The sequence below is a fragment of the Carassius carassius genome, chromosome 11 (genome assembly GCF_963082965.1).
Source record: "Carassius carassius chromosome 11, fCarCar2.1, whole genome shotgun sequence".
NCBI classification, from domain to species: Eukaryota; Metazoa; Chordata; class Actinopteri; order Cypriniformes; family Cyprinidae; genus Carassius; species Carassius carassius.
The window spans coordinates 15,581,312-15,652,915 of NC_081765.1; the positions used below are offsets into that span (position 1 = coordinate 15,581,312).

At 36.6% G+C, this 71,604-nt stretch overlaps 6 protein-coding genes and 1 long non-coding RNA gene across 8 annotated transcripts in view; 4 read left to right on the top strand and 3 right to left on the bottom strand.

The window, feature by feature from the left end:
- The first annotated feature begins 6,815 nt into the window (after nucleotides 1–6,815).
- Nucleotides 6,816–25,498, top strand: LOC132152848 (DNA repair protein REV1-like). The gene is made up of 22 exons (XM_059561777.1): nucleotides 6,816–7,415; nucleotides 9,623–9,689; nucleotides 10,842–10,974; nucleotides 11,385–11,553; nucleotides 11,643–11,915; nucleotides 12,582–13,294; nucleotides 13,413–13,517; nucleotides 13,626–13,742; nucleotides 13,867–13,993; nucleotides 14,098–14,226; nucleotides 14,323–14,477; nucleotides 14,926–15,045; nucleotides 15,621–15,841; nucleotides 15,943–16,115; nucleotides 16,711–16,952; nucleotides 17,199–17,392; nucleotides 19,354–19,587; nucleotides 22,676–22,787; nucleotides 23,342–23,535; nucleotides 23,645–23,795; nucleotides 23,866–23,968; nucleotides 24,893–25,498. The coding sequence occupies exons 2-22, from the start codon at nucleotides 9,633–9,635 to the stop codon at nucleotides 25,002–25,004; spliced, it is 3,834 nt and encodes a 1,277-aa protein (XP_059417760.1). The 5' UTR covers nucleotides 6,816–7,415; nucleotides 9,623–9,632; the 3' UTR covers nucleotides 25,005–25,498.
- Nucleotides 25,499–28,168: 2,670 nt separating this feature from the next.
- On the top strand, nucleotides 28,169–33,794 carry LOC132152849 (thioredoxin domain-containing protein 9-like). 2 transcript variants are annotated; one of them, XM_059561779.1, is made up of 5 exons: nucleotides 28,169–28,235; nucleotides 29,017–29,223; nucleotides 29,395–29,513; nucleotides 32,292–32,546; nucleotides 33,132–33,794. In XM_059561779.1, the coding sequence occupies exons 2-5, from the start codon at nucleotides 29,038–29,040 to the stop codon at nucleotides 33,250–33,252; spliced, it is 681 nt and encodes a 226-aa protein (XP_059417762.1). In that variant the 5' UTR covers nucleotides 28,169–28,235; nucleotides 29,017–29,037; the 3' UTR covers nucleotides 33,253–33,794. The 2 variants fall into 2 exon arrangements, with proteins under 2 accessions (XP_059417762.1, XP_059417761.1); XM_059561778.1 differs by lacking the exon at nucleotides 28,169–28,235 and adding an exon at nucleotides 28,252–28,388 and having other exon boundaries at nucleotides 29,015–29,223.
- LOC132152850 (uncharacterized) lies at nucleotides 33,323–34,193 on the bottom strand. Its single transcript, XR_009436591.1, has 2 exons — nucleotides 34,047–34,193; nucleotides 33,323–33,841 (listed from the first exon to the last, which is right to left on the bottom strand). It is a non-coding gene; the product is annotated as an uncharacterized LOC132152850 (long non-coding RNA).
- A 2,792-nt stretch (nucleotides 34,194–36,985) lies between these two features.
- Nucleotides 36,986–39,190, top strand: zgc:162944 (uncharacterized protein LOC569993 homolog). The gene is made up of 4 exons (XM_059561195.1): nucleotides 36,986–37,143; nucleotides 37,575–37,746; nucleotides 37,829–38,027; nucleotides 38,925–39,190. The coding sequence occupies exons 1-4, from the start codon at nucleotides 37,036–37,038 to the stop codon at nucleotides 39,118–39,120; spliced, it is 675 nt and encodes a 224-aa protein (XP_059417178.1). The 5' UTR covers nucleotides 36,986–37,035; the 3' UTR covers nucleotides 39,121–39,190.
- An 857-nt stretch (nucleotides 39,191–40,047) lies between these two features.
- Nucleotides 40,048–42,943, bottom strand: LOC132152429 (cis-aconitate decarboxylase-like). The gene is made up of 5 exons (XM_059561196.1): nucleotides 42,833–42,943; nucleotides 42,490–42,651; nucleotides 42,307–42,396; nucleotides 41,953–42,152; nucleotides 40,048–41,248 (listed from the first exon to the last, which is right to left on the bottom strand). Exons 1-5 carry the CDS (start codon nucleotides 42,842–42,844, stop codon nucleotides 40,279–40,281), a joined length of 1,434 nt encoding a protein of 477 aa, XP_059417179.1. The 5' UTR covers nucleotides 42,845–42,943; the 3' UTR covers nucleotides 40,048–40,278.
- A 3,075-nt stretch (nucleotides 42,944–46,018) lies between these two features.
- On the top strand, nucleotides 46,019–47,180 carry LOC132152430 (BTB/POZ domain-containing protein KCTD12-like). Its single transcript, XM_059561197.1, has one exon. The coding sequence runs from the start codon at nucleotides 46,064–46,066 to the stop codon at nucleotides 46,922–46,924; it is 861 nt and encodes a 286-aa protein (XP_059417180.1). The 5' UTR covers nucleotides 46,019–46,063; the 3' UTR covers nucleotides 46,925–47,180.
- A 24,384-nt stretch (nucleotides 47,181–71,564) lies between these two features.
- The window catches only part of LOC132152883 (LIM domain only protein 7-like), a 26,248-nt gene continuing 26,208 nt past the window's right edge, over nucleotides 71,565–71,604 (bottom strand). Inside the window, 1 exon segment of the mRNA XM_059561823.1 lies at nucleotides 71,565–71,604. This exon segment is cut by the window's right edge and continues 666 nt beyond it. The gene's annotated coding sequence lies outside the window, so the exon portion shown is untranslated.

The window sequence follows — 71,604 nt, forward strand, 5'->3', positions numbered from 1 at the left end:
GAGCTCAGCAGCTCAGCTCTTTGTTGTGCTTGTTCACATGCATTTCTCACATGATTCTGGTTTATGATTTTACAACTGTAAATATTAAAGTAATAATAAATAAAGACAAATTTAATAAATAATATAACTGCAACAAATAAAATTACAATACTAATAAATAATTATAAAATAACAATAATAATGTATACTTTAAATTGTACATGTGTTTTTTTCTTTTCAAGTGTCATTACATTTAACGATAAATCATGAAAAGAAGACAAATTTTCACCTGATGGAATTTCTGCACAATTTGCTCAATCAACACAAGGGTTAATAATGTTAAATTTCTCCATTCACCCAAAACGATCTGTGCCATAATGGGAACAATCAGCACCCAGAGCTGAAACTTTAGGGCAGTTGAACCGTCCACTGTCAGGGCACTTATCATTTCATTGTCGATAAAGACAGTTAGCAGGCAACAAAGACACCTGGATCCATGATGTAATCACGCTGCACCACATGCACTAATAAACCTTTGGATGTTTGTTCTTCAGAGTAGATGTTGATTGTCCAATAAACAAGATTTTGAATCATGAGGATACATTTAAAAAGCGTAAAACAATTGATTGCAAAATTCAAAGTTTTCTCAGCACACACGGTATGCAGCTTAAAGTGTAAAAGCTGAAAGTCTCTACAGAGGAAGTAATGACATTCTGAAGCCTGTAAGAAAATCGTCAACTGATCCGTAAAGACTTACCTGAAGTCAATAATGAGTGAGGGAAACAGGACAAAAGAATAAAAGAATGAAACTGTGATTCATCAAAATAACTTTAGCAAATAAATAACGGAGCAATCTTCGAGCTAATGGAGCCATTTCACAGACGAATAATTCAGCACACACACTCCATTAACTAAACTCAATACCAAGATCATTATTATCTGATAGTCAAGCCTTTCAGTCCACATGGCGATTAATTACTTTAATTCACACTAATGGTAAATAACAATATATGTGAGTATGTCCTGCAGAGCCAGACTCACAACAAAGCAGCATCTTTAAATTGTCTCTATGGTCATCTCAGCTCAGATTGATTATCTTATCTGTATTCACTTGCTTTACAAGTTCAGTTATTTTTCTATTAGTCCCAGTCTGCATTTAAATCTTATTCTCTATTAATGTAACCTTTCTCTTCTGAAAAAACAAAAGGCACAAAAGTGGGTCTGATTTGCTTGCAAGCCCCACTAAAGCATGTGTTTGTGCGTGTATGTGTGCATGAAGAGTGTGTGTGTGTGTGTGTGTGTTTGGGTCAGCATCACTTATGTTTCATCACTTTCAGCTTGGGGTAAATCCTGCTTAGCATTGTTAGTCAATCCTGCTCATAAAACCCATTTCTTGGCTCTCCCTTCTCTTAAGGGTGAATCTATTCTTACAAAAAAAGTGCTTAAGTATTGCTTTTCTCTCGTCTCATACATACCTGCCGTGAGTAAAACTACACCTTCAGTTTAGAGTTGTTGTTAGACTGATAAATATCAGGAAAATCTTGTCTGGAGATTGCGTATACCGAACTGAAAAATATTTTCCCTAATATTATTTCAGCAGTCATGCCATATGTTTTCTATCAGCTGTTTAGAATCACTCCTTTGATCTAATCTTTCAAAAAGGTTCACAGAAACTGAATCTGTTCTTGATTTAGGTTGGCTTATTCAATCAGTTCACTCATGCTCAGAGTGTTTGCAGAACTTGCAAATGTCTTTTATCATATGTAATGATAAAGCAGCTCTTTATTGTGCATGCAGGTTGTGAACAACTTTTTACTGTAGGTAAAGACAGTTTATATCCATCCTTGATTGTATGAATAAAGAGTATCAAATTACTTTTTAATGGGCGGCTTGTGCCCCAGTACTGATGAAAGTCTAGAAACACCCCTGCTTCTTTCTTATTGCTATGAATTTTTAATTAAAATCTATAAAACGCTTTGTTAAACACAAATGACAAATAGACCACAATTATATTGGGATTTGTATTTTTTTATGTATTATAAATTAATATATTCCGTTTATCAATTATGTATTTTTATTTGTTTGTATTTTGTGGCTTTCATGCATATACTGCATATATTTTGTTAAGTAAAAATATAAAAAGTGGAGGACCTCTGATCTGAATCACGTCACTCTATTGAGGACTGTACAGTATTGCCTGCATAAAACGTCAGATTTAGAACAATACTGCCCTCTTTTGGTAATCTGTCTGCATTACCTCTATTTTAATACAGTACTTTAGCTGATAACTGAAGCACCAGATTTAAGTATTGTTTCAGTTATGAGCTTTCTCGGTTTTCATTGGTAACTGCTGTCAAATATGACAAAAATATTTCAAAAGGTGACTTGTAAAGATAACCCAGAGAATGATAATGTTTGCTTTTTGTCATAATACAAACGAGACCAATACAGAACATAAAGCCTATATTCATTTAGGTGAGCTTAAATCATATACTTTGAAAATATAATCAAGTTAGAGTTTCTTCATTAAACAACATGAAATTGAACAAAATAACTGGGTGACAAAGTAATGGCATAAGGCTTTTGACACTACTCTTAATTCTGGTTTAACATCTTAAACCCTGGGTTGAAAAGACTTTTGGCCCTTGGCAAAGCAACTGTTAACTGGCAGCACCTTCAACCCTGGGTTATGAAAGATATGGTTCAGAACAGGGCTGGCATTGCTTTTAAAGGGTTAACTCTAAACTGAAGTAGCAAAGGAATGATGATGTTGTGCCAGAATGTCACAGATGTTAGCAACAGACAACCAATCAAACCGAGTACTTACCTCATTAAACATTCATTTGAGCTGTACAGTTCCAGAAACATTCACAATATCTCAATAGTTGTTTAGATTCAGCTTATAAGGGAAAAATGTGAAAAATGTACAATGACGACAACCTGTATTTAAAGAGACGATGAAGTGATGAGTCTACCAATTAAATACTATCCCATAGTATAGCACAGTGGGTCCCAATTCTGACTCTGGAGTACCTCAATGGGTAATTTCTTTTAATGTGACGTCAGGCTAATTTAAAGGCTGATTTAAATTATGTAGTCTCAGTCTATATTGCTTTGGAAAATATATTTATCTTAAAATCCTATACTGCCTATTCCTAGTGTGCATCCAATCAAAAGAGAACAACTCCCTGTCACAAATAGTGTAATCAAAAAGTAAAAAAATTATTATGTCAGAAATGCTTTTCTCCTGCAATATTTTTTTCTTATTTGGCAGACTCTTATGACCAACTTCCCAGTGGCAACGGAGTTGGACTTGAGGAATGCAATTGGGAAGCTTTTAAAACATGAAATAAAACCAACAATTAATTAACCAGCAAAATGGTTAACCTGTTTTATTTTACTTTGTCATTTATCCATAATGTTTTAATGTTAATGCTCTGGATTTGTATTAGATTTATTATTTTGAAATATCTTAAGCCATTTAAAAAATATATATTCTGTCACTTTATATTTTTATTATCTTATGTTGTTTTTATCATTTTGTATTATCTTATATTAAGTTGTCCAAGTTGTTACAAACATTTATTTTCATAATAAAATTATATATTTACTTTGTTAGGATGGAATGATGGCTAAAAGATTCTTATTACTCAAAAAGGTTCTAATGAATGGCAAATCATGAGAACCTGTTTGAGTAAAAAGAATCCTTAAGCCATTATTTTGTTGTCTATTAAGCTATCTCTTTGACTACTCTATTCTTGGGCTATAGTTAGGCGACTATTACATTTTCACTGACAGCCCAAATTCAGTCTTGTTTTAGCCAAGACATCAGGCCTGTTTTTGGACGGCTATTAAATGCCTTTTAGACTATAATAAAACTAGAGCTATAAAAAGACGTTTCATTAGGCTACCTCGGTGTCTGAGCTCCACAGGTTAAATGTTACCTGGGGACACCCATAGATATGTATATACACTCACTGGCCACTTTATTAGGTATTAGGTACACCTTGCTACTGGGGGGGTGGGCCCCCCCTTTTGCCTTCAGAACTGCCTTAATTCTTTGTGGCATAGATTCAAAAAGGTGTTGGAAACATTCCTCAGAGATTTTGTTCCATATTGACATGATTGCATCACACAGTTGCTGCAGATTTGTCAGCTGCACATTCATGATGTGAATCTCCCATTCCCCCACATCCCAAAGCTGCTCTGTTTGTTTGACTGTGGAGGCTGAGCAAAGTGAATTCATTGTCATGTTCAAGAAACCAGTCTGAGATGATTTGAGCTTTGTGACATGGTGCATTATCCTGCTGGAAGTAGCCATCAGAAGATGGGTACACTGTGGTCATAAAGGGATGGACATGGTCAGCAACAATACTCAGGTAGGCTGTGGCATTCAAACAATGCTCAGTTGGTACTAAGAGGCCCAAAGTGTGCCAAGAAAATATCCCCCACACCATTACACCACCAGCAGCCTGAACCGTTGAGACAAGGCAAGATGGATCCATGCTTTCATGTACTTTACGCCAAATTCTGACTCTACCATCTGAATGTCGCAGCAGAAATCGAGACTTATCAGACCAGGCAATGTTTTTCCAATCTTCTATTGTCAAATTTTGGTGAGCCTATGTGAATTGTAGCTTCGGTTTCCTGTTCTTAGCTGACAAGAGCGGCACCCGGTGTGGTCTTCTGCTGTTGTAGCTCATCTGCTTCAGGGTTCGATGTGTTGTGCATTCAGAGATAGTATTCTGCATACATCAGTGGTAACGAGTGATTATTTGAGTTACTGTTGCCTTTCTATCTTCTCTAACCAGTCTGCCCATTCTCCTCTGACCTCTGACATCACAAGACATTTTCGTCCACACAACTGCCGCTCCCTTGATATTTTCTCTTTTTCGGACCATTCTCTGTAAACCCTAGAGATGGTTGTGTGTGAAAACCCCAGTAGATCAGCTGTTTTTGAAATACAGTCGTGGCCAAAAGTTTTGAGAATTACATAAATATTAGTTTTCAAAAAGTTTGCTGCTAAACTGCTTTTAGATCTTTGTTTCAGTTGTTTCTGTGATGTACTGAAATATAATTACAAGCACTTCATACGTTTCAAAGGCTTTTATCGACAATTACATGACATTTATGCAAAGAGTCAGTATTTTCAGTGTTGGCCCTTCTTTTTCAGGACCTCTGCAATTCGACTGGTCATGCTCTAAATCAACTTCTGGGCCAAATCCTGACTGATAGCAACCCATTCTTTCATAATCACTTCTTGGAGTTTGCCAGAATTAGTGGGTTTTTGTTTGTCCAACCGCCTCTTGATGATTGACCACAAATTCTCAATGGGATTAAGATCTGGGGAGTTTCCAGGCCATGGACCCAAAATTTCAACATTCTGGTCCCTGAGCCACTTAGTTATCACTTTTGCCTTATGGCACGGTGCTCCATCGTGCTGGAAAATGCATTGTTCTTCACCAAACTGTTGTTGGATTGTTGGAAGAAGTTGCTGTTGGAGGGTGGTTTGGTACCATTCTTTATTCATGGCTGTGTTTTTGGGCAGAATTGTGAGTGAACCCACTCCCTTGGATGAGAAGCAACCCCACACATGAATGGTGTCAGGATGCTTTACTGTTGGCATGACACAGGACTGATGGTAGCGCTCACCTTTTCTACTCCGGACAAGCCTTTTTCCAGATGCCCCAAACAATCGGAAAGGGGCTTCATCGGAGAATATGACTTTGCCCCAGTCCTCAGCAGTCCATTCACTATACTTTCTGCAGAAGATCAATCTGTCCCTGATGTTTTTTTTGGAGAGAAGTGGCTTCTTTGCTGCCCTTCTTGACACCAGGCCATCTTCCAAAAGTCTTCGCCTCACTGTGCGTGCAGATGCGCTCACACCTGCCTGCTGCCATTCCTGAGCAAGCTCTGCACTGGTGGCACTCCGATCCCGCAGCTGAATCCTCTTTAGGAGACGATCCTGGCGTTTGCTGGACTTTCTTGGACGCCCTGAAGCCTTCTTTACAAGAATTGAACCTCTTTCCTTGAAGTTCTTGATGATCCTATAAATTGTTGATTTAGGTGCAATCTTAGTAGCCACAATATCCTTGCCTTTGAAGCCACTTTTATGCAACGCAATGATGGCTGCACGCGTTTCTTTGCAGGTCACCATGGTTAACAATGGAAGAACAACGGAAGAACAATGATTTCAAGGATCACCCTCCTTTTCAAGTCTGCCATTCTAACCCAATCAGCCTGACATAATGATCTCCAGCCTTGTGCTCGTCAACATTCTCACCTGAGTTAACAAGACGATTACTGAAATGATCTCAGCAGGTCCTTTAATGACAGCAATGAAATGGAGTTGAAAGGTTTTTTTGGGATTAAGTTCATTTTCATGGCAAAGAAGGACAATGCAATTCATCTGATCACTCTTCATAACATTCTGGAGTATATGCAAATTGCTATTATAAAAACTTAAGCAGCAACTTTTCCAATTTCCTATATTTATGTAATTCTCAAAACTTTTGGCCATGACTGTACTCAGACAAGGCCGTCTGGCACAAACAAAGCAATCGACGTTCAAAGTCACTTAAAACCCCTTTCTTCCCCATTCTGATGCTCGGTTTGAACTTCAGCAAGTGTCTTCACCACATCTATAGATGCAAAAAAAAATTTAGTTGCTGCCATGTGATAGGCTGATTAGTAATTTGTGTTACCAAGCAATTACGGTGAGTGTATATATGGGGACACAGAGCAGTGTTTGCCAGACTAGCGTCAACAAAAATGTTTTCTCAGTGCATTATAGTTGATCTTTGGGTATAAAAACGTCAACGTTCAACTCTATCTTAAGCGAATTAATGAATCCTGAATCCTCTTTTCTCCTATTAAAGACGAAGTAGGCTCGCTTATTAATATTCATAAGACAGTCCTCGCCATTGGAAGGTTACCAGGCGAAAACGTCACGACCTAATTCATATACACGAGCCAATTTGCCATTGGCACATTTCGGGGGGACGTCACACGACGTGATTAAAATTCAAAAGCTAAACTCAGCGCGTTGCGTCAAGTGTAGAGAGACTAACAGACCGCTTGAGGGTGCTGCGATACAGACAAGGGCTAGCGCTGTCACTGTGTGACCCCGGCCGAAAGGAGAAGGAGGAGGAAGAGGAGGAGAAGGAGGAGGGACTTACGCAGAAAACAAGCAGAAAATCTGGCAGAGGCGACAGTGAGCAAGCGGCTAGCAATAGAGAGATACGAGTGAATGGTAAAAGGGGTGAATCGTGCAGTCGCTGGAGCATGATCATATGGACAGAGCCCAGCATGCACCAAGTCTCTGTTAGTAATCTTTCAAATCTGACGCAAAAGGGGTGGACGAAACACAAGAGCGGAAACAAAGGCGCTTTGGTTTGAACAAAATACGTTACATCTGTAAAGAAGAGGGATAATTGGTGAGCAACAATTTTCAGTTTTAAAAAGAAACCGTGCATCACACGCAGAGTGACGCTACAGTTGTGGTGTTATGTATTGAACTAATCGATCTGATGTGTGCTGCTGTGTTGCACTTCTGCAACATTGTTCAAAAGGTTGATGGGTATCCAGATTATGAACGAAATATCACTTGCCTTTTTAGTCTCCTCTGATCACTCTCTCTGTCGACAACTGCCCCTTATCGTCTATATCGAGTTTCGTTTTCCCAATTTTGCAGCTTGGTGTTTTCTTCTAGCTGAGACAGTCCAGTGGTCATTCACATGGTCAGGCATGTCCCATGTGATGGACGATGTGTAAAACTAAAGAGAAGTAAACCCAATAAACCCAATAAGTATAATTCGTATTGTGAAGCTATCACGTATGGCTTGGTAACTGTCTTTTATTTTTTATTTCTGATATAAACAATATTGTTGCTTGTTGACAGTTCAGTAAACATGGATATTTCCATTTGCCAACTCTTTCAAAGCCGCCCTCAATCATCGCTGTTTAAAAACAAACACTTAAACCTGTTTGCCATTCTTGGTTACTGGTTTTAGAGTAGTTTTGGACGCTTCAGTTAGTCAAGCAGTGAGACCAGCTGGCTGACCAGCTTAACACAAGGTTGAACCAAGTGAGACCACGAAAAGGCAGCTTATTTTTTATTATTATTATTATAGCTATAAAAGGTTATTTTATTTATTTATTGTCATAAAGCAGTCAGCTGTCTTCTGCAAACGTGCATTGCATGGCCTAATGAAGTAGGTATCTGTTGCATATTTTTAGTGTAATATAGGGTAAAATAATCAGATGTTTTCTGATTCCCTGAGCTGCCATAGTTCAGTCCATTATACCTAATATCGGGTTAAAATGTATCATATATATCACAACATGACTATTAAACATGTAAAATAAAGAGATATAATCCAGCATGTGTCTATAAATAACACTGTATGTCACTCTTTTACTTTAGATTTCATCATTCATATTACTGAAAAATGTTGAATTCTCATCACTACCCTATTTAATGAAAAGATTTACTTTCTAACACTGAGACTGTGCTACTCCAGATACCTGAAGAATAAAGTCAGTCTAGCTGCTCATGTAGAGCCAGCCTACAGTTAAAAATCCTGCTGTAGCACTGTGTTTGTGTTAAATAAAGAAACTGAGCAAGAAAGACTGAGATGGAAACGTTGAGTGGAGAGGTGGTGTGTATTTAGACAAGGCTGATTAGAAGCGTTGTTTTTGCATGAAGGTGCGTTTAATACAGCTTCCTGTGGAGAATGAGATTGTGTATGTGATTTTGTATGAATAAGGGGGGAAGCAGGATTCTTTCCTAATAATGTTTGTTCTGCCTTGCTCTGCTCCTCACATGCTACAGAGATGAGAATGACTTTCCCTTTTACTTTTGGAGATGCATTGTTTGTGCTTAACTGTACCACAGAGGCAAACGTGGAGAGAGTGAGTTGAATTGAGTGGTGACCACTCAGTGGTCTCGTATTTATTTGTCAAGAATAAATGACCGAAACCGGTTGAACAGATGAGCTGTGCACTTATAAGGTCTGCAGTAAGAGAAGATGTTGGTCACATGCTTTACACTCACCTTTGACCCCTTTTTTCCCTAAAGTTGCAGTGCAAAGTCTTAAATGCAATGTAAGTCGATTTGGATGAGTCTCTGCCGAATGCGTACAGTTACTTTTAGTATGATGTTAGGTAATAAGAGGTGGAATTTAGAGGATTGTGCTTCACTCTGACTTCTCTTAGGCAAAACACTGCTGCTTGATTGTTTATATATCATTGAAAAATCTGAACTATATTATCACCTGGCTCTAATCTGCTGCTTGCAACTCTAAAGGCTGAAGATATTACGATATTATAGACATTTAACATCATGATTTTTTGTAAGGCTGCTTTGAAATAATGTGTTTTGTGAAAAGCATTATACAAATAAAGTTGATTAGACTTATTCTACAGATTCAGCATTTCAGATGCATTTCGTTTTCTTTATGTCTGCCTGCTAATTAAAAGAGTAGTACTTGTATGTACAGTAGCTCTCTCCCTTTCCTTGAGTCTGTAAATGCATCTAAGTGAGGCAGAGAACAGAGGTGCATATTTTGTTCTCATTTTTGTTCATTTTCTTTCACTCACCCTTTTAGTTTTTGACTTATTCCATTCAATTGTTGTCTTTCAGGTCCCTCAGTATGAGTCGAGATGGATGGAGAAAGAAAGCCAGTGAAGATGATGGGTGGGGAGGACGGGTAAGAGTCTTTTGTTCTTTATTATGAAATGTGTTTATTATTGAAAACAGGAAGGCTCAGCAGCTGTTTTTTTCACAGTTGAGTCGTCCTCTGACATGCTGTGTTATTTTTCCAGGCTGCTGCTGTAAACACTGTAAATTATTATTTTTACTTGTCCTTAAATTCCCTCATAACTGTTGACTGCCTCTCTACCAGTCAAACATTCCCCTTCATGTGAGAGCTGGTGTGTGTGTGTGTGTGTGTGTGTGTGTGTGTGTTACTGCTGAAATCTAGACAGGTTCCATTTGTATAACACCAGTGAGTAATCTCAATTTTCCTCACTAGTGACCAGCACCTCTACTCTGCCACCACAGAGGCGAGAGATTTGATAGGCTTCAATGTCCTTGTGTTTCTCAGGCATTAGCAGAACCACACTAGTATAAACCACTCCAAGAGCAAGTCTTCACTGATAACATTTCTCAATATTTGCCTATAACATGACAATCATAATGTGTTGCCACCAAATTTGAGAACCTGAAGGGTGGAGGTTGTATAATTAGTTGATTTTCAGTTAATAATGCAGTGATTTGCAGGCGTATTAATAGCAGACCCTGGATCTCATGTGAAAGGGAGTCTTGCCAGTGCATGTACAGTATGACAATTGTTTTGTGCAGAATTTTTTAGTTTAATTAAATACAGCACAGTCGTTGCCTTCAGACCTTGTGTGTTTTTATATCTCAAGTTATATTAATTAGGTTCATGGGAATTTCCTGTCAGTACAGGTGGAGCGAGTGAGTATTGTGGAGTATTTGTGTGTGTGTGTGTTTATTGGTTCAGTCTCAACTCCTGAATCCCAGCGTTCCATCCGTTGCCATGGAGACAGAGAGTCGCCGTGCCAGCAGGGCAGACTTGCACCTCCAGTCTCATTGAATGTCTGAGGCGTAATCAAACGCTTGTCAGCCAGACGCTGCACGTTTTTCTTTGTGTGGATGTCTGTTTTTCATTTTAACAGGGGTTAGAATTGTTGTTTATGCTATAAGTCTGCTTGGTCAGTGCATGCTTTGTGTTTTGGCCTGATCTTATGAGGTTGTGTTGATGTCAATGGGATTTTTCTTTTAATTGGGATTTTAAATCAAATTAACGTCACAGTTTTGTTTGTTTGAATTTTTTTAGGGCGGTTACATGGCTGCAAAAATCTCTAAGCTTGAGGAGCAGTTTCAGAAGGACGCCCCGAGAGAGAGGCAGAAAGATGGAACGTCCTCCTGTATCTTCAGCGGTGTGGCTATCTACGTCAATGGATACACAGGTCAGACCTCCACCAGCACTGGTGCTGTGATAACAAATGTGAACTGGAAAACTACTTTCTTCCTGACTTGGGATGATTGGAGCATAATCATTATTATCATTAACAATTATTTTTTATAATACTAACATTTAATAAGAAAATAATGATTACATGTTTTTATAGAGATATTATTCTTTTATTAATGACATTTTTCATTGATATTAATAATACTCATAATTAATAACAGTATTATTGTTTATTTGTTTTTATATACATTTATATGCTAAATTGATTGGAAAAATGAAGTTAAATATTTCTGAGGGAATGTTGCTGGCTGGACTCGAGCCTGTGTTTCCCATCTGAGCACCATTGCTGAACGTGTCAGGAGAATGAGTGCTGCACTGTCTTGTTTTGTGTTTATTTGTGTTTAGATCCCAGTGCGGATGAGCTGCGCAGGCTGATGATGCTGCATGGTGGACAGTTCCATCTCTATTACACCCACTCCAAAACCACACACATCATTGCCACCAACCTGCCCAACAGAAAAATACAAGAGCTCAAGGGAGAGAAAGTAGTGCGGCCAGAGTGGATCACAGACAGGTGTGTGTGTTTGTGTACACTTTGCAGGTTAAAGAGGCACAATATTATACGAATACTAATTTTTACAAAACTATTTTGCTTTTGTGCAGTATAAAAGCAGGCCATCAACTTTCGTACGTCCAGTATCAGCTCTATACCAAGCAAAAAGGCTTGAAGTTTTCCAGTGTTTGTGCATGGGGAAAGCAGGATCCGTCATCCAGCCATGAACCATCCAAACCCAGTCTAAACCACCCCCAGTCAGACAGCATCAAGCCTCAGCCCAGCCACACTCAAACCCTCTCTAGAGAAGTTCTCAAATCCACTCACACTAACCACAAAGCTAACTTCATTGAGGGACGCAATCATCAGCTAGACGTCAGATTGTGAGTATGCTTTATTAACAGGGCACACGTGACTGTGACAGGCTCCATGTGTTTTAAAGAAAGAAAACATATGACTTGTAACACAACAAATTCATTTTATTTGTCTTAAATATTTTAAATTGATCATATCATCCATTTTTGGTTGTACATTGGCCGATATTGGATATTTGGCTGCACAATTTGATTTCCACAATTTTTTGTTTGCTGTGATGTAACAGTCTTAAAAAACATTAATAATTTAAAAAGACTGTTAAATGACATCTAAAAACGAATATCCATCCACACAGTATATTGTTAATTTTGTGAATCCTAAATTAATTAATATTTTTTGTGTATATATATATATATGTGTATGTGTATATATGTGTATGTGTATATATGTGTATGTGTATGTATATATATATATATATATATATATATATATATATATATATATAGCACTACAATAGTAAAATAGTACATAATAAACAATAAAATGGCAAAGAATCCATTTATCAGTTATCCACCATAACAGGAAAATAACTTCTCAATTTATCGTTATCAGCCTGTTGGTCAGATAAGACTGCTCCAAGGCCAAGTTTTTACATCCCACTTGTAAACTTAAAGAAAAACATTTGGGTAATTATTTAATATCATATCTTCTTGTCCTCATCTTTTGTCTGGCAGAAATGGTTCCTGTAGTATTATCTCAGAGGAGGCTGCAGAGAGGCCTAGAGTTAATGGGATTCAGGATGAAGATGATGATGATGATGACAACACCTGTGCCCTTTTGCCAAAAGGCTCACAAAACACTTTGTTAACTAATGGAGATGTACACCCTGTAAATGCTGCCTTAAAGCCTCAGGACTCTTTTGCAGAACTTCAGCTTCATGTTGTTGACACAGGGTCTCATCAGTCTCACCTCCCACAGACAGAAAGCAGGGATCGGGAGGAGCCCAGCTGCTCTTCTGCTGGGTCAAAAGCAAATTTCCATCAGAGGTCCTTAATATCCACTGCCAGTCCGGCGAAGCAGCCTTGTCTTCACAATATGCAAAAGGACCTTCATCCGAAACCAACATCTAATCCAGGAACTTCAGCTGCTCCTCAAAAGGGGAATCCACACGATCAGACAAGAGTTCGCCTAAATGGGAGCCATAACATGACCCCTGACTTCTCCACTCTTGCAGACTCTAGTAATCAGGCAGGAAGGTCGGGGAAGGGAACAGAGGCTGGAATCATATCAGAGTTCTTTTCTCACTCAAGGCTGCATCATATTTCTATGTGGCGGAATGAGTTCTCAGAGTATGTGAACGCCCTTCAGAGCAGGAGTCGAGCTGCAGGAGGAGCTGTTTTCTCTGGACAAGAGAAACTGAAGAAGCTCAAAGCTAACAGCAGTTCAGGTGTGTTGTCTTTGTGGCTTATGTTTGTGTATTTATGTTGTTAAGAAGCAAGTGAATTTGTGGTGCAGCATTTTGCAAGAAAACAAAACAAATACATTTTTCTTTCTCTTTTGCCCAGGTTCTTTAATGGCTGCTCCTCAGGTGCGTCAGTCCTGCATTCTTCATGTGGATATGGACTGCTTCTTTGTGTCCGTGGGGATCAGACACCGACCAGATCTCAAAGGTACATTTCAGTAAATTGGAGGGAAGTGCTGAAGTTTCTTGTTAGAGCTTGTAGACTTTGATAGCACCTGATAAACTGAGCTTTACTGATGGTCAATCTGTACACCAGGGAAACCGGTTGCGGTGACAAGTAACCGTGGTCCAGGCCGTGTTGCAAAGCGAACTGGTGCAAATCCTCAGCTCGAGTTTCAGTACTATCAGAGGAAACCGAAACAGTACCGAAAAGGTAAACCCAGATTCTAGAAGAAAGATGCTGGTTAAATTTTGCTTGAAGTCTAGAATTAATTTATTATAATTATTATTTTTTTTTTAAGTTTTAATCTAGGAGACCATTGTTCTTTCTGTTTTAGAGAAAACGGATGGGGATCTCGAGATGACCCCATCTCCACAATGTGATGAAGTTCCCAGTAATGGAGTGGATCTGGACCTGGCTGCTCTTTCTATGGCAGAGATTGCATCTTGCAGTTACGAGGCCAGGTATTCATAGTAAACATGACAGGCTCCTTTCTCGTGCTTCATGAACCAGAATAATACAGTATGACTTCCATCAGTACCTGTTACTCTGTTTTTCTCTCTTACAGGCAGGCTGGTGTGCGAAACGGCATGTTCTTTGGCCGGGCTAAGCAGCTCTGTCCTGATCTGCAGTCTGTCCCTTATGACTTCCAGGCATATAAAGAGGTGGCACTGTCTATGTATGAGACCCTGGCCAGGTACCAGATATAACAATTGTTTGGATTGCTATGTTTTTCCTAAACCCAGCAGACAAATGCATCAATTCGGTTGCTTCATGTTTGCTTGTTTTATAGTTACACTCATAACATTGAGGCGCTGAGTTGTGACGAGGCGCTGGTAGATGCCACAAATCTTCTGGTTGAGCTGGGGGTTACTCCTGATGATCTGGCACGAGCCATCCGTGAAGACATAAAGGAGAAGACTGGTTGCTCTGCCTCAGTTGGAATAGGTAAGATATTTTATTTAGTGACCCTTATTTTGTTCCAAACCTTTATGACTTACTTTCTTCCGTGGAACACGAAAGGAGAAATAAAATAAAAATTGCTGCTCTCTCTCATTCTCTTTCCATGCAATTACAGTGAAAGGATGCAAAAGTGCCATAAATGTATTATATAACTTATGAACTGTATTCCTTAAGTCTTCTAAAACCAAATGATACAATTGTGCTTCTCATGAACATGCCAAAGTCAGGTACAGCAAAACTAGTCCCCATTTACATACTTTTAACTTGAAAAGACAGTTCTGGGTATTCTTTAAAAATTCACCTTTCACACAAGTCATAGAGGTTTGAACAACATGAAGGACATGAAGTTTAATGACAATGTGTTATTGTAATGAAGTTGCTAGTTCTCTTTTATCTCTCTCTTTTGAGCTTTTGTAACTTCACTTCTTATTAGGTTCCAACATCCTTCTTGCTCGGATGGGAACTCGTAAGGCAAAACCAAATGGGCAGTACTTCCTCAGATCAGAAGAAGTGGATGATTTTATCAGGGGTCAACCTGTCTCCAGTTTGCCTGGTAAGAACAGAGTATCTTACATTCAATACCATTCAAAAGTATAGGTAGTTTGTTACAATCTTTAAATGGTTTTTGTGAGTCATCTCTTATTCTCACCAAGGTTGCATTTATTTTATAAAAAGTACAGCAAAAGCAGTAATACTGTGAAATATTATTACAAAATTAACTGTAAAAATAAGTTTTCTCTTTTAATATACCTTATTTAGCCATTACTCCAATGTTCAGTGTCACATAATCCTTCAGAAATCATTTGAATATGCTTGTGCTCAAGACACACTTCTAAAACTATGGAAAACAGTCATTATGCTTTTTGTGGAAACTGACATATTTCTTTTCAGGATTCTTTGAAAAATAGAAAGTTTAGAAGAACAGCATTTATTTGAAATTAATTTGTAACATTGTAAATGTCTGTACTGTCACATTTGATCAATTGAAGGAATTCTTCCTGAAGAAAAGTATTAATCTTACTGGTCTGAAACTTTTGAATGTTAGGGTATTTTAATCAGAATGCAGTGTTTTACAGTGGAATTTATTGCTGTATGTGTGGAGCGGTGCTTCTGTGTTCTTATGTGCAGGTGTGGGTCGCTTAATGAGCTCCAAGCTGACCTCCCTCGGTGTGAGTACCTGTGGTGACCTGCAGCAGTTGTCCATTTCTCGACTGCAGAGGGAGTTTGGGCCACGGACAGGACAGACGCTTTTTCGTTTTTGCAGAGGACTGGATGACAGGCCTGTGCGCAGCGAGAAGGAGAGGAAGTCCGTGTCTGCTGAGATGAACTACAACATTCGGTTCACACAGGTTTTGAAGTTACAGCAGTCATTGCAAATCATCCTGTATCTGTCATCTTCCTCAGTCCGTTGACCTCTCTCAGTTTCCCATTATCTCTAATGCTTTGCTAGGTTGAAGAGGCAGAGTCTTTCCTTACCAACCTATCTATGGAAGTGCAGAAGAGGATGGAGGGGGCGGGGCTTAAAGGTCGCCGGATTACATTGAAGGTCATGATGCGGAAACCAGGGGCTCCAGTAGAGCCAGCCAAATATGGTGGTCATGGGATATGTGACAACTTTGCCAGGTGACTTGTTTTTGGGTAGTGATCTGATACAGATAATTTCTATTGTGACATACATCTGAGTGAAACTGATTATTAAAAAAGAAAAACGACTGGTTCAGTTTGTGGTTGTTGATTGACTGGAGGCAGATCTGAATGCAGATGACTTGCAGCTGATTTGTAAGAAACTGGTGTTTAAGTGGACTAATGAGTAGAGTTTCAAGTTATGACATTTTGAGTAAGAATTATAGGGGAAAAAAGAAACATATGCATGGATGAATCATTCACAGTAAGTTCAATAACGTGCATTTAGAAATCTGTCTGAATTTCCATTTAAAATTCTGGCTAATACTGATGTTGTGGTCACTATTAAAATTCTATACAATTTTGTATAAATAAAAAATAAAAATACATTTATATATTTTATATGCTTATATGCCTGATTATAAGAGGATTTAGGCATCACAACATTGTAACCCAAAATTTAAAAAGCAGAAAAAAACCTCCAATATCAACCGGTATAGATTTCATTAACTTAAATTTAAATCTTTAATATTGACTGATAACCAAACTCTATCTTTGATATATGTTTGATATTTTCATTACTGTCACATTGCAGGTCAGTTTTACTAGCTCAGCCCACTGACAGTGGTCAGCTGATTGCTGCAGAGGCCATTAAGCTATTCTATGCCATGAAGCTGGATGTAAAGGACATGAGGGGAGTGGGACTGCAGGTGCAGCAGTTGGAGGGATCATATGCAGATCCATCAGGACAAGGGCCCTCTCGTGGACGCTCGATCAAAGACCTGCTGCTGGCCAAACAGCCTGCCCACAGCCCCAGGAAAGACCCTCTAGCACAAGGTTGGAGCAGTGTGATTAAGGACCGAGTTCTTCAAATCCAGCCTTAGACTAGCTAAAATCAGATCTAACCCTGATCAATCACCCCTACTGGTCACTCTGAAAACCTTGATTTTTCTGCTCCGGTTGGCTTGGAGCTAAACTCTGCTGCAGCCAGAATTGAAGAACCCTGGATTTATAGTATATGAAGTGTAGGATTCATGTTGCTATCTAACTCTTAACATAGCTTGTTTGTTGCTTATTTTTTAGATGGTTTAACTGACCCTTCTTCATCCAGAGCTTTCTCCTCCAATCAGGAGAGAGTTACCCCTCCATCATCACCACCTTCCACCAGCTCGGATCCAATGCCTGGAACAAGTAAAGGAAGTCTTCACCATCCACACACCCCCAACCATGTCAGGACATACCTAAACGTCAGCATTGAGGTGCCATCCCCCTCTCAGGTTAGATTCTCCTCACTAGAATGCACCTCAGGAACAAAAAGTAGAGAACTTCTGTTTTTTTTATTCCAAGGTTGTTGTTTTTTTTTCTTCTTTCCAGTGACACATGTGACACAACAGAATTTCCTGTTGGTGCGAATTTAGTTTGTAGCCCTTAATGTGTCCTTAAAAATTTATGTTTTTGTCATTTTGCATACAATAGGGATGAAATCAAGCTTTGTGTGGTTTTTGTTGATTTATTTTTATTTAGAAAATTGTTTGACTGTTTACAGCTTAGTCTTCTACAGACTATGCTTAATATCCTGACAACAAGTTTTTTTCAAAAAGATGAATGATATATATATATATATATATATAAATTATAGCATATTAGAAATATTTTTGATTAAGTGACATTGGAGACCAGAGTAATGGCTGCTGAATATTCAGCTTTGCCATCACAGGAATAAATTGCATTTTAAAATATATGAAAATGCTAAATGTTATTTTATATATATATTGTAATTTTAAATGGTAAGTAACTATTTCACAGTATTGCTGCTATTTTTAAAGGTGCCATCTGTCATGTCTGGCAAAAAAATCAAGTCATACTCCACATTCCATACCAGATGGGGGCAGTATGCCTCAATAAAGTGAATTGGTCTACTCTAGAGTAACAAACGAGAAACGGCATAGTCTCTATGCTCCGCCCCTACCTTCACAACAACCCTACAGCCATAGCCGAAGCCTTGAGAGGACGTTTTGCCTCCAGAGGAACGTTGGGTGATGTCAAGTGATTTTGAAACATGACATCTTCAAGATACTCCCCTTCACCTTTACCAGTGAATATGTTCCTATTCGTTTTGTTCATATTACATTTTGAGTTGTATATACACATTATTTGAATTAAATTAATTTGACAGACATCATTCTGTCAACATCATTGGTCAACATCAGACAGCTGATGTTGACCAAGCTAGCGCCAACCAACGTAACCAGAGCTGCCAACTCTCAAGCATTCACCGTGAGACACACGCAATTGACTCTTTTCACACGCTTTCACGCCACACATCAATTTTCTCACGTACAGAAAAACCACGAAGCAAAGAGGACACGGAGACCAACAGACTAAGTTAGACAGAGCAGGTTAGTTATGATATAAAAAAATGGGTAAGTTATAGCTAACGTTAGCTAATTATCAAACGCAGCTACGGTTAGCCATTGCTAACATTAGCACGTTTATCGAACAGCCTTCGATACATTTCTATGTTATAACTTCCCGAAAAAAATACACAAACATAAAAAGCAAACTTCTAGCGAAATACTAACAGCATCTAACTTATCCAAAAGAAATGTTGCAAGTTCGGTGTCGAACCTCATTTCTTTCAGGTCCATCAGTTGTCTCCAGTGATTGAAAGCAGTGCCGATGTTTGCTCTGGTTCGGCTCCTTTTCTTATCGGATTTGATTTGTGATTCCGAGCGCGGTTGTTTCCATGTAGCGGGTGGTGGTCTCTTGCCAAGGGCTTCAGTCATCCTTCCGCTCTCTTCCCTGAACTGAAATGAAGTAGTGGGCTGTACTTTCCACACGATTGACATCAGGTTAGAATACGCCCACAAGCCGTGTGAGTTATTCGTGTATTGCAGGTTGGCTGGTGGTTATGTTGCCCGCATACCGCCTCCCATGGCCGAAACTGGTATTACGACACCTGTCGGGCCGGGGCTAGTAATGCTAATGCTAATTAAGGTTGATATCTCTGCAGCACTATAACTTGACATTTTTTTAATGACATCATCGCCCTTATTTCTTCTCATTCTTTTGATGCATGTAGGCCATTTTATATATATTTTTACCTCAATTTTTGCACATGGCACCTTTAAATAAATGCAACTTCTTTAAAAAACAAATTCAGTGTTTTCTGACCTCAAGCTTCTGAATGGTAAAATATCAAATGAAATGCAAGCGCATGTTTTCCCTCTTGTTTCAGGTGGACCAGTCTGTTTTGGAGGCTTTACCTGTAGACATAAGGAAACAGGTGGAACAGTCCTGGAGACACAGAGAGGAGCAGCCCAGCACCTCATTTCATCTCCCAACCCCACCTCGAACCTCCTCATCTCCACCTCCAGGTCCATCGCTTGGCACCCTTGTACTGCAGCCCCAAAACCAGCCAGGTCAACCATGCACAACGGGCATTATACTAGAGCTCCCTGATTTCTCTCAGGTACATGCTGTTAACATTGCAACCACAGGGGGGGAAATGTGGTAAAATTGTTACGTTGACCATAGGGCTGAAACGATTCCTCGAGTAACTCGATTACAAAAAATGACCGAGGCAAATTCCTCTGCCTCGAAGCCTCTTTTAATTTATTTTAAATCTCATGTCAGGTTCTTTCGCAATTTTTTTTTTTAATGTGACACAACGCGTTTACGTCACCCAGAAAGCGGAAGGAGACAAAAGCGCTGCGTCCGAGATCGAATTCTGCAAAGAGTCAGTAGTGTTTTGATTTGAGGGCGCGGGCAAACGTAAAGAGAACGTCGTGGCGTGTGTCCATTGCAAGATAGAGCTGGCATACCACAACTAGGGCCCTATGATTTCCGCGATGCAGAAAACGCGGAGGGAATCGCGGAAACCAGTCATAAAAACGGAATTTACAGTTTAACGCGGAATGGCACGGAATTTGCCAAATTTTGAATGAATTAATCAAAAATAGGTCATTGCACTTAAACCAAATCATGATATGGAATAATGTCTGTAAATATTAAGCCGGAACAGTCTATTTAAATATGAATCCTGCATGTTCTGCGTGTCTCTGTTAATGAATGGCGCAGAAGCAAGGATTACTTCAGCGGATTACATACTTCCAGGGCTGCCAACTTTTGAGTTCAGCTTATAGTGAGATTCTGGGGGTGTGGCTTTGTTATGGGGGAGTGGTTTATGGAGGGGCGTGGCTTGGTATGGAAAAAAATACAAACACAAAATCCTTGCATTAGCAGAAGTGTGGACGGCTGATACAAGCGTTCTTTTCTTGCCTGTCCCTGACACTTTAGATAACATCCTATAACAGAAAATTCTAATTTATCCATACTGACACCACCAAATATCAAGTATCTGGACATGATTGATGAGTTGTGATTGATAGAAATAAAATCATTTTAATATGGGATGTCGTTGACTTGACATTCTGTTCTTAGAGAACAATAATTAACATTTACTACATTAGGGCTGTCAAAATGGCTGAAAAACTAAATTCAGATTTTTTACTTATATATTATCAAAATTCTAATTATATTCGAATTTAAAATGCATAATTTCAGTTAGGGTGAAGAGAAGCTTTTTGCTTCTATCCTGATGCCAAAACAGGGTGCATCGAGCAAAATATTACTAATGCACGTTTAATAAATGCATTAGAATACATGACTATTAATTGAATAATATTTAAAAATATATATTTATAAACCAATTGTAATTTAGTTGCTTAAACAACTATAAACAAAACAGCATCATGTATACATGCATAGTTTAATACAGAGCGCGGAAAGCCAATCACAGAGTGCATTTTACATTTAAAAACATGAGATGGGAAAAACCCCCCATAAATTCACGAGATAAGTTTTTAAAAAGTTAATATTAATTTTACATGGCTTTCTAAACATCCGGCTGTCTTGTGAGAGACGCGAGTGTGCGAAATGCGTTCTATGTGAACAGCTTGATTTAGGTTTTGATGTAAACAACGTCTTCTCCACATTCTTGTTCTTTTTTGCCGCAATATTTTGAAAGAACATCGCTGCAGCACTGCATATACTGGCTTTAACTGGAAAGGCTAACAAGAAAATTATAATGCAATGAAACTTACATTGTCATCACATCTCGAGCTGCACTGATAAAGGCCAAAATATACTTGGGCCGTCCGCATTCACGCACTGTCTGCAATATGTCATTTTCATCATCAAGAAGGCTCGCAGACAGCTGCCCACCCCGCCCGCGTGCAGGCAATTTATGAGACGTACAACAGTGCATGCACGAGGTGAATGATGAGACGGAAGTGGTACTGCGTGTCGAGCTCATCCGCCTTTGGAAAGTTTGGAATGTGAAGTATACCCGGGCAGGGCCTTAAAGCAGCCTCCTTAACGAACACCTAAAAATGTGGAGATTTTTATTTAAAATTCAACGAATATTCGAAAATCTTATTTTTTTTTTTTTTTTTTTTGACAGTCCTAACGTTACTAGGCATGTCCAGATACTGTTTTTTAAGTTATGTAAAATAACTGCTCAGTGCTGCTGCAACAAACAACTCTGCTAATGCTAACTTAATTCTATATAAACTACAGTATATAACAGCATAGGTCTATTGGTTACTAGCTTAAACTGGACGGAGACAAGAAGCGCCCTGTAACTCACTGACCTGCCAGCGTTCACAATTCACACGGTTCAGATGGGAGGGAGAACGGCTGACTACACAGTCTATGGGAATAAATTGTCTAGTCTCACGCTGAATGCGTGAGAGTTGGCAGCTATGTACTTCAGTGTGTACACTGAAGTGCGCGTGACGCTCCGGGGATTTCAGCGTCTGCTTTCTCACAAAATAAGGACGTGAACACATGAGGAACATCTCCAGAACTGCTCTGACAGTCACTTCATGAGCATTTGACCGTTTGATTTTTGAGTTAAACTAGCGTTACATCACATACACAGAACTGTAAAGGTACGTCAACCCGTCAAAATAAAAGTCCGGTTTAGATTAAAGTCAAGTATTTGCCAGAGATCTTTTAATATTGTTCAGCAGAATGTAAATAGCCTAAGCCTACTACAAAAAAAAAAATAATAATAAAAAAAAATAAAACATTTTTTTAGGTTTAATCACAACAACATTTCTTCCATGTTTTATTTTTAATAGTAAATCCCCTTTGTTTACCAAAAAGTTAAGTTTGCTTAATTTTCAATAATTAAAAGGTCAATTAAATTAATGTTTTATGTTTAATGTGCATCTCAGAAAATGCTTTATTTAAAACCCCAATTGAATAGCACTTAAACGCACTTAATTAATCTGTCAACTTTTTTAAGTACAGACAGAGAAACAATGGGTACTAATTAAATGTTTTTTTTTAATGTATGCATTGCATTCTATGCATTTAAAAATACAAATATTTTTTTTCTAAAAAAGGAAACTTAGTTGTTCATTTTAAGAAAAAACCCAGGAGTCTTATTTTTTATAGAATACTCGATTACTAAAATATTCGATAGCTACAGCCCCAGTTGACCACCAGAAATTAGTATTTTATATCTCCTAACACACCTGAACTTTTAACAGGTTGACCCTGAAGTGTTTGCAGCTCTTCCCAGAGAGCTTCAGGACGAGCTGTGCTCTGCTTATAGAAACAAGGGAAATGCTCAAGCCCATGCTCAAGCTCAAGGCAGTGCTGGTGAGTAAAAATCAAAAGGGGTGGGCAAGATATCTGGACTCATATATATATATATATATATATATATATATATATATATATATATATATATATATATTAGACGTGTATATAGGGAAAACACTCTTCAAGAGACTTTGCGTGTGCATAAAAAAAAAAGGTACAAAAACATTATCAGTTTTACTTTGGAAAGTGCAGTAAATGGAGTTTTTCCAAGACTTATCTAACCAACATCCAGAGCTCAGTCCTCTACTATTATGAGCACTCACACAGTACTTTAAAACTAATTTCATCTTACTGAAATCAGAAATATTGACAAAGGTGTGTGTGTGTGTGTGTGTGTGTGTATATATATATATATATACACACACACACACACACACACACATATATATATATATATATATATATACACGTACATATATAATATAATATTTGCCAGTAAATGACATTTGCTCTAAAATAACAACTTTCAAGCCTATCAATGTAACATTGATGTAATCAACCACTCCCACACGCCAAACACAGTGTCTCTAACCTTTGTCTCATTTCTTTAGTGGAACAAAAAAAAACATTTCCTCAACTAAAGCAGCCTGTGGTGGGGAAATTAAAGCGCCGTTACAAAAAGAGAAATGCTAGTCCTGCCAAAAAGGGTCCAAGTCCACTAAAGAATCTATTTCCTGAAAACAGCCCTGCCAAATCCAGCCCCTCCAAAACACTTCCTCTGCCACTCATACATCCAGGCCTCAAAGTAAGCCTGTAATCCAGTTGTAATATTCTTCTGTTTATCTATTATATCTTAAGCCACTTGATGCGCTTTAAATACATCTGTATTAATTTGAGATGTTTCTGGTTGGTAGACTGAAAATGTACAGTGCTTATCCTCACCGAGCACAGATGTCCCAGAGATGCTGTCCAAATTGAATCCCCGCCCAGTCCCAACCCTAGCTGGAGCTTATGAGTTCAGTGACATCAGAACTCTGCTCCGTGAATGGGTCACCACCATCTCAGGTATGGACGAAAAGCAAGACCTTTTTAAATTACCAGTATATATTTGAATTGTGACGTTACGTATTCACAGAACCAATGGAAGAGGACATTCTCCAGGTGGTGAAGTACTGCACAGAACTCGTGGAAGATAAAGACCTGGAGAAACTCTACCTTGTCATCAAATACATGAAGAGGTATTGCTCTGAAATCTCCCTGACTAATCCATATAAATACCGTAATTCAGCACTTTTTCGCACTTTTTTCATAGTTTGGCTGGTCCTGCGACTTATAGTCAGGTGCGACTTATTTATCAAAATTAATTTGACATGAACCGAAAGAAATGAACCAACAGAAAACATTACCGTCTACAGCCGCGAGATGGCGCTCTATGCTGCCAGAGATGCTGCTCATTGCTCCTGTAGTCTACACTGAGCAGCATAGAGCGCCCTCTCGCGGCTGTAGACGGTAATGTTTTCTCTTGGTTCTAAATAAAAGCGACTTATAGTCCGGTGCGACTTATATATTTTTTTTTACTCGTCATGACGTATTTTTGGTCTGATGCGACTTATACTCAGGTGCGACTTATAGTCAGAAAAATACGGTAAACACGAGTACATTCTAAATCTCACCAGTAGTATTAATACACTACTTTACAAAAAGTGACATCAAAGAGATGTATTGTTACTGTTCCTATTTCAAGTAAATACTGTGCTATTGAACTTTTATATTCATCAAATAATCTTGAAAGATTTCACTGTTTTCAACATTCTACTTATCAATGTTTCTTGAGCACCAAAATCAGTATATTAAAATGACTTCTAAAGGATCATGTGAGAATAATGACTGCTGAAGATTCTGCTTTGCCCAAACAACGGAATAGATTTCATTTTAAAATAAAATAAAATGGTTATTTAAAATTGTAATATTTCTTAATATTACTTTTTTTTTAGGGGTGCCTGATAAATATCGGCCAATAATTAATGCGCATCTTGTCAAAAGAAAAATGTTTTCAAAAACATTTCAAAATCTTACTGACCCCAACCCTTTTTGAACAGTTAGTGTAGGTTGACTGGGCCTTTCTGAGTAAACCATGTCATTGTTTTAACTGTTGGTTTCAGACTTATGCAGCAGTCCTCAGAGTCCGTATGGAGCATGGCTTTTGACTTCATTCTTGACAATGTGCAGGTAGTGGTACAACAAACCTATGGTAGCACTCTAAAGATCACATAGGAGGACCGTCCCAACCTCAGTCACTGTGACATCAGCCCAGACCTGCCACCTCATCATGATGTGTGAGAGAGACAACACTCGAGTCTGCCCATCATAGTAGTATTGCTCGTCCTCTTGTGAAATCACCGATTTGAGCTTCTCAGAGAACACAGAGGATTTCAAGATCATGCTGATGATGATGAGCACACCAGCTACATTCAGAAGCAGCTGAACACTGAACTTTTTTCATCATGATGTCAGTTCTCCAGACTAATGTCTAGAGGTATTTTGGTAACACTTTTCAATCAGGTTGTGTTTGTTAACATTAGTTAATGCATTAAGTGTCATGAACTAACAATGACTAATTTTTGACAGTATTTCTTAATCTTGGTTATTGTTAATTCATACATGTACTATTTATTAGTTCTTCTTAGTTATTAATTTATTAACCAATAGTAACATACAGTACATTTGTAACCTTTAAAGATGTATATGTAAAACCGAACATTTTACAGCACTTACAACCTGGTTATAAAATGTTACCAGAACTTTTTTTGAATGTTTTAAATGCACTGACTGTCCTAAACCAAGCAGAGCAAGCCTCTTTTCTTGTCTTCATTTCTGGTACTCCAGAACGTGTGTTTATCTTAAAATCCTCAGAAATATTTACAGACTTTGTAGCAAAGCAGAACAGAGTGGCATGTTATTTGCCTTTTATGGGTCAGGAAAAGTGGAAATTGGGAAAACAACCTCTTCTATCAAAGTCAGTTTAGCATGTGAATACTAACATTTTATGTAAAGCTAACGTTTGTTTTTCTAGAAAAATGTTACTCCCTCTTATTATATGTTTGTCCATATGTGTAAAAGAGCTGAGAGAGAGAGAGAGAGATACATATTTATGAAGAAAAATATAAAAAAACATTGGCCAGGTTAATTTAACTAAATTGAGTTTTAAATGTCCTGTCATGCCTCTCAGTTTTTTATTCTAAATTTGTGGATGTGGAGCTGGAGGAACGGAAGGGTTTTTCAATTGGGTGGATATGAACTGTGTTAATAGGTCAAAGTGGATACTACTTTACATTATTCTTAATGAAGCATTTTCCTCTCAGTTCTTATTCAGTGTAGGTGTGGGTTTTTGTATATACAGAATGTACTTGACTCCTCAAAGTTTGTACTTTCTTGGTTTTAAGAAGCTGCTCAAGAGACAGACATCTGTTATTATCTCACATTATCATTACATTACAGAGGAAGACCTAAAAATTAATATTTGGTAAAAAGTCTGTCATGACAGAATGACCCGTGCCTGAAGACCTGAAGCTGTGACATAATTTGTATGTTTTCTAAATTTGCAAATAAATTTGGATAAGTGATACCATCTTGTTTTTTTAACTGTTTGTTTGTGTGTGTGTGTGTGTGTATGTATGTGTGTGTGTGTGTATATATATATATATATATATATATATATATATATATATATATATATATATATATATATATATATATATATATATATATATATATATACACTGTACAGTACAGACCAAAAGTTTGGAAACATTACTATTTTTAATGTTTTTGAAAGAAGTTTCTTCTGCTCATCAAGCCTGCATTTATTTGATCAAAAATACAGAAAAAACAGTAATATTGTGAAATATTATTACAACTTAAAATAATAGTTTTCTATTTGAATATACTTTAAAAAAAATAATTTATTCCTGTGATGCAAAGCTGAATTTTTAGCATCATTACTCCAGCCTTCAGTGTCACATGTAACATCCAGTCTATCACATGATCATTTAGAAATCATTCTAATATTCTGATTTATTATGAGTGTTGGAAACAGTTCTGCTGTCTAATATATTTGATGAATAAAAGGTTAAAAAGAACTGCATTTATTCAAAATAAAAAAAATTCTAATAATATATGTTCTAATAATATTATTTTCTTTACTATCACTTTTTATCAATTTAACACATCCTTGCTGAATAAAAGTATTGATTTTATTAAAAAAATTACTGACCAGTCGTGTATATTGTTATTACAAAATATTTATATTTTAAAAATATAGCTTCTTTTTTTTTTCTTTTTTTTTTACTTTCTATTCATCAAAGTATCCTAAAAACGTATCACATGTTCTAAAAATATTAAACAGCAGAACTGTTTCCAACCTTGATAATGAATCATCATATTAGAATAATTTCATGTGATAATGATCCTAAAAAATCAGCTTTGCATCACAGAAATTAATGATAATTTAAAGTATAATAAATCTAAAAACAATTATTTTAAATTGTAATAATTTATCACAATATTACATTTCTTTTTCAGTATTTTTGATCAAATAAATGCAGGCTTGATGAGCAGAAGAAACTTCTTTCAAAAACATTAAAAATTAGTTTGGTCTGTACTGTATATATATATATATATATATATATATATATATATATATTGTATAATTTATTATTATTATTTATAGATCAGCCTGAAATTGATCTATGAATAATGTCACTAACAATGATAATGTACCAGAAAACATCTCATGGCAAGCTAATTAAATAAGATACCTAAAAATAAAAAAACGATAAAGACAAAAGGCATTTATCTCTGGTGAAATTTGTGCAGCTGTAGAGGAGTATTTAATAACACTGAGAAAATTGCAGCTTGTAGTGATGTACAATAGAAATAAATAATGGCATGCAGGAAAAAAATAGTAGGCTAAATCGTGTGCAGGATTTACTAATTCATTCCCTCACTGTACTAAAACTTGCACACGATTACTATTGCGTTCCCTCGATTTACTATTTCGTTCACTCGATTTATAAATTGTGCGCACGATTTATTTATTTTTTTCTTGCATGTGATGTGCTCCGTACAAAATGAACATTTTAATTGAGCATTTGAAGAAGCAGGATCAAGTACAAAGATAAATATGTTTTAAATTAGTTTTGCATTCATATATTTGTTTGTTTAAATTTTAAAATATACTTCTTGACCAAGCTGCCTTTTGTGTAATGTAGCAAAATACTAGTTACAGTAACAATACTTCTATTATTTTAGTATGGAATGGTTATTTTTATCATAGGTCCAGAAACAATACAGAAAATAAATGACGTGCAATTTGGGGTAAAATATATTTATATTGCTTCTAGATGCGTCGAAAGCGCTACGACTGCATGACGTGATCAGTCGACGCCTCTAACGTTACGTGAGACCTGCGTCAGTGTGCCGCCTTTTAGAAATCATACGGCTTCGGTAAGTGCTCTTCCCTGAACTACATAAAAAAATAGTCGCACATTTCAAACGTTATGTCGGTTAAAATGATTTCCAGTTTGTCGTTGCTTTCCGATTAGCCAGGCATCATCTAATTATCAGTCTTTGTTGGCGATCAAAGCTCCCGTTAACACGGTGCGTGGAAGCTAATGCAAAGACGCTAGCGCTAGCACGATCTGACACAAAGCAACACATATAAATTTGAAACTCAACAGTCCATATTTAAAAGAGCTTTTTACTTATTGAAATCATCAACTGTTGATTAGACACTAACAGGATCTAGAAAAAGTAAACCAAGTTGGCATGTTTGTTTTTATGCGGCTGTAGTCAGGCGCTGGGCCACTTCCCGCATCTCTATTGTCAAACTACAGAATGGCCATAAAACCCAGACGTCTATTGATTGTTGTGTGCCACACCTTTCATACGTGAGCGGCATTTGCTTGGTTACATTTCACGCTGTTTAGCATTTCAAAAATGTCAACTCCGAACTGTTTACCGATTATCTTAGTGTTTTAATTCAACAGACACCATGATGCTACTAACGTTACTAACTAAAGGCACAAGTGCCTTGTTGTTGTTATTAGACCTGTTAGACGTGTGATAAACATTTAACAACGTTAACTTAATCTAGTATAAAGTGTGTCTCTTTTGATTTATTTTAATAATTCAGTTCACTGTTTATTTTTTATTATTATTTTTTAATGGGATGTTCTTTTCTTGTCATTATCCAATTGCATCCAACAATGTGCTGTATTTCTAAGAGGCAGTCAGGTTTTAAGAGAAAATGGCCAGTCAGTCCATGGAGGTTGTAGCGAAGGCTCTGGAGCAGCAGATGCTGCAGTCAGCACGGATAGTGGAAGAGAAGCTGGATGGCGAACTGGAGAAGTTGGAGCACATGGATGAAGATGAGCTGGAGCGACTCAAGGAGAGAAGGCTCGAGGCCCTTAAGAAAGCTCAAAAACAGAAGCAGGTAGCTATCGTAGATGTTTTAAAGAAATCGTGGTCTAAATTTGGAACTTGTTTTAAATGTTTATTCAAAATGAGTTATCCACATGAAGTTTTTATTAAAGTGCATTGAAACACATCCAATTCCCTCACTAGTGTGATTAAACTCTGGTCTGTTGTATGTGTCTGTCCTCAGGAGTGGATATCTAAAGGACATGGTGAATATAGAGAGATCCCAAGTGAGAGGGATTTCTTTTCTGAGGTGAAAGACAGCAAAAATGTGGTCTGCCATTTCTACAGAGATTCTACCTTCAGGTATTTGAGGGCATTTCTTTCTTATAACTAACCCTGCATTTTGTATTATAAAGCAATTATGCATACAGATTAGTTAATTTTGTCAGCCACGTTTAATTTAGTCTTTTTTAAACTAGTCTTAGTCCTGTGTCTCATATTTTTGTTATTGTCAAATTTATTAGTTATTGTCAACCTTGTCCTATTCTTATTTAGTCTTAGTTTTAGTTGACTAAATGTCTGAACATTTTGTCTAGTTTTCACTCAGTGAAATCTTAATCACAATGTTGTCATGCTGTATAATGGTTAAACTGATAAAAAATTTTTTTTCCGCATTTCAGGTAGCACACTTTTACCAATACCAAATGGCACAAACCAATAGAATGTGGACTCATACACATGGTTTATTTTCTATTGTACTGATGTATTATTATAGGCTATTTATTATAGAAATGAATATCAAAGACTTATGTGCTCTCTCTGACTACTTTATGAAAACTAGTAAAAAAAAAAAAAAAAAGTGGCGCGCGGTATGCACGCTCATAATTGAAGCGACGTGGTCGCGACTTGCACGCTCGTTTTTTCTCGGCGCGTCCGCACCACATCGAGTTAAAAACATCTAAACTTTTTGGACTGAAAAGTCTTCATATAAACACCTTAATTGATCTGATTGAGCTCGATCCGAATGAAATTTCGATCGGATTGAAGGGGTGGATTATTCCTCTTCTAATACGATTGAGCGTGCATGTAAACACTCAATCAGATTAAACAACGAAACTGAGTAGACTGCGCATGTGCAATGACGCAGAAATAACGTAATGACATAATGACGCACGGGACAGGCAGCTCTTCCTTTTAAATAAAGTGTTGTATAAATGCATGTCCTGTCATTATAAAACTCCCCTTTCACTCGGCAACTGTGAAGTGGTGCAGGACAACCTTGTTTTGGTTACTCATCCACAGGCAACACGGTTTGGGCACGGGGAGGGGATTTTTTTTTTTTTTTTTTTTCGTAATAAATGAGCAGCATACCCATTTATCCATAAATGGGTAAATATTGATTCTGCTGTTAAAAACAAATAAAGAAACCCTGTAGGAGAGTGATTATTATGTGCAAACAGTGATAAACTCTATATCTATGTCATTTTCACTTTCACTATTTGTGCAGTTTGCTCACGTCAAAAAAATCTATTCCAATTTGAAGCTTGTGACATATAAACGTGCACATCAACCCTGGGTCTTGTTCTCCATACATCGCTAACTCAGTTAGCTGGATTTGATTGTTGATGATTTGGCATGATCTTGGATTTGTTGGTTCTTCGACGCTCATCCTGGAGTTGCTGTCATAGCAACAGGTCCGTAAACTTAAACCTGGTCGGGAGAAGGCTTATTTCATGTAAACAGGATTAGATTGCATCTTTTTAAGCAGAACTGAAACTTAAAATCTGTCCACTACAACTGCTACTTTATTAGTGGAGTATCCTACTGATCCAGGGACAGTAATTTAAAATAATAATAATTTAAAAATTAATTTAAAGATAATATAATAATGTTGTGTAGTCTTTAATACCATAGACACAGCCAGTTTTACTCACTGAAAGATTTATTGATCATAAAATAATTATTTCATAATTATATGAATTAGTCTTACACACAGATAATGTAGAGTTGTGCATTAATTTGAGTGATGACAAATATTATGAGAGTGGCTTGATAGAGCGCAGGAGATGCAGAGAACATGATCTTGACCCTTAAGAAACTTTCATTAATGCTGTCACGTAACAAACCTGTTCCAATATAAAATTTTATTTGAAATTTGAATTGCTAATTACTAAATTGAAATAAAAATGTAAAGCCTGTACAAATATTAGAAGTCGTGAATATAAATAATTGGGAATCATGTAAAAAAGTTACAATAAAATAAAATCAGTCCAAATTTTCATTTATTATAACATTTGTCGTTTTGTTCTCTTGGCTGTTTCCTTAGAAAAGTCCAGAAATTTGTCAAGTTTTTCGTCAGATGTCTTTAATTATATGATGTCATTACGTTGCTGTCTTGCCACCAGCCAATCGCTGTACTGCTGATCGTGGTTTTGAGTATCAATACATAGCCCCTTTTAAACCAAACCATGAACGCGCAGTTATCTCAGATAACTCAATCCAGCCATACTAATCATCATCAACAGGTGCATTCGAAGAACCGAATTAGCCAGATCCTGATAAGCGAGATGATATCATTTTGGATGTGACATTTCATCTCGGATGTAATAAGCGACATACGAAGAATGGACCCAGATCACTTTTAGTGTTCATGTAAACACTACATTCAGATTCATCAAACAGAATCAATTCAGTCCAATGGAACCAAAAAGTGTACATATAAACGTAGCCAGTGAAGCGTGAGCACGTGCACATTGTTTAAATTTAGCAAAACACCAGACAAAAAGTATCCTTTTAACACAGAATCTCTGATTTGGGGATTTGAATAGTTGATATCTGGCAACCGCACACATGAAAGCTTGCATTGTAGAGGTGTACAGCAGTCCAATTATATTGTTTATTAATAGTCCAGTATTTTTTGCCGAAAATAAATGTTTAAATACATTTAGGTCTAGTCTTTTATTGTCAAACGATTCTGCATGTTGATATAGTCACAGTTATCTTTTATTGACCTTATTATCTCATCACATTTTAGTCATGATGGGGGAAAAAAAAGCTTGTCAACGAACCTTTTTCGTCATAGTTTTCGAAATTAACACTAATACAGATATTTTCATTGTAAAACACTTTTTTTTCCCAAAGATGCAAAATTTTGGACAAGCATCTAGCTATTTTGGTGAAGAAACATCTGGAAACAAAGTTTATCAAGCTGAATGTTGAGAAGGCTCCATTCCTAACTGAGAGGCTGAAGATTAAAGTCATTCCAACACTGGCTCTGGTGAAGGATGGGAAGACTAAGGATTATATTGTGGGCTTCACTGATCTGGGCAACAGAGATGACTTCCCTACTGAAGTGCTGGAGTGGAGACTGGGCTGCTCAGGTATCATTAACTACAGGTGAGTGAAGGAGATATATGTATCCTATAGTTAAGCAGGGCATGGTGTATGTTAAGGAGCGTGTTGAAAAGAGTTGTGATGCCACGATTCTCCCTATTTATGTGCAAGGATTAAAAAAATAAATTGTATTTAAACTAGGTTAAGTTTTAAGTTCTGAAACTTTCACTGTTTTTATTCTAGAGGAACCTACAATAAAACCATTATTGTAAAGTATATGTGTAAATATCAAAAACATTTTGATTCTTTGATGTTTTAAAATGTAATTTATCCCTTTGATAGCAAAGCTGAATTTTCAGCAGCCATTATTCCTGTATTCAGTGTCCCATGATTCTTCAGAAATCATTGTAATGTGCCGATTTGGTGCTCAAGATAACATTTATTATTATCAAGGTTAAGGTAAACCGTGATCTTTTTCAGTATATTTTAAAGAATAGAAATTTCATAAGAACAGCATTTTTAATTGCTTTACTGTAACTTCTGATCAGTTTAATGTGTCCTCCTTGATGAATAAAAGTATTAATTTGTTTTTATTTCTTTAATTTTAAATTAAAACTACTTGAACATTTCTGTCTGTTGTCCTTTTAGTGGGAATCTTTTGGAGCCACCCACTGGTAGACAGAAGTCCGGGTCAAAGTTCACCAAGGTGGAGAAAAAGACCATCAGAGGCAAAGGCTATGACTCGGACTCTGATTCTGATGAGGATTAGAGGACTAAAACATCAAGCTCAGTCTTTCTCAGGGCTTCCTACATAACAGTCCGAAGTCTTGTAACATCACTTTTTTTTTTTTTGCAGTGTCTATTTAATTTCTTCTGTCTCACCTTTGTCTTGTTTGGCCATTTTAAGATGTCTGAATACCACCTAATATTGTGTTAATACTTAATTTCACATTTTTTTTAGTTTTAATGTACAGTAGTGAAACTTTTCTGTGGAGCATAATTCTGGTGAAGGTTAGCTTTTTAGCACCAATTTATTTTCTAAGTAAGTTTTTGTGGGATGGAACAACCGGATGCATTTAAGTAGTGCAAAGACGAAATCAATATTTTGCCTCTTAATGGACTGATGCTCAGATCAGTGAGCATCAAACAAGTGCCAAGGAAGCAAACTTCTGTATTCCACTAAGGATTGCCACCTCTTTCTCTCATTGATGTGAAGGAAGTGCATTTTCTTTTCTTTATAGCAGTACATGACATTAAAAATGATATAATATGCCTGTTTTGCTCGTCAATTAAAAATGTTTTTCTGTCTCACTGAACCTATTAGTCCTTTAAATATTACATCACCTGAGATACTGACACTTAAAAAGCACTATTTTGTAAAAGAGGAAGATCTGGTAACATTTGTATTTACATTCATGCAGTTGGCTGTAACTTTTATCCAGAGCAACTTACATTTAATTCTAAGTACGTTTACATTTGATCAGTTCTTGCTTTCCCTGGGAATGCTCTACTGTTTGAGCTACAATAAAGAAGATTGGTATTCAAATCTTTATTAACAAAAACGGTAGGCCACAAAGGTCTATGACTCAATTTCTATTTCTGCTCAAGTGGTTTCAGGAGACATTTCACCACCAGCTCCTCTCTGCTGTTCAGACAGGTGTTAGCCATGTCCTCCTCAGCAGGTAATCCAGAGGGGATCTTGAGAGGCTCAATCCTGCAGATGAAGATATTATATAAATAAACAAGTTTATTCTAATGGTCAGCAATCATGTTAAAGGTATTTAAAGTGTTGTGAAATGTGTAAATCCAACTTGCCTACCTAGGTGCTTAATGATTTTGAGTAGATTGTTCACTGATGGGGTGTTCTTGTGGACACGGGGTTCATGTGCCTGATGATAAAAAAAACGTAATATTTCACTGGAATTTCTTGGTATACTTGTAATTTTAAAAATGGATGATAACATCCCACCTTCATAAGCCCCAAACTCTTTACAACCTTTTCCGTCGTCTCATCGTGCTTCTATGTGCAGTTTATGTGGATGTTCTGGATCACCACCAAACTTGTCATGTTTTTTTGCTCGTTCCTCAAATATCTGCAGGACGAAAATGTGTGATGTCATTACGTACAATTAACCTAATCGAATAAAACGACGCAAGAACATTTGAGCTGTCAAATGTTCTTTGACAGCTCAAAAGAACATTTCTCTGTCTTTGTGACACTGGAAGGCAGATGTTCGAAGAGCTCGATACAGTCCTGCCATGATTACACACTTGACTTCAGCAATACGTAGTAAGGTTATTACGTTAGCTAGCAAGCTAGCTAGAATTAATCATGCCCAGTAAGTTACAGCACTCAATAACTGGACTATTTATAGTGGCCACAACTGAATAAAGGGATTGAATGTTATTCACTCGAATACCCATGTTATTGCGAAATGTTAACGGATGACGGTACCACAACTGACTATACTACATCAAGTAGGTATGGCATATGGAAGCGTATATTCAATTTGGAATGTAATGCAAAATGACAATGCAATATGTAAAGTGACAATGCATTTCTGTATTTACATTTACATTTTCCAATACATTTGGGCAACGTTTGGTGCAAAATTTAAATTAAATTACATAATTTTCATTTGCCATTTCATACACCAGTTTTAATATGTAAAATGAAAACTAATTTTAACGCTTTATAAGTTGCAAAATGAAAATGAAAATGTATTACAGAAATGATTAGATATGTATAACATGTTCAAGCAAAAACTGTGGCAAAATTATCATTTAAATGCTATTTTTCTTAAATGCATTAACACTCACAGTCAAGACACTTACGATTGCATTTTCATTCAATGTCCCGCAATGAATGTAGCAAAATTCAATGTGCACATTGAAAATGCATTCCGAGCCGATCACGTGTCCGCCCCCTCACGCCATGTCACTGCGTAGTAGTAATAATAGACTGAACAGTTCCATGTCTGTAACATTTACCACTCTCATCTTTTAAGTCATAAGGCACTAGGTATGTGTGTGTGACATTAATAAACAATTGTAAAAAATAATATTGTTACATTTCTGAAATAAAAATATTAAAATTAGCTCTATGCTGCTCAGTGCTCCTGTAGTCTACCCCAGAGCGCCCTCTCGCGGCTGTAGACGGTAATGTTTTCTCTTGGTTCTGAATAAATGCGACTTATATATGTTTTTTTCCTCGCCATGACGTATTTTTGGACTGATGCAACTTATACCGAAAAATACGGGTAACATTATTATTATTATTTATTATGAGAGTAATTGACACAGACTAGAACTTTAATGTTTCACCAAATTCAGCTCAGATCTTTAGACTCGTCTGACTCGTATTGCTGTATAACTGGCCAGACTTACCTTCCCAAAAAATCCTATTTAATTTTATTTCATAAATTTAACTATATTTATTTCCACTTCACTGTTATCCAAAGAGATGGAACTATTTGCACTGTTTTTTATCAGTGGGACAATATTTATACAATACTATAACCTAGAAATAATTTAACGGGGTATCTTGCAAGTCGCAGCAGCACGAATTATGTGGCCAGCATCATCGGATTCAAATATTATGCTAATTAACAGTGAGCGGTGGTTTCAGATATTACAGTGCTTCACTTGCACTGACTCTTATTCTGTCTGAAAGAATGAAAAGACTGTGCTGAAGGTGGAGCGATTGAAAAATGAAATCGAAGTGTCTTGACTGTGAGTGTTAATGCATTTAAGAAAAATAGCATTTAAATGATAATTTTTGCCACAGTTTTTGCTTGAACATGTTAGACATATCTAATCATTTCTGTAATACATTTTCATTTTAATTTTGCAACTTATAAAGCGTTAAAATTAGTATTCATTTTACATATTAAAACTGGTGTATGAAATGGCAAGTGAAAATTATGTAATTTATTTTTCATTTTCATTTTGCACCAAACGTTGCACAAATGTATTGGAAAATGTAAATGTAAATACAGAAATGCATTGCCATTTTACATATTGCATTGTCATTTTGAATATTACATTCCAAATTGAATATCGCTACCCATATGCTTCCATAATCGCATGCCTGTATGTCAAAATATGACGACTGGAAACGGAAACGACTCTTTGTTAAGAGTCATTTCAAAATAAGAGTTCCCTGATTCGAATCCCTGATTCGTTTCAAATAACCGGTTAAAAAGTATTAAGTATTCCACGATTCAGCTACATCGATATAATTTACATTTATATTAAACATTTCTTGGTTGATTTTTTTTATTGCCTAAACTGACATAAATGACATCTAAATGTTCTAGAGAGACTATTCTCAGTTCAGCTCAGTAAGTTGTTTATTCAGAATGAATCATTCAGACTGTTCAACAGATTCACTAGAAAGATCCGATTCGAAAGAACGATTCATTGATAAATTCGTAAGCGCTCCTCTCTCTTCCTCTCTGGGCAGAGGCGCTGTGGCACCATACTCCTTAACGAAACGCAGAAGTTCATTGCGATCTTTAGTTGAATTGGTGACTTCGTTTCGTTTAGAGACATGGGAAAGCGTGTAGCTGTAGTGTTGGCAGGCTGCGGTGTATTTGATGGAAGTGAAATACACGAGGCGTCTGCGGTTCTGGTTCATTTGAGTCGCCAGCAAGCAACTGTGAGTTAACGTCCGATTATCAGCTCTAATGTTCTCCACTGTATAGAATACAATAGTGGAGATTAAAAACAGAACATAATATAATGCCAGTGCAACGAATATTTGACTCCTCTAGCGCACATGACTAGTCAAGTAGATTCTATTTATATCAGATCACTTATTTAAACATGGACATCGCACAACCTTATGAATGCATTGTAACAGGCAAGCTATCTTTTCCCCTCACTTGGGTAACACTGCACTGTCTTCACTCTTCACTCTTGACAAAGAAGCAGTGCATCTAAATTATGAAATATTGTACATTAGAGCGTATTTGTAACTTTTGTTTAGCTGATTTAAAATAATTTTCAGTCTACCTTGTAAAATGAGATGCAGTTCACTGTTCCTGTACGTCTTCCAGGACTTTAGTAACAGAACTAACCTTCGCACAGGTGAAGATATTTGCACCCAACACTGACCAGATGCATGTTGTAGATCACTTGAAAGGCTCTCCAACAGAGGAAAAGAGAAATGTGCTTGTGGAGAGCGCCAGACTCGCCCGGGGTGATATCCAAGACCTCTCGGATCTCGACGTAAAGGATCTGGATGCCATTATCTTCCCTGGTTAGCACACTACTTCTGGAAGATTGCCATACACGAATCAGCTCAGCATTTCGTTTAGTATTATTTTAACATTATTTTGCAGGTGGCTTTGGAGCAGCGAAGAACCTCTGTAGCTGGGCTGTCCAGGGCAAAGACTGTGTGGTCAATGAGCAGGTTGAAACAGTGCTGAAGGCCTTCCACGCTGAGAAGAAGCCCATTGGCTTGTGCTGCATCTCACCTGTGCTGGCAGCTAAGGTTTTCCCTGGCTGTGAAGTGACTGTTGGCCATGACAAGGATGATAGGTGAAATATCTGACTTACAATAGTTTTAGGAAATATTACATTTGTGTACAGGACAAACTCCGCAAACATACAATAACTTGTTTAATGCAGCTAGTATTCAGTTATGTCTTCAATTTGCATTTACGCTGCTGTACTAAAGTTTGGGCTCAGAATTAAAAAAAAATATATATATACTTTTATTCATCAAGGATGCATTAAGTTGATTAAATGTGACGGTAAAGACTAATATAATGACGGTAAAGATGTAAATATAATATTAATATTCTGAGTTAGTTTTCATTTTAATTTTAAAATTTTTGTTTTTTTTATTAAATATGTCTATATAGTTTTATAAATTTTCATTTCAGTTTGTTATTTTAGTTAATCAAGTTAAGTTAAATGAAAATGTTAACTTTTAAGTGAAATTAAATAACTTTGAATTCAAATAAAAGTTAACATTTATTTCAAGTTCTGAAAATGCTTTTTTATGGTTTTAATATTAGTTAAACCTGTTTAGAGCTTTCTGTTCAATGAATAATCCTTAAGCACAGATGTTTCCAAATTTCATAATAATAATTAGTTAATTAATAATTAGAAATTATTATTATAGGCTATAGACATTTGATCAAATAAATGCATCCTTGGTGAGCATAAGAGACGTCTATCAGAAACATTAAGAAAATCTTATCAGTTTGAATGCTAGTGTATCATTGGAATGATTTGTTCTTGTTCACAGCAGAAATATGATGGAAGTGCAAAGGAACAGATTTTATTTCACAGAAAAGGCTGAGCTCTGTTTTTACAGATCCATGTGTTTTATACCCAATTATCTTTGTTTCTGTATTGTTAATTAAAGTTTTGATATTAATACAAAAAGACAGTACTGAGGCATACTGTCTGAATTTTTTTGGCTTTCAGGTATCCAGATGTTCCAGACACGGCGGAAGCTATTTCTCAGCTTGGCTGCAAGCACATCTGCAAGCATGTGAATGAGGCTCATGTCGATGAGAAGAATAAGATTGTTACCACCTGCGCTTTCATGTGCAAAGCTCCACTACATGAAATATTTGATGGAATTGGAGTGATGGTGCAGGAGGTGCTGAAACTAGCCTGAATTCCTGCAAAATACCTGGATTGGCATTGTCTTTCTAACTCCAGCGTCTGAATAAACAAGTACCATGATAGTCATTGTCTCATCGAGTTTTAGTTTTTGTCACAGATGAATGATAATGAGTCCAAGCCTTATTTAAATATTTATTGATTGGAGAAGTCATTTATGCTGACATCTGAACATCTAACTGAAGTCTGAAAGTCAGTCCGGAGCACCATGTTAATTTGTTCCAGTTTTCTAAAAATACACTATAAAGGTCATATATAAACAACAGTTTATTCTGCAAGGATGCATTACATTGATCAGATAATGTGTTGAAATGTGTTTTGAGCTTCAAATCAGCTTTATAGAATGATTTCTGAAGGATCATATGAGACTGAAGACTGAAGTAATGTTGAAAATTATTTTCAAAAACTGCCATCACAGGAAAAAAATATATTTTAAAACAGAAACCAGTTATTTTAAATTGTAATAATATTTCACAATTTTACTGTTTTACAGTTTTTTTTATGATCAAATAAATGCAGTGTTGGTGAGCATAACTGACTTCTTTCAAAAACATCAAACTTTTCAATGATAATGTAAATAACTTTTATTGGATAAACAACAAAGGTAATTTCAACATGGAATAGAAAATACAGAAACAGAACAGAAAACAGTGATGTAAAAGAAGAAGTAAATGATGTGAAACCTTTCATTCAGAAATGTGAAAATGGACAAAGCTGTGTTATCTCTCTTCACTTTCAGTTCGGCATGTGAAAGGAACTTCACTTTCTGGGAGTAAAAAAAGAAACTACATCTGAGCACTATTACTTATAAACTTTTATCTGACATTGCAGAAATACTGTAGGTTAGCCAGAAAACATATATATATAAACAAGGTCCATATTTAATACTTGCCAATCACCAAATTAAAGTTGGTTTTGAATACAAAATGCCAGATTTAAGCCACAGTAGTCCTCATGCTTTTACCTCATCAGCATTTACACATGTATCATATTCACCATCAGAAGTTTGCTAGGAAGCAGTTCAAAACTCTTCTGTGGTACATTTTCACCAAAATGAGAATACGAGGAACAAAATAGTGACATTTTTAAATATTACATATGGTTCATCAACATACTTTCTATTAGCCTAAATGATGCCACAATGCACAATAATTCAGGCCAAAGCTGAGGAGCGCCGCTCATCTCTATGCATCATGTGCTTATTAAAGTGCATGTATGACCAAAGCATTGAACAGTCTTGGTTTGTGTCCAGATGCTCTACAGTGTAAATAATACCCTCCACGACATCAGCGCTCAGCACAGTCGAAGCATTAGCCCTGAACTTCCTCACCAGATCCTCATGACTAAGAGGTTTCCTCCAGTGACCGTAAAAAGTGTTGCAGCGCGCAGTAAACAATTCCCCCTGGACTGTCTCCACTGCAATTTCACAATACATCTTTTCAAAGCTCGAATGATTGTCTTGGGGATTTTCCAATTGCACTTTCAAAAGCATCTCCTTTAGGGCACTCCTGTTCATCTGGCTTTTGCTGAAGGACTCGACAGTGACCTCTCCATCAAGCAGTGCGGTACAGCAGTTGAACTGGAAAGAGTGTCTGGCCTGGTGCTCGCTAACTGGAAGAGGGCAGTCTACATATCTGGATGTAGGCACTCTCAGAGTGATCTTCTTGATTTGACTGAGGTCTGCATTTGGGAATTTGTCCAGAAATTTCACCCTTGCTTCTATTGCTGCATCTGCCACCCAGTGCATCCCGAGATGGGCGGGAAAGCGCTTCTGTGCAATGTTCTGGTCTTCTAACACCCACCTGTACTGAGAAGTCGGGGTGACCTCAGCCAATGGGTGAGGGACATAATCTGGATAGAAGGCCCCGAAGCCTGATTCCAGATCCAGAATCTGTGTGTTACCCTCAAGGCTGAGGACAGCGAGTTGGGAGGCCTCCAGACCCCCTCGGGCAGCATTGCCCATGTGGAGAGGTTTGGTTTGAGTTGCAGCATTTGCCATGGGTGCTCCAGCAGACGAGCAGGCTATCGCTAGAGCTGCTATGCTCTGGGCCGCTGGGAGACCCAAAAGTTTAGCCGTAGCTGCCGCACTGCCCATAACCCCAACAACTGCAGGCGGGTGAAATCTGAGAGGGACACATGAATCAGAATAAATATCTAATAAAAAAAAAAATCTTTATTAATCAGCAAAGTTGAGTACTTTCATATGGTTTTGCATTAAAATCAAATTCCATTAGAACAGTTAAAACAGTTCACAATGTACACTGCTGTTTACATGTTTGGAGTTAGTAAGATTTTTTTGAAAGAAATATTTACTGTACTTTTATTCAGCAAGGATGCATTAAACTGATCAAAAGTGATATTTAAGACTTACATTGTTACAAGATTTATTTAAGATTTATATTTGAAATATTCTGAAATCATAAAATATTCTATCTGAAAATGTATTTATGAAAAACTACAAAAAAAGTGTCAAATTTTTTATATTAATAATAAAAACAAATGTTTCTTGAGCAGTAAATCAGCATAATAAGAATGATTTCTGAAGGATCACGGGACCCTGAAGACTGGAGTGATTATGATAAAAATTCAGCTTTGCATCACAGGAATAAATGAATGCAGTGCTTAATTGTTTTTATATATTTTAAAAAATACACCACAAAGTTTCAGTTTCATCCTCAATTACTAAAACTGAAAATGCCTATTATGTCAATTTGAAAGGCAAAATCATATGATTAGCTAGATCTTTTATCTGGATATTAATTTAACTATTTGTATTAAATATTTCATTTAAATGCATAAGTGTACACTTTAAAAAAAACACTGTTACCTTTTGGGAATGTTGTGTGCCTCTTTAGAAAACCTCAGGAGTCTCCCCTGAGCCTCTATGCCTACATTGAAAGCCAGCAACAGCTCCAGGCCGGAGGGTTTAACAGGCAACGTCTCAGCCAGTGCCAGGACAGCTGGCAAAACAGCACCAGAGGGGTGAGTGGCTGGATGCCAGGTGTCATCAAAGTCCATAGAGTGCACCTAATATATCACGGGAACACATCCCATTAACTGTCTGAGGAAACATATGTGCTTTAGCATGACCTCGATTATGAAGAAATAAGTAAATGATTGTTTTATCACAAGTGTATGTATTTATCACAGTATCCGAAAGTGATTATTTCAAATGACCTACCGCAACCCCATTAACAAAGGCAGCATACTGAGGTGGAAGAGATAGTCCTGGTCTTCCCCAGACTTTGCTGTTTTCCAAAGCTTGCTGCTTCTATGATAAATGACCAAAAGAAATGTGCATTAAACATAAAATGCATCAAGGAAGGGCCGATTAATAATATTCCTAGGTAAACCCCATCCTTACTTGGCTGCACTGAAGTACCGTGTTAAAGACTGGGGTGCTGGTTCCAAGCAATCCCACTCCCAGCGTGTCCAGTATCATTCCCGTGCTCCTCCTAATCACTTCATCTGTCAGATGAGATGTGCTCAGACAGGAGACTGCTGCCCCGAAACTCTCAGTAACTCCCTGAGAATAGAATCATGATGTTGCACAATACATCAACAGCACAAATACACTTTGCAGGCATTTGAATTTCAAATGTAGCTAAAGAAGAAATGTATGTGTAAAAAATAGCTGAATTAATTATCTAGCATTGTTTTATCATGCAAAGAAATACTACAAGAAATAAATGAATAGAAGTCAGTACCTTTCTGATCATTGTGTGAGGTTTGAATCCTACTGTGACTTCAGTGTGGTAATGTTCGCCTTATATACTAATGTTCCTGTAACTGGTTTACCAACCACTAACTTTCCAAGGTTACTTAACCCCAATAGAGTGAACTGCATTGTTTCACAATTTGCAACTACACCTAATGGCATTAAATCACAGTTTAAACTTCACACAAGAACATGACAAATTATCATACTGTATGTTTTTATTTTGCAATGTATTTCCACAAAATAAAATAAGCAATAAAAAATTATGTATAAAACGTAAGACCAACAAATTAATAATAATAATAATTATTATTATTTTTGTTGTTGTTGTTATTCCAGAACTTGGCTTATCCATTAACACACTGACATTGATTAGATAATTGTCCACACAGAAAAATCTCTCTTTTTACAGAAAATGAAAATCAGTTATATGATATGAAAATATATTTCACAAACTTGTATACACAGTGTGCATCTTCAGCATTTGTGAAATCTTTTTTTTTTTTTTTTTTTTTGCAATTGTCAGAGACTGTGTTCTCTCAGTCACTGGTTCCTCATAGTGTCACATGACTGTGACCCTTGTGAAGTGAAAGAAATATAAGGCTATAATATTGTTCTGTATTTAATTACTAAACTTTCCGGTGGTTAATGTCATCAATATTTACATGACAGTTTTCAAGATTCTAAGTTTCGGATTTATTATTTTAGTGTCTTCCAAGTGTTTTATTGAACAGTTCAAAGTCCGTTTTCCTGATGCTTTAACATCATTCTTGTTCAATAAATACTTATTTCCCATTAATATATATGATATGATTCCAGCCTCTGTTCCCTTCCCCGACCTTCCTGCCTGATTACTAGAGTCTGCAAGAGTGGAGAAGTCAGGGGTCATGTTATGGCTCCCATTTATTCGAACTCTTGTCTGATCGTGCAGATTCCCCTTTTTGAGGAGCAGCTGAAGTTCCTGGATTAGATGTTGGTTTCGGATGAAGGTCCTTTTGCATATTGTGAAGACAAGGCTGCTTCGCCGGACTGGCAGTGGATATTAAGGACCTCTGATGGAAATTTGCTTTTGACCCAGCAGAAGAGCAGCTGGGCTCCTCCCGATCCCTGCTTTCTGTCTGTGGGAGGTGAGACTGATGAGACCCTGTGTCAACAACATGAAGCTGAAGTTCTGCAAAAGAGTCCTGATGCTTTAAGGCAGCATTTACAGGGTGTACATCTCCGTTAGTTAACAAAATGTTTTGTGAGCCTCTTGGCAAAAGGGCACAGGTGTTGTCATCATCATCATCTTCATCATGAATCCCATTAACTCTAGGCCTCTCTGCATCCTCCTCAGAGATTATACTACAGGAACCATTTCCCAAATGTTTTTAAGTATACATGGGGAATGTAAAAACTTATCTGACCAGCAGGCTGATAATGATTCATTGAAAAGTTATTTACCTGTTATGGGGGATAACCGATAAATGGATTCTTTACTATTTTATTGTTTATATGCATGAATCATTATGCAGCTCATCATTTTACATGCTGTATGACCTGAAATGGGTGACAAATAAAGGTGCTAAATGTGCAGCCGGTGCTCTGGGACTGAAAAACACTGTATAGAAATATATGTTATAGAGTTATGAAATAATTAATTTACTTCTGGTTTACAATATTATATAACATTGTTATATAGTGGTGGAGCCTTCAGTTCCTCTCTTACTAGTGGATCCTTCAATTTCACCCTTAGCCCCTTCTGGTGTACATATGCAAGCACAGCCTTTAGCTCCTCCAGTCCAAGCCAGTATTGTCTGACAGTTAGCCTGTTCTGGCCACTTAGCCCCTGCCTCACTGAACTCTGGAGCTTCTGCCTCCACCTTGAGTTCAGACGTTTGCTTGTATAAAGCCCACAGTATATATTTATTGCTAGTGGAGTGTTGCATTCATGGATTGTTAGAGACTGGGTTCTTTTCCCATAATTTGCCAGTGGTTGCTTTATTCAGTTATGTGTAGTTGCTGTATAAAAACTTATATTTTAATTAAAAAGCTATTTAACTGTTACTCGAGCAAACATTCAAATGATACAATTTTATGTAAATTATGTAAATTTTTCAAGTTAAAATTACTTATTACATTGCTGTATGAATGGTAGCACTTTATTTTACAGTCCTGTTCCTCATGTACATACTATGTACTTATTATAGTAATTACAATAACTATGTAATAACTACTCACCCTGAACCTACCCCTAAACCTACCCCATGTAGTTACCTTGTATTACCAGAACTTTCTTAGATTAATACACTGCAAGTACACGTACTGTAAAAAATAAAATGCAACCTGTACAATTATATAAATTTCGAGTTTGATTTAACTTTAATTGTACTTTTTAAAATAAAATGCAATGTATTGCAGTGTTCCATTTATAACCTTATTTAAAATCACGATTGTGCTGTTAGTCTAACATAAATGAACTGTCATAAATTAGATTTTGACAATTAAACTTTTTTTTTACTCAGTCCATGCTGAATTTGATTTAATTCAGGAGATAGATTTAATCGTTTTGATAAACCAGTGGAAGCATATTTCATTTTTGAGGAAAATGAAACCCAGTCTGTGAGGGATGGAAGTATATGCATTCAGTGGATTGTAGGCCTACTATTGCTTAACAACATACTGATTGTTCAGCTGATGACATCTTTCAGAGATAAAAAATAAAATTACTAGACAAAAACTAACCTGAATAATTTTGTTTTGTTTTGCAGTTTAGTATCAACTGTGCTTGTGAAGAATACTAAAGTCCGTAATTCCGACGTAATACCACTAGATGTCGCTATTCTCCTTTGTCAAGGAGCACATGGGAGAAAATATCAAAACTGTAATTTATTAGACAATTATTACCCTCTGTGTGTGGGGAGAAGATTCGTTTAGCCATATGTCTATGCATTTTCCCATTTATTATCTGCATTTAAGTTTAATTTATATACTTGAAACATTATGAGTTTTCAAGAAATATAAAAAAACAATCAGTGTAGCATCTAACAGGCACTGATCATTGACAGCAGGAGGCTCGACAACAGTTGGTACCATTTTGCCAATGAAGTGTTAAAATCAGCCGTCTTCTTTCCCCTCCCACCACAACCTATTTAAACACACATCTGCCCTTATATTGCGTCTTTAGGAACCCCGTTGCACACAGTCGCGAATAACTAGCATCTACTGTTGAAGAGACGTGATGGCTGTGGCAGATCCCGAGTGTGGAATATCAAACGGCGCGGATTCCGCCTCCCCGTTTTCTGATATTATTGAACTAAATGTGGGAGGACAAGTGTATGTGACACGGCACACGACTTTAATAGCCGTACCGGATTCTCTCCTGTGGAACATGTTTAGTAAGAAAACACCGACAGAGCTGGCACGGGACAGCAAAGGTCGCTTCTTTCTGGACAGAGACGGCTTTCTTTTCCGCTACATTTTAGACTACCTACGGGATCTAAATCTGGTTTTACCAGACTATTTTCCGGAGAAGAGCAGATTACAGCGGGAGGCTGAGTTTTTTAAGATACGGGAGCTGTTCAAGCTCTTGTGTCCCAAAATGAGTAAAGACAACTCCATCACCGATGAGATCTGCCAGAGTGACTCGGAGGAGCCGAGCGCGCCCCCGCTGCTGGGACCCGACGCCTCGCGCACGCTGTCCGTCGCCAGCGGCGCTCATTCACCTTATCTGGAGTCCAAAAAGTCGGGCTACATCACAGTCGGTTACCGGGGCTCATATACAATCGGTAGAGACATACAGACAGACGCCAAATTCAGGCGGGTCGCGAGAATCACAGTGTGCGGGAAGACTTCTCTGGCTAAGGAGGTGTTCGGAGACACTTTGAACGAGAGCAGAGACCCGGACCGACCTCCAGAGAGGTACACATCGCGCTATTATCTGAAATATAATTTTCTCGAGCAGGCGTTCGACAAGCTGTCAGAGTTTGGTTTCCATATGGTCGCGTGCAGCTCTGCCGGCACGTGCGCTTACTCCAGCAGTGACCCAAACGAGGACAAAATCTGGACAAGCTACACAGAGTATGTTTTCTGTCGAGAATGAACCAAAATGTGTTGCATTCGATTGTGTATATAGGCATTCCACTACAAGAGTAAAGTTTCAGCCTAGTCTAGGAGTGGTGTGGAGTGCTTCACAAATTTCTAATTGTGTGCATCATAGAACTGGCTTCGAGACTTTAACAGCCTGCTACATGCTTTTACGAATGCAGAATAACGGCTAGCTATCATTGTACTTCCCTTCATAGCTTCATATGTTTGCAGATAGTCTTTTTCAGATTTGAGGGTCTATTTGTATAAAGTACAAGATGCGTTTTCGGTAGCACTTTAGTATAGGGTCCAATTCTCACTGATAACTAGTTGCTTATTAGCATTCCTATTATCAACATATTGACTGTTTATTAGTGCTTATAAAGTATATATAATGCATGACATCCATAATCCTACCCAATACCCTAAACTTAACAACTACCTTATAAACTATTAATAAGCAGCAAATCAGTAGTTAATTGAGGCAAAAGTCATAGTTAATGGTTAGTTAATAGTGAGAGTTGGACCTTAAAATAAAGTGTGACCGCGTTTTCTACTTGTTGTTCTTGTTGCATGTATTTAAAATGACCACATGCAATATCTTTCTTCCCGGGTCAATGATTTAACGGACGATTCCACATTCAGGAAAAGTCTATTGCTGATACATTAGTTAACATTCTGGAAAGACCCTGACATTCAGATTCCTTTGTGTTTATCAGATTGGTAGATCTCAATGACACTTTTCCTTGATAAGTTCAATTGCATCTTTTCTCTGTGAATAACCTACTAAAACTGAAAACCTAAGTCTAATTGCTGTCTTAATTTTTTTTTAATAAAATTAAAGTGGTGCCAAAGTTAGGCTACCTGTTTTTTTTACTTTTTAGAATTTAATTACAGATGAATAAAATAAAATGGAAGCTCTAAAGAAATAAAAACTAATAAGAAATAACAGCTATGTAATAGATATTACAGCATAATATATAACTATATGTATATATATATATATATATATATATATATATATATATATATATAAGGATTACCTTTTTACAGCATACAATTGTATCATACTGAATTTTGTTTGGGCAAAGAGTGGGATTTATTTATTTTTTGTCTTAGGTTTACTGTTCCTGTGTCTGAATTACAACAAAGTTATTCTCTTTATTCCAGCATTGTAAGCATCTTATATCTGTTGTCTGTTCAAAAGTTGTTCATACAATAAATTATAATCTGTTATAATTTTTCAGTTTCAGCCTCAATTTGATTTGTTTCTGGTTTTTCTTGTGAAGCTCTTAAGGCTGGAGAGCTAAACAAGAACATGTGTAACCAGCTATTGAACAACCCAGATTTACTGTTTTGTTTGGTGCAAATGCATCAAATGCTTTAAGTGCTTATATACACTCACCTAAAGATTTTTTGGAACACCTGTTCAATTTCACATTAATGCAATTATCTAATCAACCAATCACATGGCAGTTGCTTCAATACATCTAGGGGTGTGGTCCTGGTCAAGACAATCTCCTGAACTCCAAACTGAATGTCAGAATGGGAAAGAAAGGTGATTTAAGCAATTTTGAGCGTGGCATGGTTGTTGGTGCCAGATGGGCCGGTCTGAGTATTTCACAATCTGCTCAGTTACTGGGATTTTCACGCACAACCATTTCTAGGGTTTACAAAGAATGGTGTGAAAAGGGAAAAACATCCAGTATGCGGCAGTCCTGTGTGTGAAAATACCTTGTTGATGCTAGAGGTCAGAGGAGAATGGGCCGACTGATTCAAGCTGATAGAAGAGCAAATTTGACTGAAATAACCACTCATTACAACCGAGGTATGAAGCAAAGCATTTGTGAAGCTACAACACGCACAACCTTGAGGCGGATGGGCTACAACAGCAGAAGACCCCACCGGGTACCACTCATCTCCACTACAAATAGGAAAAAAAGGCTACAATTTGCACGAGCTCACCAAAATTGGACAGTTGAAGACTGGAAAAATGTTGCCTGGTCTGATGAGTCTTGATTTCTGTTGAGGCATTCAGATGGTAGAGTCAAAATTTGGCGTAAACAGAATGAGAACATGGATCCCTCATGCCTTGTTACCACTGTGCAGGCTGGTGGTGGTGTAATGGTGTGGGGGATGTTTTCTTGGCACACTTTAGGCCCCTTAGTGCCAATTGGGCATCGTTTAAATGCCATGGCCTACCTGAGCATTGTTTCTGACCATGTTCATCCCTTTATGACCCCCATGTACCCATCCTCTGATGGCTACTTCCAGCAGGATAATGCACCATGTCACAAAGCTCGAATCATTTCAAATTGGTTTCTTGAACATGACAATGAGTTCACTGTACTAAAATGGCCCCCACAGTCACCAGATCTCAACCCAATAGCGCATCTTTGGGATGTGGTGGAACGGGAGATTCGTGCCCTGGATGTGCATCCCACAAATCTCCATCTCCAACTGCAAGATGCTATCCTATCAATATGGGCCAACATTTCTAAAGAATGCTTTCAGCAACTTGTTGAATCAATGCCACGTAGAATTAAGGCAGTTCTGAATGCGAAAGGGGGTCAAACACAGTATTAGAAATTTGGTTTCCTGATAATCCTTTAGGTGAGTGTATATATAAAAAATTAATTACAGGGACATAACAGGGATTAACAAAAAAATCCTCAAGCTTGCTTTTTTTGGATGGATGAAGTATTATTAACTGTGCTCTCAAGAGGTTTTGGGGTCAGACAGATTATTTCATTGGCCTGCTCATGGATCATTGACTATATCAATGAATACAATATTTGTACCAATAGTTCCAATAATTTTTTTATTTTTTTTTGTAACACAAATGTTGTGGAAATGCAGATGGTGCAGCTGTGCACAAATTTGGTGGCATTATCATTTCGAGTGTAAATAATTAAAATCCAGCGGCAAGGTTAAGGTTACAGAACGGTTCTCTCTGTTTAAGGTCCTCTATTGCATTTGCATTCAACAATATATACTTAAACATTTAAAATTTCTGTTCATCACATATAAATTGGGATAGGAATTACTTGAAAATACTGGGATTGACAATCCTTCCACTCATTAGTCTTCTGTATATAAGTATCCACTAAGTTTTTCAACACACAAGTATGCAATTTTTTGCCACTAAAACAACAGGTGCAGTTGTGTATTGTCTGTATCGCAGGGATAGTAAAACCCACGTGCCTTCATGACTGGGCCAAGTGAAGACGTATATAAAGAGAAGGAGACCAAGAACTTAACTTTAAGGCACCACATTGGTTAGTTCATGTGATTTGGACACTCAGCCTCTCAGGGCAACCTTGAAGAATTTGCTTTTGAGTTAAGACTCAAACTAATAAAAGTGTACAGTAGTTGTCATGAGAAGCTTCAGATGATGACGAAAATGGACCAGATTCACTTACAACCCGAATTCCGGAAAAGTTGGGACGTTTTTTAAATTTTAATAAAATGAAAACGAAAAGACTTTCAAATCACATGAGCCAATATTTTATTCACAATAGAACATAGATAACATAGCAAATGTTTAAACTGAGAAAGTTTACAATTTTATGCACAAAATGAGCTCATTTTCAATTTTGATTTCTGCTACAGGTCTCAAAATAGTTGGGACGGGGCATGTTTACCATGGTGTAGCATCTCCTTTTCTTTTCAAAACAGTTTGAAGATGTCTGGGCATTGAGGCTATGAGTTGCTGGAGTTTTGCTGTTGGAATTTGGTCCCATTCTTGCCTTATATAGATTTCCAGCTGCTGAAGAGTTCGTGGTCGTCTTTGACGTATTTTTCGTTTAATGATGCGCCAAATGTTCTCTATAGGTGAAAGATCTGGACTGCAGGCAGGCCAGGTTAGCACCCGGACTCTTCTACGACGAAGCCATGCTGTTGTTATAGCTGCAGTATGTGGTTTTGCATTGTCCTGCTGAAATAAACAAGGCCTTCCCTGAAATAGACGTTGTTTGGAGGGAAGCATATGTTGCTCTAAAACCTTTATATACCTTTCAGCATTCACAGAGCCTTCCAAAACATGCAAGCTGCCCATACCGTATGCACTTATGCACCCCCATACCATCAGAGATGCTGGCTTTTGAACTGAACGCTGATAACATGCTGGAAGGTCTCCCTCCTCTTTAGCCCGGAGGACACGGCGTCCGTGATTTCCAACAAGAATGTCAAATTTGGACTCGTCTGACCATAAAACACTATTCCACTTTGAAATAGTCCATTTTAAATGAGCCTTGGCCCACAGGACACGACGGCGCTTCTGGACCATGTTCACATATGGCTTCCTTTTTGCATGATAGAGCTTTAGTTGGCATCTGCTGATGGCACGGCGGATTGTGTTTACCGACAGTGGTTTCTGAAAGTATTCCTGGGCCCATTTAGTAATGTCATTGACACAATCATGCCGATGAGTGATGCAGTGTCGTCTGAGAGCCCGAAGACCACGGGCATCCAATAAAGGTCTCCGGCCTTGTCCCTTACGCACAGAGATTTCTCCAGTTTCTCTGAATCTTTTGATGATGTTATGCACTGTAGATGATGAGATTTGCAAAGCCTTTGCAATTTGACGTTGAGGAACATTGTTTTTAAAGTTTTCCACAATTTTTTTTACGCAGTCTTTCACAGATTGGAGAGCCTCTGCCCATCTTTACTTCTGAGAGACTGTGCTTCTCTAAGACAAAGCTTTTATAGCTAATCATGTTACAGACCTGATATCAATTAACTTAATTAATCACTAGATGTTCTCCCAGCTGAATCTTTTCAAAACTGCTTGCTTTTTTAGCCTTTTGTTGCCCCCGTGCCAACTTTTTTGAGACCTGTAGCAGGCATTAAATTTTAAATGAGCTAATTAAGTGGATAAAAGTGTAAAATTTCTCAGTTTAAACATTTGCTATGTTATCTATGTTCTATTGTGAATAAAATATTGGCTCATGTGATTTGAAATTCCTTTAGTTTTCATTTTATTAAAATTTAAAAAACGTCCCAACTTTTCCGGAATTCGGGTTGTACATACGTCAATTCAGGATCAGATTCATGTACTGCAGCAGACAGATGACCCTTTCTGAATATCTTAGAAAGTGCAGAGACCTTTAACCTCATGCTGTTCAAGCCTCCAGCATACTCTTTGTTCTCCTGGAAAACCTTTCTTTTCTAAGAAAATAAGATCAAACCATTGCGTAACAAAACATACCACAAGATTGACTTCAGACACAAAAAAGTGATTATTCAAATTAAATTCTTAGTTAAAAATAACCAGTCCTCTCAGGTGGGACATATGCGCTCATTCCACAGCTTGTTTTTTTCTCTAGGAGAGTGTTAAGTGAAGTGCAAATTTTATATATTTGAAAATGTATTAGCTTTTACATTTCTGGAGAAAAAAAACTTTAACTTTAACGCATAAGATTCCTTGTGACAAAAACATAAAGCAAATCTTTATGTAGGTGATCATAATCTGTTGTCCAACTGATTTGCTTACATTAACCCTATGGTATTGTTCTTTTGGGGGTCACATTTGTGTTGTTCGCGATCAAAAGTGAACGAAAACCTGAAATGTAACAATTTTTTATATTTTTGTTCAATATTTTAAAATAATAATAATATAAAAACAATTTACTACTGTTTTAATAATTTTTATTTCTTTTCAATTATGGCAGTATTTCATGTTAAAATAGAGACAATGCCTTTAAAATATTTTTTTGTTTTAAAAGGCAGATTAGTGCCATTTGGTGGGAGTAAAAAAAGGAAAACATCTGCAGTTCCATGGTTTAGCCACTAGATTATAGTAGTATATAGATCTATATAAAAATACTTATAAATTCTTTAGTCGTTTTTAGACATAAATACTTATTTTTATTAAGTTGTGGATTTGTATATACATTTAGAAATCCTCAAAAACAACTTGTAATTAGGTTTCTTTTTTTTAAGTTGGTTTGAAATGTCAGTTTCTGCATTAGTTTTACTACAGTGAAACTAACACAGCAAGACATTTTGTTACACATAACATCAAAATTCAACAAAACTCTAACAAAAATGAACAGGAATGCTTTATCATAGGTAAATCAATCTGATTTCAACCTCTAACTTGAGTCTTCTGAATTTTAACTGCAAAAACATGCTTTGTGTTACAGTCACACTTGTTCATGTATGTATATTTTATATTAGTGTGTCTATTTTGCACTCTTGATATTTTAGAGTGTCACCCCCATTGATGTGTAATTTTTTCTGCATTGTGAATGATTTATAAATTGTATACACAAAAATGAAGTAGTGTTTTTTTATTGTAATTTTTTTTTTTGGGGGGGGGTTATGATGTAGTTCTTTCAATAGACTATATATTTTAGTCTTTCATCAGCAAATTGAGTTGTAGTGTTTAATATACTCCTGCATTATTCAGCTGTGACTGAAAAATGCATGAGAGGGATTCATGTTTTGAATGACGTGTAATGTAGAAATTGCATGCAGAGTGATGTTTTTAGTATTTGTACACCATTTCTTTTCAATGATGTCAGTACAATGTGTCTGTTTAACATCAGAAAAGATCCAACACAACAGATTTCAATTATAGGATTTATAGTCTTGACAAGAATGACAGCATCTTTTCACCAAGTAGAAATTATAACGGCCTAAAATGTTCTTATAAATTGGAAAGCTTATTGTTTTGGCACGCAAAAGATTCTACAAATGTTTACAAGAGAGAAAAAAACATTCAAACGAGTGACTGACAGTTAGCTTTTATCATCCTGGTATATGTACAAATAAGAGATTTTGTGGTCAGAATGGGGAAACATTTTTCTTGAAACAAATATCTCAATGATTACATGTTTTAATGTACTCAAGCACACACAACCTTTCCTTGTGTTTCTGTTTTTTTGTGGTAATGTGCATTCAACACAATAGATACAAACTAATATGTCCTTTACATTACTTTTTAAGTCATGGTTAAAAATCTAGCAATATTATATTGTCTTAAATTATTATTTCACAATTGATTAATCACATTCAGTAAAATAAAAACAAAATAATGTGGGACAGATATTTCATACTAGCACTTTGTTTAAATGTGAGGGGGTCAATTTAAATCTGCAATGATAAAAGTCTAAGCAATTATGCAGTGATGAAATCTAATACAATTACATTGTTTTCTCATTGAAGTAAGCTAAAAAACAAAGGTTAAATCATATGAAAAAACACAATGAGCTAATTAAAAATGTATTACTATGAAACTGATGGTTTATATAATTTTTAAATGAATACACTCAAACATGCATTCATCTAAAAAGCTGTCTATACTTAAGAAATAAAAAAATCAAACCAAACAGTGACCTTTAAAAATATAAGAATTGGCAGTGTGAATTTGACTTTCCAAGGCTCTTCTTGCAAACTACATACTTGAAGTTTAGTAGATAATTAAAATGTCCATTATGGAAGGACACTTCAATTCAATATTGAAAAGTTCTGAATTCCACTTTTGTAGTGACCTGCTTTCCTTCCACATCCACAGCTCCTTCTAAAAACCACTGGGCTGGCATGACCCTAGTCTCATCTTTAATCTACTCCTTACAATTAACACTTCACACAGGTGTTATGCAAAACAGTGAGTCTGTGTTTTCCATAAACACATGGTTATGTTCTTATTCTCTCATGACGTTGTGAGGGAGCAGTGTCTTCTGCTCCTGATAGAAAGATCTGACAGTTAGCACAAGAGTCGTTATGGAGTATGGAACAGACATACTGCACAAATTACACAACAGATGATCCCTCTTCATAGACGAGATCTTAATGGAAAGTCTTGTGCGTTTGTAGTCATTTTTATTTGAAATAACTATAAACACTACAGAAACTACAGATACATAATATTCCTTTTTCATAATATTCAGTCTTTGCATTTGTATTACATGAATTACAAATCACATCACAAGTCACAAATCAAATCACACTCTCAAATAGATACATCATTCATTGTTTTTAATCTATAATACCATTCAAAAGTTTGGATGCACTGTCAAAAGTTAAAATAATGTAATGTTCTTTTTAATATTCTAATTCTACTCAACAAATAATCCTTTATCGCAAAAAAAAAACACACAGTTTCCACAAAAATAGCACAAGCAGCAGCATATTAGACTGATTTCTGGAGGATCATGTGACACTAAAGACTGGAGTAATAATGCTGAAAATTCAGCTTTGCCATCACATGAATAAATTACATATTAATATATTAATATTATTATTAATGAATATTAATATTAATAAATATTACTGTTTTGTCATCTAATAAATGCAGTATTGGTGAGCAGAAGAGATATCTTTCAAAAACAGTAAAAAAAATAAAATAAAAAAAACATTAAAAAAACCTGACCCAAACCTTTAAGCGGTATAATGTTCAAATTTGTTGGGTTACTCATTGGATAATAAGCTCATACAGGCAATGTGATCTTGCTGAAAAACACATCTGTTCATTATTATACTATCACCAGATGTCTGCTTCTACCTTCCCATGTTATTAAGTTATTAAGTCAGTATATCTGAAGAGACTGCTTCCATATTTAAAACAACAACAACAACAACAACAAAACAGTTATTTTTAATTTATGGTTTATGCTAGCACAATCTGTCTTTGAAACATGAAATATTTCACAGCAGTAACCTGGACTGTGATTTCTTGGTTGGCTTGCTCCAGAAATTCAAATCACTCCCAAGCCCTTCTTTAATTTGATCAAATATGGTTATTTTTTGAGTACTGCAGTACCGTGGTGAGTATTTGATATGCTCTTCACAGGTTATATGGAAAAAGTTAAAGGGATACTCCATCCCCAAAATGTACATTTTGTCACTAATCACCCCCAGGATGTTCCAAACCCGTAGAAGCTTTGTTCGTCTTCGGAACACAATTTAAGATATTTTGGATGTAAACCAGGAGGCTTATGACTGTCCCAGACAGCCAAGTAAAATACATGGTCAAGGTCTAGAAAAGTATGAAAAGCATCGTTAGAATAATCCATCTTGCATCAGTGATCAGTTTAACAGTAACGTTATGAAGCAACGAGAATAACTTTTGTACGGGAATATCACAAAAATAATGACTTTATGCAACAATTTGACTTTAATTGGAATTTTAATTGACTTTTAATTTATGGAAATTGAGTCTCTCCACATCATCGTAAGTGCCATTTTGGAGAATATAAGATGAACGCAGGCAGCTTACGCACTTCTGTGTCAGCCGCGCCACAAGGACATGTTTTCTACATATATTTATGGTTTGATTTGAAAGGAAACATTGTATCCTTGTGTATATATCATCATACCTGATTTACCTGACCTTACATTTTATTCTGGTAACACTTTAGAATAGCGGACACTTATTCACTATTAACTACGACTTTTCCCTTATTAATCGTAAGGTAGTTGTTAAGTTTAGGTATTGGGTAGGATTATTGATGTAGAATAAGGTCATGTAGAATAAGGCATTAATATGTACTTAATTAGTACTAATAAATTACTAATATTCTAGTAATATGCATGCTAATAAGCAACTACTTAAGAGACCCTAAAATAAAGTGTGCATTTATTGATTTATTGACAGGGATTTATTTCTGGCTGTTGAAAGTATTTTCTGATGTATGGGGTGATGAATAGTGATATCCAAAATCTCCGTAGCTCGGCAACAAAATAAAACAAGAATTTTGAACCTGGCTTCTGTTCTGGGAATGTATGAAAATGAATGCATACTTGACTACATTATGCCATATTTGCATAATCAAATATAACATTTCAGAAAAGTTAATATCTTAATGTATTGTGATTAATAAACAGTGGGATGTATATGGTGATATCTGTAAAATGAATGTTTACTCTATTCACCTGCAGTTACTTGCCTTAATGTTCCTGTAATGTTTTATATCTTCATTTATTTTTGCGAAATTAATTTAAAATATCACTGTTACTGATGTACTTCTAGAAATATTAACCATTGTTTAAGAGAAATGTGGATCACAATGATCAATACAGGTCTTAAAAGGCCAATAAGCAACTAAGCGGAAAAGGAAACAGCCCAAGCACAGCATTAAACAACCTGTAATCAATTTACCCAAATATCTGCCTATCTTCATCAAGAAGTAGTCGATGGATTGTTTCCTAGAGGGAAAGGTTTTGTTTCATAGATAGCTGAATTCTGTCTATCAATTAAAAATATTGCCTTTTCTGTTATTAATCATAGTAACACCACTCTGTGGTTTTCAAAAAGGCAATGAAAGTGTAAAGTGCTGCTTTAATGTCAGGTGATCAAAACTCAAAAAAAGTCAATCAAACATTGCAGTACCCTTGGGGAACATGGACATATTCACCTTCTGTTTCTATGAATGCTCCCTGCCTTTTCATGTCTGGTGAAATACAGTGCATATTTCTGCATTACTTCTTTCTTTCATCTTAGCTGAAATGCAGTATTAATAATAATATTGTTGGCAGATAGTTCCTTAATATGCAGATTACAATTCAGTGCACACATTCAGTTGATGCCGAATACCAGAACTGTGAGCTGCACATAAAACCAGCCAAGAAAAATGCATTTCAAATACGTATTTCCATTCTAAAAAAGATCTTTCAAATTTAGATTGTATCATTGGATATGCTTTTAACCACTTTTCATACTTTGCACATCCCTTTCATGCTGCCAACCTTCATTGTACAGTCCAGTGCATTTCAAATGGTCCTGCCTATGTTTATCAGAAAATAACTGGGTTTTTGGAAGATTCCCAAGAACAAAGACCAGCCATTTCTGACTCAACGAAAAAGCACAGCCAATACTGAGGAAGTTGTCTTTTTAACTCAACCAAATGTCTTTATATCTTTAAATTTGAGTTATTAGTTCAATTATTTAATTCTATGAAAGACAACCCAGGTAGAGTTACGCTTAGACATGTGTGCTTGTTTGTAGATGTGCACATGGATTTACATGTGAGTGTGTGCCTGTTTTAGCAAAGAGTGTAAGGTATTGCTGTTATTCATCACCTCAGTGTCTTCCATCTCAGTGGCTCACTTAGAGATAAAGCTATTGTTTCTATGGATACAGACAAGACTTCATTATTATTATTTTTTTTTGCATGGTCACTGATGTTTACTTCTGCCATTATTTTAAACTAATATTCATTTGTCTGAGTGCAGGAGTCAATTGAATTTGGAAAATTCTGGTTCCTCTTGTGTTGAGGAGTATAATCCTTCCTTCAAGTAGTTTTCCTCTTGGTAATTTTATTTGAGAGAAGAGGACAAAGTGTTCAGTGAGCTTGTGTTTTATGGTCAAATAAAATGTGCTCATGCAAGAAAATGTGGCGTAACTATATTCTGTATTGGCCAGTAAATTATCCAAATTAATTAACATCATGATAACATTGATTCATTTCATAGTGATCATATATTTTCTTGCAAAATTGCTATCCATCTTCATGTGAATTGCTTTTGCAAGTGAATACAACTTGATAATATTATGGTATTATTTATTAGTTGACTGAGGAGACAGATTATTATCTGATTCACAAACTATGAGATCTGTTTTTATGGAATATGGTATCAACTACAGATGTTCACAGATTTTAATATGATGCCACTGCTGAATATAGCTCAGCAAGAACAATGTATGTCTTTTCATGCTGAGTTAAATAATATATTTGCCATCTATTTTGTCACTTGACATAAAATTCCAGTTAAAGGGATAATATTTTAGGGCTGAATTTTGGCAAATTATAGCAACCTGTAACAGATCTTATCACATTTATGCATGCAATATTGATTGTTCTCAGAAAAAAAGGTGACTCGACTTCTCTTTGAAATGCAAATCTAGATTAACATTCCATTTCAGATGCTAAACATTTTGGGTTTATGATTATGCCAACAAGATAGCTCCAGATGGGTCTGTGTTATGCAGCATTTTAAATATGGCATTAAGAAGCTCAGAGATGTCCATATCATTCACTCATCTATATTAGAATGTATATGACTGAGTGAAAAGAGTAGCTATACTGTTGTTCCCAATGTCATTATGGCTCCGCTATTAGGTCTCAGTGCATAGTCTGTAATGCCGTCACAGTCTTGCTGTTACTCAGACCAACAACAGTTTGTGCTGTATATATAGCAGTAATAGTGGGTATAGAGAATTAAGAATCACCCCCCGACTGCTCCTCCCAGTCCAGGAAGGGGGTCTAATATTAAATAACGATAATGCCATACAAAGAGACAGACAATCATAGTTCTTTTTGTCATGTATTCAGTTCCTACTGGATTTCATCCTCGGCACTGCACCAGCACCATACCGCTAAAAATAGTGGTTGAAATACAATGCTGCATAGAGTCAACCAATCCAAATGCTGCGTGAACTCAACCAATCAACATGTTCAGCCCCCAAATCCCAACACCGAAAGTTTGAAAAAGTACTACCTTGTGTGCAGGGACTTTCTGATGGGCAAATTTTTTTCTGGAACTTTATTTAGATTCTGGTTCCTGAGGGAAAGTTCCTGCGGTGGAAACCAAATAATTCCAAAGGCTTTATCAATTCCTAGAAGCACAGTGAAATCTATTATTAAGAAGTGGAAATAATTTGGTACAACACAAACCCTCATCGGAGATCAGAATGTCGCTCCAAACTGGATAAAATAGCTAGACAACAATATCACACATTCTCAACAGATGTGGCTTGCATGGGATGGCTGCAAGAAAAAAGCCACTCCTCAAGAAAGGCCTCATGCAGTCATGACTGAGCTTTGCCAAAACACACATTGAAGATTCTGAGGCAGATGAGACTACAATTAAATTATTTGGCACCATCCAAATAACAGCATTCCTCCAGTAAAGCATGGAGGTGGTAATTTTCTGTTTTGAGGTGTTTTTTTTCTGCAGCAAGGACTGGAGCACTTGTGAGGATAAGGAAGAAAGAGTGGATGGGGCAAAATACTGTCAAATTCTTGAGGAAAATCTGCTGCCCTCCGCCAGAAAGTTGTCAAAGGGATGAAGTTTTATCTTCCAACATGACAATGTCCCAAAGCACACAGCAGAACTAACCACACAGTGATTGAAGGAGAAAAGGGTGAATGTCCTTGAATGGTCAAGTCAGAGCCCAGACTTAAACCCAACTGAGAATCTGTGGAATGACTTCAGACTGCAGTCCACAAACAGTCACCATCAAACTGAAATAACATTGAGCAGTTCTGCAAAAGTGGGCAAATATGGCAAAGTCTAGATGTGCAAAGTTAGTAGAGACATATCCCAACAGACTAAAGTCTGTAATTAAAGCAAAAGGTGGTTCAACAAAATACTGGCACAAGGGGGAGATATTTTTCCCAATTCAGTAATTCTGTTTTTAAAGATATAAAGATATATATATATATATATATATATATATATATATATATATTGTAAAGAATAAAACCTTCATATTCATCCGGAAGAAGGAGGCGGGAACCGGCGGACAATCAAATGAAACTTTAATTACAAAATAAACACAAAACAGCGCACCAGCCCCTCACGGACGACTGATGTGCACAAAGTAAAACCAAAACATAAAATAAAGCCCAGGCCTGGTCCTCTCTTGTCCTTCACTGTCGTCGCTCCCGTTTTATATCCCTCCATCTCCTCTGTGGGACTCGAGACCGGTGGTGAGTCGCAGGTGTCGCGGATTTCCCAATCACACCACCAGCCTCGCTCGTGTTCCCACATCCCTCGGCCCCGCCCCACTCGTCACATACCCCCATCGCCCCTCGCAGGCCGGGTGGTACCCTTGAGACTGCGCTCTACCCCCCTCACTCCCTCCAGGGGGGACCGTTCACGGGAACCTGCGGGAACCTGGGGGTAGGACAGACGAGGCGAGAGAAAAGGAGATGGAAGGAGGAGCGACAGAGACGAGAGAGGGGAGAGAAAAAAAAAAAAAAAAAAAAATCTGGTTCCCTGACGCACTGCTGCTCGGCCCTCCACCAGCTGGGTGATCTTCTCCGCGGTGCCTAGCGGTGGCACTGGACGGCCCTCGGCGGATGGCACGACACTCCTCCGCCGCCCGGTGGACGGCGACGGCTCCTCCGGTTTTGGGCAGCCGGCAGGAGTCCCCCGTTCCCTGCTCCTCCCCGTTCAGGCGGACGGCAGCAGGCTCCGGCTCTCTGCCGAACGGCGCCGACTCCTCCGCTCCCTCACGGATGGCAGCCGTCCCTCTATATCACGGGCGGCCGGCAGCGAGCTCGCCCGTCCCCGGCAACTCACTCCAGCCCACCGCCTCGAGCGTCCATGGGACCAGGGATCTTCATCAGCACGTCCCTCCTTCTCCCGGGCTTCCGCACCACTGTAATGAATAAAACCTTCATATTCATCCGGAAGAAGGAGGCGGGAACCGGCGGACAATCAAATGAAACTTTATTTACAAAATAAACACAAAACACATATATATATATATATATATATATATATATTTTTTTTTTACATGTTGGTGTTATATCTTTCACTTGGATGTTATGAGTTACACTGAGTAAATACAGCTGGATAAAACAAAAAATGTGTCCACCTTTATCTTAGGCTGTAAAACAACAAAATGTGATTACTGTAAAAGGGGGTGATTCTTTTATACTGTATACCCACTGTTTACAATTGTTAAAGTACTATTTAGTACATTACATTTTAGACACTATAAACAGAAAACAAGCCCTACAAATTATAAATGATTACAGACACTCCATGTTAAATGGTACTGGATTGTATTTAATAGATATCACTTTTTAGAAAACATTTGCAATTTGCACTTTTCAAAATCATGCATAACTTTGCAAAGTAAAAGGTTCAATTGATTCAGTTTCTCCTGTTACTGAATGAAAGTTTTTGAACAAATCAAGTGAACAATTCCATGACTCACTAATGAAGACATTCACCTGTTCCATTAATGAATGAAGCAAAGTTTTCCAACAAACTTGTTGGAGTGAATGATTCAATGACTCATAAAAAATATCAAGTCATCTGTCAGCACCTACTCGCATAACAACATAACCTGCAGAAAGAATCACTTAATTCTCCATTAATCATGCACAGACTCCACTGAATAGACTTAACACAGACAAGTGGAGTGACATAAACAGCATTTCAGACAGGACCACTTTGGCAAGTTACTTGAGTTTACTGAACACAATTTATCTTTGGCTGTATGGTTCCTTATGCGGGTTCTTGCTCTCAAATTAACTGAACATACAAGAGTTTAAACATTAACCCCCTGAAACCATCAGCTTGGAAATACATGACAATTAAGACAATTAATAAATATCTTTAAAAGCAAACAGTGGTAATTATGTAGATGTGGCAGTGGGAGCCTGGTTATGAAGATGAGTGTCTCTCAGCAGTGAGGTCCATGCCAACCAGGACTTGAAAGCCTTAGTGATCTGAAACAAAGAGACGACAACCAGAAGGTGCACGGTAATTTGCTCATGCTTATAATGGGGAGGGAGGGAGGGTTGCAAGCCATTTGAGCATACTTACCGAGCAGTAGTGCCATGTATATATGTCCCATGTCTAATTGGAGAATAGTAGTGATTAGAGCTATGCCTCCGTGGCCTGACTGAACTCTCGCTGTGCTCGATTAGACTCTTATATAGAAACTCTAAGAATGCAGTTTGACCAATCAGAATTAAGAACCGGAAATAACATTTAAAAAATTTATTTAAATGAATGTACAGCTTTTTCATTTTAATTTAACAATAATAATTTATTTAGCAATATTTATAGTATTTAAAACTCAAAAATATACTCTGCATTATGCATTCTTTATCCATTGTTTGTGATCTTACTCTACCAGAAAAAGAATTTTAAAAAGATGACAAAGATGTGTTTCAGAATGTTAACTGTCAACATAAGTTCAAAGAGAAGATCAGTTTACCATCATTGAGAAAGTGAGGAGAGGAATCGTTTCGTCTTTTAGCTACACAAAAGGAGGTCTGGTTTAATCACTGAACATGCTCACAAGACACACTTCCACAGGATGGGCCTGCCAAGTGCCCAATCATCCTTCATTTCATCTGCTTATCTCACTTTAGCAGCAGGGGTCTCACCATGCTGGGGTCTGTAAATGGCAGCACGAGTGCAGTTTTCCTCAACCAACACAGGCAAGTGTATTGATCTGGTTCGGCCACTGGCCTTGGTAGGGGGTGGCATTGTCAATAAGGTGCAACCTGTACAGCTGTGGAATCAGTTGGTAGCCATTTAATTGAGGATTATATGCTGATGACCTATCCTCCTCATTGAAAATGCATCACGGGAGATTGATATTGATAATGAACAGTAACATCTGTCACTCACATCAGTGATAACCAAGGAGGTCTATATTTCTAAAGCTATCTGTTAGTACTCACATTTATCCCAGTGGCAGTTGCTCGGCTGCTGATGGACCCCTCAGATGTGTACAATTTGAAATCTGCCATCCCAAATTTTGAGAGCAACAAATATGACAAAATATAATACAAATCATTTAACCTTTCACAACTGTGGATTTTTGCTCAATTTGATGTTGAGATTTGTTCAAATGTGGCATGGCTTATTTTTAAAGTCTTTCCTTGTTTTAAATTCTATAACAGGCATTCAGATGTAATTTGAATGGATTTTATACAACAATGCAAGATACAAAAAGTAATTTACATAGTATCTGCAATGGTGTGATTTAGGATAAAACAGTATGAAACTGAATTCAGATTAAAGTGAATGAATGCAAGTAGATTTTATGACAACAAAAAATATCCATGAAATTCATCAAGCACCGTGTAATCAAAAGACTCTTCCACTGCAGCTGTCTGATTCATCCCACAAATGTCTACCTAGCTCTAACTTTCATCATCGGAAAATTATGCTACTAAATAAATACTATTGGTGTGGGCCTTTCAGTAATTAGGAGAGGTTAATACATACAGATCCTCTAAAGATGAATTAGTCCATTTAGATTGCTTCCTAAGGAATATGAAGTCTTTTAATGTTGGTTAATATAAGCTGTTGATTTTATTAAAGGGCATCAGTAGTGAAAAGGTTCCAGGGAGGATGAACAGACCTGCCTCAGGAGGGCACACAGGGACACACAGGACACCTTATTCAACGCATAGCCTTAATATATCAAATTCATAATACTGTTTGACTTGAGTTTAAAACGAGAGAAACATAATTATAAGAATTATACATTTATATTATACACTACCATTCTAAAGTTTGGGGTCTGTGAGATTTTTAAATGTTTTTTTTTTAAAGAAGTCTCTTATGTTCATTAATTATGTACATTTACGCTATTTGTTTAAAACATACAGTAAAAACAGCAACATTGTGAAATATTACTATTTAAAATAACTGTTCACATTTCAAATATAATTTGTTTCTGTGATGGCAAAGCTTGAATTTTCAGCAGCTTTGCTCCAGTCTTAAGTGTCATATGATCCTTCAAAAATCATTATAATAAAATCATTACCATAAAAATAGCGATTTTAATAATGTAGAAATAATCTTTCAATAAATAAATAAATCTTAGTGACCCCAAATGTTTGAATATTGTGTCTACTGAATTATTATATTAGGTAATTTTGTCATTCATAAATGGAGTCTGGCAGCCCCACCCCCTTTGCTACATATTTAAAGACCGTTGAGTGCATGAAGTGTCCAACGTCACACACTTTTGTTATTTATTGGTTATTTAAGTATACCATCATGGTATTTAAAATGCAATTTTTCTTTAGGTAATTTTCATTGTGAACACACTACTTGCACTATTTATGCAAAATGTCATCGAATAGTGGATCATTATGCAATTTGGGACTGAATGCTTTTATAAGAAAATCAAATACATTTTACGTGTAGCATGAGTAACATCAATGATTAAAAAAGGGTTATGAAAAAGTTTGACTGTACAGAGATCAGAGAAGAATCAGTACCGTTTGAGAAGAAATCAGATCATTCAATGAGAAACAAATAGGGTGATAAAATGTATGTTTAGTGTCACACATAAATGTATACTGTATATAAAAAAATAATAGTAACAGTGATTTTGAAATTAACTTATTTAACTTCAGATCTACTTATTTTCTAGTAGAAGTCATTGAGACCCTAAATACAGTAAAAAGTAAATTGTGTCATTTAGGTTAAGTGTATTACAAAGTTTTAATAATATAGGGGACGTTACTAGATGTCAGCCTGATACTTAAATGTTAAGTATATATATTTTAAAGGCATTAAAACATTGAACAGCGCATAACGGTTAATTTACAGTAAATGTTTTTTTTATTTTTATTTTTACAGTATATAAATGTAAAGTAAAACTCCTGGGCAGTTCTGACTAACATTGAAAAACGAATTTGCATTTAGTAGCAAGTTTGGCCGCAGGTATTTGATATGAAATCAAGTTATGCAAGAAATAAAAGCAGTTTTATTTCATAAAGGAACTGAAAATCACCAGTTAACATATTATGAAAGGCAACACTATTAGATATGGTCAAAATAAGTACTATTTACCATGAGACACAGTAGCAAATGGTATGCAACATTCAAGAGATTAAAAGTAGCTTGACATATTCACAGCAGTGATTAAGGAACCACCTGAGGAGGAGGATTTGTGCTGCTCTGTTGCCCGCTCTGTTGCTATCTTGCCAGCTTGCAGCTGCTGCAATGTTCAAATACGAGGAAACTATGTAAAATTCATATCATTCAATCCACTGGGCAAACCAGTATTCATAGATTCCCTGTTCTAATCAGAAGTATAAGAACATAAGCGTGTTACCAAAAGTTGAAAAGTGTAAAACGTTGCAAAGAAGAATAAGATAGCCTCAAACCAGTTACGATTACAGGCTTTAATGGTTTCTGTTAATTCAAAATGGTTGCAGACTAAGGGAAGCCTCTGTCTTTTAATCCAGTTAGAAATAATACCTTGGCTCACCTCCATTCTAAGCCCATGCATTTGTTTCTATGACAACAGCTGCGTCACCATCTCAGAGAACACTTGATCAACGTACTGCCATCTTTAGAAGATCTGAGGTCACTTAAAGATATAGGATAAAAATAAACCTTCCAATGTATGTATTGAGTTTCTGTCTTAAATTGCTGAAGTTTATTTTTAGCAATAGCCAAAAAATAAAAAAACAGTGTATGGGTCAAAATTATTGATTTTTCTTTTATGCCCAAAACATTAGGATATTACGTACAGATCATGTTCCGTGAAGATATTTTGTAAATTTACTAGTGTAAATACTGTATATCTTACACTTACTGTAAGACTGGTTTTGTAGTCCAGGGTCACAGTTATGTGTGATAAAAGTTGCCAAATCCATCATATAAACAAACAGCATTCGGGACATTGTTCAAAATACAAAACTGATAATACAGTGATGTTATGTCTTGCTTCAATATGTCCTAACAAAACTGAAAAATCTTCCACACATTATGATTAAATAAGACTTGATCTCCAATCTTGATCTTACACTATAATCCAAATTCTTCAACCTTGTTCATTTAAGGAACAAGGCTCTCCCTAGCTTACATTTGTCCTTGCTCTTCCCTGCGACATATTAGCTGTCATCAGTCCCAAAAACATCTGATCTGATATCATATGCACTTCATTGCCCTTCTCACAAAGCTGTCAAAATCTGTCTAGCTAAAGTCACAGACCACTGCTCCTCTATGGTGCTAAACTGCACTTTGATTAGCGTCATTCGAAAGGAAAAGGAAATAATGAGAGGATATTCTATATTTGATTTGTCGGGTTAAAAGTATGGTTGTCAGCACAGTAGCTTAAGTCCTCTTGATTCTATTTTTTTTTAAAGGTCAGGAGGACTGAGCTTTTATTCAAAAAATGAATAAAATATACAACAAATACATAGCCACAAAATGTACAGACTGAAAGAATCATTTAGTAACCTTATCTAAATAAAGTGCCGCTGAACCTTCAACTAAAGACATGACTGTTTGCACCTGGTAACTCTCCCATGACACACGCAATCATACGAGAAAAGAACATGATGTAACTATCTGCCCAGTACTGTACATCAAGCAAAAGCCACCCACCAGAATTATGTCATGATGCAGAGCTAGAAATGCATTCACCTACAAAAGGATGATTCAGAAATCTATAGAGAACAAATAAACAACGTTTCTGAAAGAAACTCATATGGACCCAATAAAAACCCCGGATTCACATTTTAATAAACCCTCAGGACTGGTGATTCTTTATTGTAAATACTTGTAATTGTGAATTTTTTTTTTGTACAAACTGAAGCCAAAATGATCTTACATACCAGTAGTAGAGCACAACAGTTGAGTTTCTGAAGTAAGATTTTGTTGTTTCCATATCTTAAATGATTTCAATAGCCTTTCAATACATGAGCCTTTAAATTATTAACCAATGGTATATGCTAGTCAACTCAGTGTCAGCTTCATGAAAAGAAAGCATATTTAATGCCCAAATTCTCAATGTAAAACTACAATATTAATAATTCTGAAGAGAAATTTCATTCCAAGTTAGAGAACACACCAAAGCTCCATCTATTAAAAAACAAAACAAAACAAAAAAACACTTCTCATTCCAGTCACTGCTCAAATCCTCTGGTTTGGTTTCAGACAATTGGACAACACTCTTCACTTCAGCAATTAAATCTAGAATTAACAGTTGTATAACCTGATTCAGAACAGCAGTCAAATGGCAGTCTGGTCAAGTGCATGTAGAAGGACAATTGTGACCCTGGACCACAAAACCAATCTTAAGTCGCTGGGGTATAGTTTTAGCAACAACAAAAAACAAACCCTTGTATGGGTCAAATTTATTGATTTTTCTTTTATGCCCAAAATCATTAGGATATTGAGTAAAGATCATGTTCCATGAAAATATTTAGTAAATTTCCTAACATAAACATATAAAAACTTAATTTTTGATTAGTAATATGCATTGCTAAGAACTTCATTTGGACAACTTTAAAGGTGATTTTCTCAGTATTGAGTATTTAGATTTTTTTTTTTACCCTCAGATTCCAGATTTTCAAATAGTTGTATCTCTGCCAAATATTGTCCTATTCTAACAAACCATACATCAATGGAAAGCTAATTTATTAAGGTTTCAAATTCAGTATAAAACTCAATTTCGAAAAATTATCACTTAAGACTGGTTTTGTGGTCCAGGGTCACTATTTAAAAAGTGCTCAGCCTTGGAAGAGCTCTCATTAATTAGGCTAAGTAATGATGGATGAAAATTGCATGTGGTGACACTGGAATGTGGATGCGCTTTTTTATAAATTGATAAGTATCGATCTATAAGATTAAAAACATAATTGGATTTATCAAGTGCAAATGTGCCTTTTTAGGATTTTAAAAGTGTGATTGTGTCTAAACCAAAATCTGCTTGCGAATCTAATTCTCCAATACACCCTAAACTTCATCCCATACATAATTTACAAATTAATGTTCCCCTCCATGTCCAGTACAGCACAATGGCAGCTAAATTCACAGCAGGAGAGAAAACATCCTCTTGGCATAAACCTTCAAGCATATCTGCGTCCTCCAGCTGTGAAAACCTTATCATTCATGAGCAGTGAAACATTTTCCATGCTACTTAAAATGAAACGCCAGCTCATTTCATTGGAGGCCAAGCATTAGACAGAGCGGTACAGTAAGATAGAAGACAAATATAGACTGGATCTTTGATGTATGCCATCAAGGGAAATTAGAAATCAGTGCCTGCAGTGATCGCACTCGCCTTAAGTCTTGATATAAAAAATGAAATCACTTTCTACCCTCACACCAAATCTCCATTTGACTGAGAGAGAGTGGGTGCTCTGCCCCATTTTAAAAAATTCCTTTGATTCTCACACCTGAAAGAATCCTTCCCTCATCCACTTCAGTGAGGTGTCCACTCACCTCTCATGTCTGTGTTTGGCTCTAAAGTGCGGAGGAGAAACTACAGTATACGGCATCTAAAAACCTGATTGAGGGTTGCACTGCATATTACTGCCAGGTTATGAAGTGGTGGTTTAATGGCCACTTCAGCTGATAACCATATTACCCACCTCCACGAAACAACAAGAGCCTCTTGCACATAAACGCTGATAATACCAAGCCATGGGGAAAAAGAAATAGAAAAGCAGGAAAAACTCAACTGGCTCTGCAATTTGCCTAAAACAGGATAACTATAACATCCAAATGGATCTCTGCATACAGAGGTGTTGAAAAATGAAATATGAGCTGAATAAAAAGCAAGTGTATGTTTGTCTTCAAAACATCAGGACAGAGCAGGAACATTATTTTTCTTTAATCGATCCAAAGTTGCCTAGAGCTACAGTCCGGGACACATCAGAAAATAACTTAATTTGCTTTCACTTCATCAAAGGTCCTAGAACAATCCTTTTCAAAGTGCCCGAAGAAGCTTCTGCTTATCCTGACAAAGGAACATCTTGTTGAGAAAAGGCACAGACAACAAAAGTAGTAAAAGCCCCAAAAAACCAAAACAATTAATTAAACTTAAAAGGAGCAATCATGAGATAGCATACAAGTTTGACACCGTGTTCAATCTAAAAGATGTTGAGATCTCCAAATACCACTTTGCTGGACTAGAGTACCATTCAACTTAAATGCTACTACCAGACAAGTACTTTTAATGGCATAACCTAAACATATATATATACAAATATGTCCTTTTATTACTTTTATTTTAATCATAATTTGACTAAAAACTGTAGAGATGCAGGCAAACGACTTCAGTAACTGTCCTTGAATCAAACCAGTGGTGTTATTGTTACTGAAACTAAAAGGAAAACTATAAGTTATTATCGGTAATTGTAATAAAAAATTTAATAAAACAAAACTTAACATTTAAACTTAAACGAAAATGAGAAATGCAAAATAAGATGAAGTTGAATGAATAAAATTACTAACAATTTAAAGTTACTTATACAAACTAAATTAAACTGAAAACAAATTGAAAGCTAATTCAAAATATGAAAAAATACTGTGATCGTATATATGTAATTGTTAAATAACACTACATCAAACACAGCAGATAGGGAAAATAACTATAAAATAAGAATAAAAACATGAATAAAAAGCATATTTCTTACATTAAAGAGCCTTACTGTAAAATAAAAATAAGTATACCGAAATAGTATTTACATTTTAACGTAATAATTTCTTTCGAGTGGTTTTGAATAGAATTTTCCACATCACTTTCTAAGTGTTTGAGCGAACATGTCAGATTAGAGAAGTGTAGTGATGACCAGTGCGAAGCTAAAACCATGGTAACTAACTACACATGGCTGACATCAATAATGCGCACTAAAATTAGCATCAGTCCAGAGAGCAGGTCGAAATCCTCTATCCCACCAAAACTAGACACTCAGATAATGAGATAGTACATTTGTAGCACCTCTTGAACTGAACTTCAAACATCTCTTCATGCATGTTCCACAGGTCAATGAACTCTTCTTCTATGCCTACAGCGCCCCGATGAGCTGATTACGCTTCAATTAGAAACGACGGAAATCAGAAACTCTATGCTGGTGAATCCCGAAGCATTGGAAGACGAAGTTTTTTTTTTTATATACAGCCAAGGGGTCTATTATACCTGAAGAAAGCTGCACGTTTCCTTTCATCGCGCTGTCAGATAGCGCATGACTCCACCTAACTGAAATCGGTCATTTTTTTGCTTTTTGAGCCAGTCACCTGCGCTGTAAATACCATGTGACTAATGAACGATAACATCACAAAACAAAACGGGTAGCAAAATAAATATAAAAATGAAATAAAACTAAAGATCAATTAAATTCAGTAAAAGAAATATAATAAATAAATGTTAGGCAAAAAAAAAAAAATGAGTTAGATAATGAATAGTAAACTACAAGATTTTTACATTCTAGATGAAACAGAAGGTTATCAATTGTGGATTAAGATTAAAGATACAAATCTGAGTGGGAAACTGCTGGAAGGAAACTCTGTCTAGATGTTCCATATCTGGAAAAAACTATTACCTTTTAGCTTCAGGTTATTAAAATTGTCAAAATGGTAAGTGCCACTGTAGCCAGAAGTACCCTCCACAGTAAAAAGACGGCACAGAGGGAGACAGAAAGTAGCTAAGGCAATCTGAAGATTTTTTTTATATTTTTTTATGTATAATGTATATATTGGTATACTTGCTATATTTTATATACTTGCTTGTTGTTTGGCAGGACTACACTGATATGAGAAACAGCTAATGCTGTCCATTAGAAGTATGAAGAATAAAAAAAAACTGTTCTGGCTTCATGAATTGCAGGGCTCCTCTTTTTCTGTCTACTTATAATCTGAACAGTAATATTATTGTAAGGCTCCTGAGGCTCTGATAAATCAGATTCACTTTTACAGGACTAGCAGTGAATTCCAAACAGAAGATTTCAGTGTGCAGATGTAATCTTATTAGGCAACTGCAACAAAAATACACACTCATTGACAAGTATAATGGCAAATGCAGTTTAGTACTGCAGTACGATAAAAATACATGAAACATTGGAAAAGTTATTGGATTGAAATCCCCTGTGACTGTGATGAGGCTATAAACACTATGAAAGTCAAACCAATGTCATTTGGAGGCAGTAATGAAATAAAATCTGATTATTGAGAGATCAGTCAAGTAAATCACACTCAGGAAATCTATTAGAGTTCAGAATTTTATTTACAATTATTACTGAG

Excerpts from the sequence above, each read along its gene's own strand:
- LOC132152848 (XM_059561777.1), top strand. The coding sequence starts at position 9,633 with ATGAGTCGAGATGGATGGAGAAAGAAAGCCAGTGAAGATGATGGGTGG. Across the intron at positions 14,227-14,322 it reads ATGTATGAGACCCTGGCCAG|TTACACTCATAACATTGAGG; the intron begins GTACCAGATATA and ends CTTGTTTTATAG. Across the intron at positions 23,536-23,644 it reads TCATACATCCAGGCCTCAAA|ACTGAAAATGTACAGTGCTT; the intron begins GTAAGCCTGTAA and ends TCTGGTTGGTAG.
- LOC132152430 (XM_059561197.1), top strand. The coding sequence starts at position 46,064 with ATGGCTGTGGCAGATCCCGAGTGTGGAATATCAAACGGCGCGGATTCC.
- zgc:162944 (XM_059561195.1), top strand. The coding sequence starts at position 37,036 with ATGGGAAAGCGTGTAGCTGTAGTGTTGGCAGGCTGCGGTGTATTTGAT. Across the intron at positions 37,747-37,828 it reads GGATGCCATTATCTTCCCTG|GTGGCTTTGGAGCAGCGAAG; the intron begins GTTAGCACACTA and ends ATTATTTTGCAG. Across the intron at positions 38,028-38,924 it reads GGCCATGACAAGGATGATAG|GTATCCAGATGTTCCAGACA; the intron begins GTGAAATATCTG and ends TTTGGCTTTCAG.
- LOC132152849 (XM_059561779.1), top strand. The coding sequence starts at position 29,038 with ATGGCCAGTCAGTCCATGGAGGTTGTAGCGAAGGCTCTGGAGCAGCAG. Across the intron at positions 29,224-29,394 it reads AAGCTCAAAAACAGAAGCAG|GAGTGGATATCTAAAGGACA; the intron begins GTAGCTATCGTA and ends GTCTGTCCTCAG. Across the intron at positions 32,547-33,131 it reads TCAGGTATCATTAACTACAG|TGGGAATCTTTTGGAGCCAC; the intron begins GTGAGTGAAGGA and ends TTGTCCTTTTAG.
- LOC132152429 (XM_059561196.1), bottom strand. Across the intron at positions 42,397-42,489 it reads CGGTACTTCAGTGCAGCCAA|AAGCAGCAAGCTTTGGAAAA; the intron begins GTAAGGATGGGG and ends CATTTATCATAG. Across the intron at positions 41,249-41,952 it reads GCACACAACATTCCCAAAAG|ATTTCACCCGCCTGCAGTTG; the intron begins GTAACAGTGTTT and ends TGTCCCTCTCAG.